At 47.2% G+C, this 55,352-nt stretch overlaps 2 protein-coding genes across 3 annotated transcripts; one reads left to right on the top strand and one right to left on the bottom strand.

Moving 5' to 3' along the window:
* Positions 1 to 9,094: 9,094 nt before the first annotated feature.
* On the bottom strand, positions 9,095 to 32,927 carry LOC142774263 (uncharacterized). Its single transcript, XM_075874652.1, has 12 exons — positions 32,838 to 32,927; positions 32,526 to 32,735; positions 29,494 to 29,687; positions 26,917 to 27,103; positions 24,748 to 24,973; positions 23,155 to 23,209; positions 20,758 to 20,870; positions 19,124 to 19,469; positions 16,073 to 16,340; positions 13,624 to 13,716; positions 13,272 to 13,483; positions 9,095 to 11,849 (listed from the first exon to the last, which is right to left on the bottom strand). Exons 2-12 carry the CDS (start codon positions 32,680 to 32,682, stop codon positions 11,550 to 11,552), a joined length of 2,151 nt encoding a protein of 716 aa, XP_075730767.1. The 5' UTR covers positions 32,683 to 32,735; positions 32,838 to 32,927; the 3' UTR covers positions 9,095 to 11,549.
* A 10,717-nt stretch (positions 32,928 to 43,644) lies between these two features.
* On the top strand, positions 43,645 to 47,774 carry LOC142774746 (uncharacterized). 2 transcript variants are annotated; one of them, XM_075875741.1, is made up of 8 exons: positions 43,645 to 43,999; positions 44,911 to 45,040; positions 45,170 to 45,345; positions 45,803 to 45,862; positions 45,934 to 45,993; positions 46,060 to 46,164; positions 46,220 to 46,333; positions 46,629 to 47,774. In XM_075875741.1, the coding sequence occupies exons 2-8, from the start codon at positions 44,925 to 44,927 to the stop codon at positions 46,790 to 46,792; spliced, it is 795 nt and encodes a 264-aa protein (XP_075731856.1). In that variant the 5' UTR covers positions 43,645 to 43,999; positions 44,911 to 44,924; the 3' UTR covers positions 46,793 to 47,774. The 2 variants fall into 2 exon arrangements, with proteins under 2 accessions (XP_075731856.1, XP_075731857.1); XM_075875742.1 differs by lacking the exon at positions 43,645 to 43,999 and having other exon boundaries at positions 44,427 to 45,040.
* Positions 47,775 to 55,352: the final 7,578 nt, after the last annotated feature.

Below are 55,352 nucleotides of genomic sequence, written 5' to 3'. Positions count from 1 at the left end.
TTTTTCAATTGTAAATTGTTACTTCCCCTCCGGTGTGCAAAGCACGCGTTATCTTGACAGCGTTTTGGTGGCATGTAGAAAGGAAATTGTACTCACAGGAGACTTTAATTCACATCATTTTTCTTGGGGTATAAGGTCAGATTCTTGTGGTAGGCGACTGTGGGAATGGACTATTGATCACAACCTCTCCTGTCTGAATAAAGGTCATGTAACATTTGTCCGAGGTCAAACTAGCTCAGTATTGGATTTAACATTTTGCTCCAATGCAATCAAGATTTTGTCATGGGCTGTTCTGGATTCGGCAACTAACAGTGACCACCTTCCTGTAGTTTTTGACATTACTTGTCCAACAATAACTTTAGATCAGCCAAAACACACATACATCAACCATAGCAAATTTCAAGCCTGCCTCCGTTCTGCCATTTCCAAGCTTGGAAATGCCAGTACTAAGGAGATTGCATCTACGATTGGTTCAATGCTGGAGGGATCTAGAAAAAATTCCGAATTTTTTATTCCATCCAATAAACGATCCTCCTCTCGTTGGTGGAACAATGAGTGTACGCGCGATTATAGAAGACGAAAAGCCGCTCGGAAAAAACTTCTTAATCAGAGCCCAACAAACTGGAAAGACTATCAATTCCTTGCTGGCGTATTTAAGCGTACAGTGAACCGCGGGAAAGAAGAATACGACAGTAGACATTTTGATTATCTTTCTAAATCAAAAAATAAGCGTGCTTTGTTCGCTTATCTTCGGACAAGAAAAGTACTGCCATCACCTTTAACGTTGCAGTCATGTGTCTTGACGCCGGTAGAAATGAACACCTCTCTAGAAGACATAGCGCAAAGTTTAGAACGCCGCTTCACTGCTAATTTTTTGGCTATTCAGTCCGTTCTGGTAAACTTGCATGAATTGCCAGAGGTTTCTTTAGCTGAATTGAATCAGACAGTATTATGCTTACCGAGGACAGCTCCCGGACCAGATGGGATAATGAACTCTATGTTGAAATGTTTACTCCAGGAATCACCTAATCTTTTGCTAGAACTAGTGAATTATTCTTTAGGGAACGCATGGATACCGCCAGAATGGAAACTTGCCAAAATTGTATTGTTGCTAAAAAATGAAAATGATGCATACACGTTGCATACCATAAGGCCGATCGCACTGACATCAAACTTAGTGAAATTGGTTGAGAGAATCATCAATATACAAATTAATGAACTTATTACCATGTGGTCAATTCTAAGTCCCTGTCAAATTGGGTTCAGGGCTGGTTATTCAATTTGGGATGCCCACGTTGACTTAGAAAGTAGGCTTCAATTAGCTCGGCTACATAAAAAATATGCTGCTTTAGTTACCTTAGACATCGCTAAAGCATATGATACTGTGGAGCACTGTATTTTGATAGATCGATTAGAATACCTTGATTTTCCATCATACATAATAGCGTGGGTTCACAATTTTATCGCAGACAGGAAATTTTATTGTTTTAAAGATGGGTTTTCATCATCTACTCATACCCAAACGAGGGGAGTACCGCAAGGCTCGGTGCTTTCACCGGTGCTATTTAATTTACTAATGAGCACCCTTCCACGTAAACAGGATATAACAACTGATGTTTATGCAGACAATATCGCATTTTTTGCAATGGCAGATAACGTTCAGACCTTATATGAACGGCTGCAGACTTACCTTAATATATTGGAGAGCTGGCTCGATGGCAACAGCTTGTTACTTAATCCGAGTAAATGTGCCCTCCTTGTTTTCCCACTGCAATACCCTGTGAACATCTCTCTGTCTTACCATCATGAGCATATACTACAGGTGGAATCTGTTAAATACCTTGGAGTAATTTATCACACATCGCTTAATTGGCGACCTCATATCGAATATATCGCCGGAAAAGGTGTGCGGGCCATTGGCATATTACGTAGGCTAAGCAACTACCGCATAGGTATGAGAAGAGACAGATTATTAATGATATATCGCATGTATGTTCGTCCCATTTTCGAATTTGATTGTGTACTTTTCTCTGGAGTTCCGGCTTACAAGTTGCGGCCTCTAATTCTTCTGGAAAGAGAAGCTTTGCGCTTATGCCTTGGCGTTCCCAAAACAGTTGCCAACAATGTGTTGTATCTCGCATCGAGGGTCCCTCCGCTTTCTTGTAGAATTCGCCTTCTGACTGTTCAGACATTCTTAAGAATTTATGAATCACCATTACGATATTCCGAAACAGCCTTTATTTCCACCCCGGAATCATTTTGTGCTGCTAGATGGCCTCTATTTCACACGCCACAAATTATATTTGTGCAAAATTTACTGGAGCTTCTAAACTTACGTATATGCGACATCATGTCGAGTCGTTATAATTCAGCCCCGGTGGAAATTCAATTCGACGACATATTTCCTAATAATGCCAAATTACTTCCCCATATTATTTTGGATAGTTTACTACAAGATCACCTGCGCGGTAATACAAAGAACGTTATTATTGCTACAGACGCATCGCAATACGACGAAAAGTCAGGGGTTGGTATTTTCAGCCCGATCTTAAATTGGATTTATTCGCTTCGACTACCCGATTTCATACCCGTTTTTGTGGCTGAGTTTCTGGCAGTAGTGCTTGCCTTACGCAAGTTAGATACAACAATTACATCAGCTGTCATAATAACACATTCCCTATCTCTCTGTGCAGCACTTTCTGTTGGTGCTGATAATCACGTAACAAGGGCGTTCCGTGCACTAGTACCTGTGCATTTGAGAAAAGTACGATTAGTTTGGGTGCCTGTACATAAAGGTTTGTTTCTGAATGGAATAGCCGATTCCTTAGCTAGGTCGTCAATCAGCGAACCAATTCTACCGCTCTGTCCATCATCCGCTTATGTGACTGCTGCTCGATTCCGCAGATGTACACTTATGCAAGTCTTTAAAGGTTCAGCACTAACAAACTCTGCAGAATATCGCCATTTATTATATGCCTGGCGAAGAGACTTTTGCCGCACTCGAAAACAAGAAGTAGCTATCACAAGGCTGCGTTGCCGGGTACCAAATCTAAATTTCTATAAACACAGGTCTGCTCAGGAACCTTCGCCACTGTGCGCATTCTGTGATGAACTGAAAAAAATAGACCATTTATTTTTGACCTGCAGGCGGTTTAACACATTACGAAAAACCCTATTAGAAATACCTTTGCGTGGTATTAGTATGGACTTATCTCTGTCTGTCATTTTGTTTTTTGGAGCTTCCATTTCTGGTTTCTCTAATGGGACAGTATGCGCGGCCGTCCAGGACTATATTGACGAAACTAATAGGTTGACTAATTAACCAATTTCATTATCCTAACATGTCCACATAATTATATACGTATAAAATTAGATTACTGCTCTATTCAAAGAATAAATTCATTTAAGTAAATATTTGTATGCATTACATTAAGCACCACACTTGCCTAGGCTATCGGTAATCTTTCTGTTATACCTCCATCATTCCAAATCTGAACAGTAATTTCAAAACCACTCGATTCTTGGCCAATCCCCCATAGTGGGTATGCGCCACTAACAATAGGAGAACAACAACAACTTCGAGCAGGCGACCTCGGGCGTCGCTGCGAGAGTCACCGTGTAGAGTATACAGTGTGCATTGAAGTCTCCAAGGACGAGATAAGGTTCGGGTAGTTGATCTGTTAAGGCGTTTATTAGCCGGCAACTAGCGAGCATACAAAATGGCGACAGTCACGGCCAAGCACGGACTCTCAGCGCGAGCTGCGTCCCTGTTGGGTAGCCCCACTAGGAGGTACTCAAGAGTTCGACTCATTTCAAAGTTCGGAGGCTTCGCTACAGATCTATTAATGACTGTAATTTGTGTTTATTCATTTGGTGGTGCGGAGGTATGTAGACAGAGCAAATGAGTTTGTTGAAAAAAACGGCTCGAACAACCACCGCCTCAAGAGATGTAGGTGGCGAACGGGTAGAGGCAGTTCCTTGATTAACTATAACACCACCGGAGAAGGCAACAGCGTCATCCCGGTCCTTTACAAAAACGACATAATGGCGTATAGAGTTGGTTTGTTTTGGTTTCAGGTGCGTTTTTTGCACACGCAGCACTTCTGGTGAATGTTCGTGTAAATGTTATTGGACATCATAGAGGTTTCTCAGCACTCCTGTCACCTTCCAGTTTAGTATTTGTGCCATTTTAAAGTTGTGTAGTGCTGTGTGTCCAAAGCAGTTGTCCTGGCTTACTTTGGAAGCCCTGTAATTGGAAGTTTTCCTTCTTCGGCGCGCTCCAAAGGGATGCGCCTATCCTTCGGCGTCCGATGTGCCAGAAGAGTGTGACTTTTATCCATCGCTCCGAGGAAGACTCGAAGAGTACCGACCGAAGTCGACGCTCCATCGTCCACCGAGGACCGGCTGGATCCTACGAAAAACAGCGACGCCTTCTGCCCATAGCCACTGCAATTTCGAAGTACGGCCGTCGCCACTCGTGGTTCAACGCGTGCTTAGGGAGTGCAGTCTGGCGAGATATGCACGGTGCCCTGCGGGCCCTGCCTACGTACACTGCTTCCAGCATCCGCGCACCACTCGGGACCTCCGGCATGGTACGTCCGCGCCGTCATGGGAAACGCCGCAGCCGAGTCGATTGCGGTGTGCTGTCACCCTGCGATTCGGCAATCCTATTCCACCCTTTGCTGTACAGGTCGTTGAGGCAGTCGAGGACGGCGTGTCTGTCAACTTTTCGCTACGCTTGATAAACGCTCAATGACGCGGAACGCCGAAGACGGACGTTTCAGGAAGGCGTCGTCGTGAAGGCAGAAGACGACGGTCTACGAGGGCGACCGTGGCCAGCGGACGAATAACCGAATGCTGATTCTTTTATTTGTCGTCATTCTATTTGAACTAGGCCTAGGCGGAACAATCGTATTTTTACGTTTTGTGTTATGTTCAAACGAGAGATTGAGATATACTGTAAGGGTTTTCGCGGTCGAGTTTGTGACTTGTAGTACTGTACGTTTTCGTACTTGTATGTTGCACTATTATATCCAAATGTACTCGAATGTTTCCTGTTTTTTGTTATCAATCTTTTCTTATTTCCTTAAAGAAACTCGTACGAAACATTGCACCCGTAAAGAGCAGGGTGGTGAGGGGAATAAGTATTACCTCCGCCTTCCGTTCCCGTTTGTAGAGTTTAAAAAAAGAAAACTTCACATGGACACAAAAGTGGTAATAAAGTGGTGGAGCAGGTATACTCTCACAATGGCCGGTCATGTGGTGTATGTCAAGCCTTTCCGTGGATAAAAAGAGTATACTGTTGTTCGAATTGGCCACCAAGGGTCCTCGGTCATCATTGTTGTCGAAAAACACGCTTATGGCCATTATCCTAGCAGCTCATTAAAATTAGCACGAAAAGTCCGGCTTAGAAAATCATGGGACAGAATTGGCCCCATCACCCCTTGTATTACAGTGTGGGCAGCCTTCTGCCCCTCAATCCACCTTCCCTCCCGGCTGCGGCGGCTGCATTTCTGATGGAGGCGGAAATGTCGAGGCCCGTGTGCTCAGATTTAGGTGCACGTTAAAGAACCCCAGGTGGTCAAAATTTCCGGAGCCCTCCACTACGGCGTCTCTCATAATCATATGGTGGTTTTGGGACGTTAAACCCCACAAATCAATCAATCAATCAATCCACCTTCCTGAACTAGCCTGTGATCCGTTCACGGTGTAAGACAAATAATTTAGGTGTAGACTCTCCGGCCACCGCGAAGGAGAGCGCATCTAATGTTCGCCTTTAGTACATGCGCCGGCCGCAATTTTGTGGGGAGCGCTGCAACATAAGGGCTCCCCACCATCATTATCATCACTGACCAGCTCACTCACATGCGCATGGAGACAACACTGGCACGCGTGCGCGCGAGACACGTCGACTACGCTTCGTGCGTTTATGGTGGTCGTTCCATTTCGTGCTTGCTGTCCATGATCCGCCGGTCTTTTGAAATCGATGACGGTTGTCTAGTGAACGCCAAGACCACTAGAACACACGAGCACTTGCCGCTACGAAGCAAGGAACGCCGCCAGGGTACAAGGGAAACTCGAACAACTGCGGCTGACTACGACGTCTTCTCGACGATATCTAGGCCGAAGACCGCGGATGTCCCGATTGATGTCAAGCGAACGACAGCCGCGCCAACCTCATAAGGCTTCACCCTGTCGAAACCGAAACAAGCTACGGCCGCCATACAATGCTGACGTGACTCGGGCGTCGTCTAAGTTTTCTGCCATTCATAACCGCCAGGAACACCGAGACCACCGGGACTCCGTGGAAGACACGAAGAGTACCGACTGAGATCGACGCTCCCGAAGACTCCGTGGAAGACCCGAAGAGTACCGACTGAAGTCGACACTCTTGAGGACTCCGTGGGAGACCCGAAGTGTACTGACCAAAGCCGATGCTCTCGAGGACTCCGCGGAAGGCACGAAGAGTACCGACCGAAGTCGATGCTTCAGAGAACTCCATCGAAGACCCGAGGAGTAACGACCGAGGTCGATGCTCCAGAGGACTCCAGGGAAGGCCCGAAGAGTACCGACCGAAGTCGATGCTCCAGAAGACTCAATGGAAGACCAGAAGAGTACCGACCAAAGTCGACGCTCTCGAGAACTCCAGGGAAGGCCCCAAGAGTACCGACCGAAGCCGATGCTCCAGAGGACTCGGTGGAGGACCCGAGGAGTACCGACCGAGGTCGATGCTCCAGAGGACTCCAGGGAAGGCCCGAAGAGTACCGACCGAATTCGATGCTCCGGAAGACTCCTTGGTAGACCCGAAGAGTACCGACCAAAGTCAACGCTCTGGAGGACTTCGGGGAAGGCCCGGAGAGTACCGACAGAAGTCGATGCTCTAGAGGACTGCGTGGAAGACCGGATGGGTACCAGCCGAAGTAGACGCTTCGTATGGACCACATGAAACCATCTACGAACGATGCCACCATCTGCGCACAGTGTCTGTGATTTCGAAGCAGGGCGTTCGCTCTCGTGATTGCAAACGTTTTTGTGGAGAGAGGTTTGGTGAGACGCTTGCGGTGACCACGCTCGCTCTTCTCTTCGAGTATCCGCGTGCTATTCGGGACCTCCGGCATGGTACCATCTGAACGTCGCGTGAAATGTCCCCGCCGAGTCGACTGTGATGCGGTACATGTTATTCCACCGTTAGCTGTATGGCGCCCCTTGCTCCAGCGGACGTCGAAGGGTCGAGATAGTCTAGGACGGCCTACCAACTTTCGGCGACGCTTGGTGAGCGCGCACTGACACCTAACTCCGACGGCAGACTTATCGGGAAGATGTCGCTGCGAAGGCCGAAGGTGACGTTGCGCGAGGGTGGCTAAGCCTTGAAGAGAAATAAGTGGATGCTTCATTTCGAACTATGCGTAATAGGACCATTGTGTTTTTAAATATTGTGTCAAATTTATAAGTGGGCTTGAAATAAATTGTAAGGGCTTTCTCCGTCTCATTACGAATTTGTTATTGTTTTCGAACTTCTGCGTTACAAAAACATCGAATCGCCTTCGTCCATTTCCTTTTCTTGATAATAATCTTCGCGTAAAGTGAGCCGGACGCAGTGGCGTAACCAGAATTTCAAGGGCTTAGGCTTCTCTGTTGTCTGTGTGTCCAGCACACGCTACATAACCACTCTACGCCCGCCGTAACTTTCATAAAGTAGGAGTCCCTGCACTTCCCTTCCTTCCCCTCCCTTCCATCATGAAGTACCCACTGTGCCATTCGCCATTCTGATGATGTACCTGATGATGATATGGGGGGTTCAACGTCCCAAAACCACCATATGATTATGAGGGACGCCGTAGTGGAGGGCTCCGGAAATTTCGATTAGCTGGGGTTCTTTAACGAGCACCCAAATCTGAGTACACGGGCCTATACAACATTTCTGCCTCCATCGGAAATGCAGCCGCCGCAGCCGGGATTCGATCTCGCGACCTGCTAGTCAGCAGCCGAGTATCTTGGCCACTAGACCATGGCGGCGAGGGCTCATGATGTACTTGCTACATATGAAAGGCATTACGTGAACTTTGTATGTTCTGTAGTTGATGACGATGAAGAATAGGCGTCTTTCAGGCTACATATTCGCGTTGTGCCATGGATGGAAACGAACCTAAACGCCCTCTCGCCTGCGACTTTAGTGAACTAGAACGTTCTAGTTCATTATATTCTTATGGATTTATCCAAGCGCCGTGTGTCTTGTACTCCCCGACAAAAAGATAACTAAAGTTAAAGTAAGCCAGTTTGGTAATTTTATGTCCACTGCAAAAATTTAGCATGAGCAGGACGTACTTATGTATGAAATTGGCTTTTATAGTAATTATTTTATTAATAAAGAATGCCCCCCGCCTCTAGATGGATACTCTAGTCGGAAAGACAAGTTGCCGATTATGTGAAATTATGTATAGACTGTTATGTACATTGTAATGCAGTAATATCAGGGGCGAATTTAGAAGCCAAATATAATTAATCTGTTGTTGCAGAATGAATAGATCGACACTTCCAATGGAGACTCTTGAGCGTATCCAAAGCGCTTTCTTTCCAGAAATCTTTAAGAGGCTCTCCTTGTCCGTCAAATACTTGTTGTTCCTTGACTGTTTCGGTGAGGTAGAGAAAAAGAGAAGAAACTATTTTTATTCCACAAAACGTTTCTGGGCAAGTGCGTGGTGTTTCTGCATTTCGATCCTCACTTTGGCTCTGTATAGCTACTATAGAGAGAGCGTCCTGCTGACTGAGAACTCTATATATACGGGCCTGGTTTCAGATTAGGTGTCGTTGGATGATTGCGAAAGCTCTGAATTTTAGGAAGCCATGCCTGACTTTCCTGGTGATTCAAATACATGAGTCATCTGGTTAGTTGCAATCTGTGAGAGGGACTTACAAGTGTTTGCGGCCAGGCGTTGCATGGGCTTTTCTATTGCCTTTTCAATCACATCAGTGATAGAGAGGATGACGCTTCTATTTCAGAGTTATCACGAGCCACAACACTGTTAGTGCAGTGGAAACATGTTAGTGAATCGGAAACACCTTCTGCAGGGAAGACACCAGCAGTAAGCGTTGCTCTCGTTTTTTAAACTTTTTATTCAATCTAAGAACACCAGCTTATGCTTTAGCTGACGATGACACACCGCGGATTACACATTGATGAGAATAAAATTACATTGCCTTTAACAACTGCAATTACTAACAGAAAGAGCAAAAAAAAACTGATTCAGTTTCGTATATCACATGCGTACATTTGCACAACAGTACATTTCTTGTAGTCCGTATCTGGAGCTACAACCAACCGATTTAAATACCAAAACGATGGTCAAAATGTATGCAATATTTGTCATGCACATTATTCATGTTACAAATTCCACGTGGCAATAACCTTTCTACAGATTCTCTTTGCAAGCTCTTAAATTTGCATTTTTTACTTTTGTCGGCATTGGCACAATACACAGCAATATTCGCATGTCGCGTTTCTTCACAACTTATCACAGTCACAGCTTTGGTACCACCTGTGTATGCTATAAGCGTCGTTAGGTTGGTGAGATTAAACGTAGGCGAGCGCAGACCTGAACGTTCATTCAGGATGTTCTAAATTAGCTGACTTCTTGAATTCTAAAACAATATTTAAAGTCTGCGTAGGATCAAGAAAGACTGGAAGCAAGATACTACCAAGAACGTGCAATAGCACTTAAAAAAAATCGAAAAGGCATGTGAAGCTACTGTACTAAAATCAAATTTACGTCACACTTGTGTGCAGTTTGTTGTGGAACACCAAGATTAGTATCAGCGTGTAACTTACGGCGTTTTACGTTTATATTGGCGCATTATTCCAGGATGTACTGCCTTATAGTACCTGTTGGTTCAGACACTTCACTTGATTACACCTACTCTGATACGCCCAAATCTAACAATGAACAACTATGATATAGAACGAATTTGTAAGAGGAACAAATGACAACAGCAAACAAAATCAAGTAGAATTAAACAAATACATAACGATAAACATACAGAGTATTTCGCATGTGAAAAAAAAGATGTGTGCTCAAGGTTCAATAAGTCTTAAAACAGAAAGCAAGATAATGAGAACGCAATACAGACACCAAGAACGAATTGGAAAAAAAGCTTTGGTTAACAAATGAAATGAAAGAATTGTGTTGTCAGAACACCCGATTTGAGGTAGTGTTCCTTGACTATGTTTAACAAAGTGTGAAAAACTTATCGATAATCGAATGTTTTCGGGAGTTAACCCTTGCCGTTGCCAAACAACACAAAATGTCTGCTGACAGCCTTCAGCAAGGTAGAAAAAAATACTTGACGCCCAAGTTTGGGACAGCACGAAATACAGCAGCATGAATAAACTGGAACTTTGTTAAAGGCCTAACTGATGCCATCTTCAAGAAAACCATTGCTGAGCACACGGAGGAGTTGGCCGCCACAACTCGCATATGTTGACACTCGATGATTCTGTGAACGCTGCTCCAGTCAAAAATGCAAAAAACTTGATATGACGCATTAGCACTATTTCAACAACAGAAAATGTCAGTCTGTGCGAAGCGCAGGAACCGGGTGACTCGGACGAAAAAAAAAGTGGGGCGATGTTTGGCATCGGCCACTTCGTTTACATAAAATGCAGCCGTCTGAAAAAAGCGGACGGCCGTTGTCACTATAAGAAAACGAACGCAACATCACAGTTTGCTCATATCACAGACTGGAGTAGACTAGAAAGCAATTCTTGTACTCTGGTAGCTTATCGAGACGCGAGAGGCCGGTCAGACTTCGCTAAAAGAGATCAGATCGGCCGCTAGTATGAACTCTCAGGAACGTGAGAGAACGAAAGAAAGTGGCAGAAGCCAGGTACTCAAGACTAATAAGTCTGCCGTCCGAACGACAGAAACAATACAACTAGGCTTTATGTGAACACCACGAAGAGCGATGGTGCTCAACGGCGGAATATGCCTCGTTTTGCACGATGCATTCAAAGCGCACGTCGCCTCCAGTGCCGTCGCTGTGGGAGTTTACACCCGTTTCGTCAAGCTACGCCCGAAAATCCCACAAAATGGACGCTTATTCCCGTTCTTGCACTTTGTGCTAACTTACTAGGTGAACTTCCCAGTATAAACCGTGCGAGACATGTTCCCATTGGGGAGGACGATCTCGTACTATGTTCCCATCTTCCGTGTTCGTTACCTAAAGCGAAGTTGTCGCACGTAACAACCAAGAAACTAAATATTTCACAACTGTTTCACTCATTGCGGACCTTTATGACATCGAATTCGCGTTCGTTTAGTACTGAACCACAACCGTTGTACCAAATCTTCAATGCGAAACGTAGCGGAGCTGAATTCGACACTGCATTTACAACCGTCCTGAGGCCCCGCCTAGTAAAAGCACGAACTATAAATAAAAATAAAAAAAAACACGCCTGCTGATTGAATTTGCGTTGAAGAGGCCGTGGCATCTTTTCTCAGGGAAGAACGCGTCACACTTTTAAAGAAGGCTACACAAGCTAACAGAGAAGCTATTTAGAGGGGCAGCTCGTCGTCAAAGCCGTTCGTGTCATCACCGTTGTCGCGACGTGTAGGGTACTCCTCCGCCTTTGGCCAGCGCATCGGGAACATCGTGAATGCGGTGATCCGCTGCCTTCGCGCGACATCCTTTCCCACGCAACGCCGCCACCGCCGCATCAGTCGCTTCCACACTGGCAATGACGTGCGTACGAAAACGGCGACGCCATCCGTGTAGTCGACCGGCGGGAGCCCGAACCCGGATATGAGGCCGTCTAGGCAGTGCAGTGGCACCGCCGCCACCGGTTCCACGGCATTCTGCAGAGAGGGAGAGCGATCGTGCAGCTTCATAAGTGGCGACTTCACACAGGATCTAGAGAGGCGGCGTAAGCAACGAGATTTTGTACATTGGTTGGCGCTTCGGATATGTGCGCTCGGAAAAGCGCACTTGACTGGCAGCGCCCCTCGGAGGCATCAACAGATGGGGATAACTTTGTAAACTACACAGAGCTCAAATATTGACTCACCTGAAGGGGCCCTACAACACTATGCCAAGTAATCATCGAATGGTTCGGTTAGAGCCGTTTATTGCCTCGCGAATGGCTGGACGCAAAAATACTTATTAGTCGTCCAGTGCGCCTGGCGACACAGAATCTGTCACGTGGTTTTTGTGCTCAGTTTTCGCACAGCAAGTGTGCACGAGCTACGAAAGCAACTTGGAAAGAATGACAAGGTGTCAAGAAGCAACATCTGTTCGTAAATGCACTTGAACTCGCTCTCTGGATATCGTGTCGACCGGTTGTGCCTCCGCGATCTCCGATGACAGCGCAGCTCTGGCCGACTGGTTTACCTGTACGCTATCTTGTGACGCCGACAAGAGCTCTCGCCGAGTGGTGCCCCGTCCTTGGATTCGTGCGACCGTGTCCATCTTTCCTATCTTCTCCTTACTTCCGTATGTGGCTGTCCCTGCGCCTCACTCTATCCTTCTCCCTCTATCTCTATACCTTTTAAACCTATCATTTTAATCCCTCCTTACCCCTGTCCTTTGTGATCTACTACTGAGGTGTCGTACTACGATGCAGACAGTTACGGGGCTCACTTTTGTCTTCTTTTCTCTTTAGAATCACATAAGAAAGAAACGCACTTCATGTCCTTGAACACTTTTTTTTAATTTCGTTTCTTCTAACGTGCAGTTTACTTTCAGAGAGACATCGAGCGACTGCATTAAACTTAGTGCTCACGATGCTCAAATCAACCAATGGCCATGGACTTATGGCTTGGCATCGGTTTGTGGCGTCAGTTGTCGAGAGAACAATGATTTTCAGCCGACATTAAACGTAATTTTCAAATTCAGACGGTGTACTGCGGTCCAACTTTTGGCGCACATGTTCAGAGGATTCTCGACTACAGATCGGCAGTAACTTCGGACCAGAGAGCAGCAAAATGCGGATCGGCAAAAGAAAGGGCAACTCACTAAGACTTACTCATGAAATATGCCTCGTGCTTCGGATGCACTCGGATTCACACTCACGAAACTTTTCTTCAACCAGACTCCATCGCACTCAAGTTCAACAAACTATTACTCAACCGGGCTCAACTCAGACTCGCACTCATTATTCGATATGACTGTGAGTGAGTTCGAGCGAGTCGACTGATGAGCGAGTCTGCCGACCAATGCGAGGGAGTGCTGGTTCGTTTAAACCCTCTGCGTTTAAATGCAGATCTTAAGCTACGGTTTACCTTCTGTTGCTTGGGTGACAGCAGGGGCGGCTTCGCATCGCTCAAAGGCAAATCCGTGTAGCTCGGAGGCGAAGCTATCTGCGGGAAGTGTGTTGGCGAGAAGAGGACAGACCGGGGCGAAAACTTCCCGCTGGCTCCGTACGTCGTGGCCCCGTGTGAGTGCTCGCCCGCAAGTTTGAAATTGTAGTTGTCATCACACGGTTGAGCAAGACCTGTGATTAGCGTGCCGCAACAGCTGAGAAGGGTGGTAACGTGAAACACTAAATAACATTAAGCCGAGTGAAAACGCAGCGAGAGTTTTGGAGGCGTTAATTTTGCTGTTACGAAGTTCGCTATTGGCAGTGACACTCACTGGCGTTGTATGTTGTGGCCCCGTGTGAGTGTTCACTTTGCGACTCGCCCACAAAGCTGAACTTGTACTTGTCATCGATCGGTTGTGCAGGGCCTGCGATGAGCGTGCCACAACAACTCAGAAGGGTAGTGACGTGAAACACCAAATGACATTCACTTGAGTGGAAACGCAGTGAGAATTGCGGAGGCGTTAATATCGCTGTTACGAAGTTCGCTATTGGTAGCGACAATCACGATCGCTATCCAAGCTAAACCCTTGCATGACAAAATTTTTAGGCGAAAGCATCACACGCCATTGAGTTTCCTAAATATACACTAGAGAGAACTCTGGCGCTAGTCTCTGTGAGAGCTGAAACGCGTGGCGCTTCAGCGACCCTGGGAATTATGGGAATTTGTCTAGTCTTCGTATCGTACGTTCATCTTGGCTTCGCGTGGCTTAAAGTTGCGTTATCACGAACCAACAATTGTTAACTGCGCAGCATGCAGTTGCAATTCACCAGCTTAATCTTTTGACCTTACCATTTCAAATCCGGTAACGATATTCAAAAGGGTTCGTTCTTTTCCTAAAAAAGATAGAGAAACAAAAAAATAAACGAATCCGTAAGTGGGATTCACCTCCCGCAAGTACAAAGACTGGGCAAATTCGTGTCATCATCATCATCAGCGTGACTACGCCCACCTCAGGGCAAAGGCCTCTCCCATGGTCTGCCAATAAAACTGGTCTTGTTCTTTCTGCTGCCACGTTATACCCGCGAATTTTTTATTCTCATCGGCCCACCTAACTTTCTCTATTCCCTTTATGCATTTGCCTTCTCTGATAATAAAGTACCCTTAATGACCAGCGCTTATCCTGCCTTCGTGCTGTGTGCTCGGCACATGTCCATTTCTTCTTCTTCTGGATTTCAACTGTGATATACAACCCAGGATTGTTCTCTGGCCCACTCTGCTCTGTTCTTGTCTCTTAAGGTTACACCTATCATTTTCTTTTCCATCGCTCGCTTCTTTGTATGCCTCCAGGTTTCTGCTCGAAAGTAAGTACCGGCAAGATGCCGATGTTATATACCTTCTTCTAGAGGGTTAGTGGCAGAATACCATTAACAATTTGAGAATGCTTAACTAATAACGTAGCGCGTAAAATAATGCGAAGCACAGGACAAGGGAAGGGACAAAGAGTACAAAGTGCCCCCCTTTGTCCCTTCCCTTGTCCTGTGTCTCGCATATTTTACGCGCTACGTCATAAGCCTACGTCTTACCAACACGCCCAACTTCATTCATACTCTAGTTGATAATGCTCGCCGAATGTGATCCGCCCCATCCTTATTCTTCTAGTTATTCCACTCTCATGGTTCGGCTCCGTGGTAACTATATACTTTGGTCAGGTCCTTCACAAGTTTCAGCGTTTCGCCACCTATCAGGAAGCGCCGTTTACTGCCGAGACTGTTGCACATTACTTTCGTTTTGGGTACATTAATATTATATCAGATCTACTTTTCTGCTTTCCGCGTCCAGTTCAGTATTCATGAGCTGCAATTCGACCCCTAAGTTGCTCATCATGGCAATGTCATAAGCGAATCGCAACTTACGAAGACACTCTCCATTAACTGTTATCCTTAACTCTTCCCAATATGGGGCTCTGAAAACCTCCCGTAAACACGCGGTGAATAGCATTGGTGAGATCGTGTCTCCCCGCCTTCCGCCCTTCTTTATTGGGATTCTGTCGCTTTTTTTTTATGGAGAGCTTTGTTTTGCGGATCCGCTGTAGATTCATTCCAGTTTGTCTATGTAGGGTTCTTCGATGCCCCGATTCCGTGGTGCCTGCATTACTGCCGATGTTTCAACTGAGTCGAAAGCCTTCTCGTAATCTGTGAAGGCTATAGGTATAGGGCTCGGTTGTATTACGCACACTTCTCTATTACCCGATAGACAGTATGAATATAGTCTATTGTAGAGTAGCCTGTACGAAATCTTACCCGGTCCTTCGGTTGATTGAACTGTAATGTTGCCCCATTTCTATTAGCTAGTATTTTTGTAGATAGTTTGTGGAGAATGATTAGTAAGCTGATCGGTCTGTCAATTTTCAAGTCCTTGGCGTCGGTTTCCTTATGGATTAAGATGATGTTGGCGTTCTTCCAAGATTCCAGTACCCTTTCCGTCAAAATACACTTTGTACAAAATGTGGCCAGTTTTCTTCCTACCGATGGCGGAAAAATTGTCTTCCTCCTTAAAGCCTCTTTAATGCTTTCGCATTCATAGTTCATAACTACATCTTATAGATGATCATGCTATGGTACGCTTTAATTGTGATCGCGTGACATCTTTTGCATTATGAGCGGTGACAAGATCATTACGAGATCACTGAAAACTCTTTCAAGGACCCCTATATGCAAGGGAAACATCAAGTTCCTGCGTAAACAGATGTCACTTATGTTTCTCGTGGGAACACCACTCACATCCAATGTCAACCGATCTGATCATCTCCCAGAGCCTGTTTCCCGCTGCCGACGCCATGAACTCTCCCCAGCTCTTCTGGGACACCTGGGACGTCCGTGGAAACTCCGGCCACGTCATATGCTGCTGCTCGTTTTGATCAAGTGGTGGAAGATCCGCCTTCCACGAACTCTGGAAGCTGTCCACGGCCGCTGGCACATATGCCGGTGCCAGCGACGCCATTGTAGGCACCGCGGACGTGGTCGCAGATTCAGTTGGGCTCACGAACGCCTGCACACACTAGTCTTATTAACATTCACTCATCGATTCTTTTAGGTGCGTGGGCACGTATAAAACCCCCGGTGATTGAAATTCAAGAAGCACCTCTCTCCCCCTTCACCTACGATGTCGTGTCTCATAATGACTTCGTGATGTTGGCACGTAAAACTTTCAAAAGTTATTCATACACTCATTCGTACATGTTTAAACAATGCGCCGTTATACCGTATGGCCTGGAGCAAAGGCTCGGGTCTCGCGTACCAGCTATTCCGCGATAGCATCTTTCCGCAGACAGGTATCGCAAGAGGGACTAAACCGCTAGGAAGTATTCAGCTCAAGTCTAGGTGAACGAAAAAGACGTGGTAGGATAGCGCCTGCATTCTTTAAGGTGTGTTTCTGTCACCTCCGTTTTTACGTGCTTGTGATTCGAAAACGCGTACCTCAATCGCCAGCCTGCCCAATCATGCCGTAAATGTCTTTTTCTTTTCACCTGTCTATATTTTGTTTTATGCTTCAGGCGCAAAGCCTTCGGTACTATAGGGTGAGTTCCAGCCGTGAATGCTTCAGCACCAATGTTTTTACTGCTCATATTGTGAAAGCATATTTTTGTTTGGATACTTCTTTCTTTTGCTTCTTTGCTGCGGGGATTCTATTTTGATAGAGGCAGAATGCCAGAGGCCCGTGTGTGCTGCGCGATGTCAGCGTATACATTGAAGAACACTAGATGGTCCTATTTCCGGAGGCCTTCACTTTCGTAATCAAATCGCGGCTGTGGCACGTAGCACTCCAAATAATAATAATAATAATAATAATAATAATAATAATAATAATAATAATAATAATAATGTTCGTGTATCGGATGATATCGCTACTGCATGTACAACACGTGGCGATCAGTCAAGATATCTTTGGCTTGCCCTCGCCCGTTCCACCTGTATATAAAGCATGGCACAATAAACTTAGGGGATTCTTCCCGTTACGCTCGGACTGTCAGGATGGCCCAACGACCACACACGATACATGGTGTCAGAAGTGGGATGAGGGGTGCGCCTCCGATGGAGGGTGCGCCTTCACCTGCCGAGGTGTTACAAGGAAGGCGACTGCGAACGACGCTGCCGGATGTCCGTTCCGTTCCAGAATTTCCGGTCCGAAAGCATCGCCAGAGCAACGCCTGCAGGAGGACCCTAGCGCCGCTGGGAGCAGGCGACACCGTTCGAGTTAAAGGGGGGTCATGGTCGACCAAAGCACGAGTCCTCGAGCCATGCAATACTCCCAGGTCATACCATGTCGTCACAGAGGAAGGAAGGGTCCTCCGCCGCAACCGCCAGCACCTACTTCCGACCGGTGAAAGCTTTCGAAGGCGCACGTGTTCCAGCAGCAGTGAGGACTTCGCCGAACAAACTGCAAATTGCAGTAGTGGGCCCGCAGCTCTCCATGCACCCAATACGGCAGGCATCGTAACTTCAAGAAGTTCGACAAGACTGCGACGGCCACCACAGCGGTTGACCTACGACAGAAACTTTGTGCAAGTGTCGTGATGAGCTTCCCAGTGGCGTGCAATGAACGTTGTTTCTTCTGTGCACTGTTCAACCCTGTAACTCCCCGTTAGAAAAATATTTAACTGTTCTGTTTTGTTTACTCATACGAAAGAGGATGTATCGGATGATATCGCTACTGCATGTACAACACGTGGCGATCAGTCAAGATATCTTTGGCTTGCCCTCGCCCGTTCCACCTGTATATAAAGCATGGCACAATAAACTTAGGGGATTCTTCCCGTTACGCTCGGACTGTCAGGATGGCCCAACGACCACACACGATACAGTTCGTATTTATTATTATTATAATATTATTATTATTATTAACGCATGATCTTGTGTGCCTTAGAATGAACTCCGTTAAACAGCTTCAATGTGTAGTTCTATAGGTGTTTCAGCCCTAGAAGCTGTCTCACAACCGTGCGGGGTATACTTCTCGGCCTGTTTGCGAGGCGCGTTCCTCCAGATAAAGTATCGGTGTCTTCCGTTGGACCGGTGACAGCAGCGGATATCTATCGTCGGCGGAGAGAAAATTGCTCAGGCAGCCACCAGGTCAAGCGGCGTGGCTCGCACTGCCCCGTCTCAAACTTGTCAATAACGTTTGCCGTTAGGGGCCCGCGGAAAATAAGACGTGCGCACGTGTCCCCCATTTAGCCTGGCCACAATTTTCCCCAGTCCGCCCGGTAATGCACGGAGGGAGACGCGTGCATCATTTCGACAGACCCCATCTCATTATTGCTGTTCTATCTGCTTGCCTTTGGCTTCTGGTGCTGCAGTCACTAATGAAAATATCGACAGCAGGGTGCCTAAATGACGTGGTCGGCGGCAGTATACGTCGCCCATACATGACCAGCCAATGTATGGCGTCAGTACAAATATGACGTCCATATATGGTCGCCAATGTATGACGCGGTCGGCGGCAATACATGGGGCAAATATCGCGGGATATATTGCGGCATATATTGCCGCACATATTGCCGCATATATTGCCGCACATATTGCCGCATATATTACGGCGAACGCCGGTATACCGGCGTTTGCCGCACGTCAGGTTTCTCGTTCGCGAAATACACCAAATGCGTTTACAACTTGTAGGTGCATGACGTGGAGCAAGTTCAATATGGATTTGGTTACACGCACATACCCTGAACCAGCGCCTCTTACACTGGAGGGGGAGTTGCCCTGGAACGCATCACCAAAAACGCTTTAGTACTGCATGCCACATAGGTAGACCGGCGCTGCGGTACAGCCTCCTACCTGAGAGGCCGCAGGCCAGGCGTCCGTCTCCATGTACTCCATCTTCCACAGGTTCATGTGGGGCAGCGGGTAGGTGGACGAAGGGCCGGCCTGTTCCTCCACGGACGGCTGAGGAACCGAAGGCGCGCAGTCGGAGCTGCCGCGGGCTGCAGTTTGCCTCCGCTTGCAGCCCAATGGCTTCTTAGTCTCCGGCGGCGAGATTTCCCGCTCCGGTTCGAGCTGGAAGGCGAACAGCGCCACCGTATTTTTCCGCGGCTGGACATCATCGCCTCGATGACCTGCTTTGGCCTGGACCGGCGACGAAAAGGCCCTCGGTTCTAGCTGGGGCATCACCCACTCCCGTGGCCTGCGACCCAACCGTAAGAAAGTCGGTAAGTCAGATACCATTCGTAATGGTTGTGAGAGCAAAACATGGACAACGAAACACGAGAAGACAAGAGCTGCGTCTTTGTTCTCCCGTCCCTCGTCTGTGTCAACTTGTGCCGTATGAACTTGCGTCTAATTTGGACATGGCCTAGCTGGAATCGATCTGATTGCTGTTGTCCTGTTTTTTTTTTCGAGCTAATCGACAACAGAGAAGTCACGTTCCTCGAGGTCAGGGATGAACGCGCGTTCTGATGCCTTTAAGTCTCGCACCGCATATGGAGCGAGTTTTTTTTTCTTTCGAGTTTCCGTAACACAAAACTCAAGCGGTGGACATTGATTGCCTCGCGCTGTATTCTGGTAAGGGCGATGAAGGCTCAGAAGTGCGAACTGTTTTTCTCTCTGTCGATCATCATCCTACCATAAAACTGGTACTCTGAAATCAAACACACAATCAGCAAATTTCACTGCAAGCTACGTTGTTAGTCCAAAAGTAATTCCAGGCAACACTAAAGAAGCAAGATACGGAATAATGACTTGTCACGGGAAGCAGCGGAGTACATCATTCGCATTACTGAGCTGAGACAGCCGAGGCTGAATACACAGATGTGAGAGTTATTATTCTGCTTATCATCACCATGACCGGGTGCGATAGATAACGGACATTTCTACGGCGAAAGTGAAGAAAAAATTCTAGCTTAACCACCGTAAATAACGACGATGTGTTTAGCTTGGATATGGTCGACCATGTAACACTCCACATAGTTTTCGATGAGCTGAAATCATCTGCATTGCTTTTGCTGCACATGACACCATTGCCTAAATGTGGAGCAAGCGTGCGCACGCACGCACGCACACACGCGCGCGCACACGCGCGCACACATAAACACACACTGTGGTGCAATAGCGTGCCTTCGTGCGCACAACATACATATCCACACACAAACACAGATGCACCAACATAAGCACTCATGAGTACGACGAAAGTTCGTCTGGTCAGGCACTAGATGGATGGATGATATGAAGCACAGTCGCCAAGTCTGATCATGGTCATAAGTTTCGGAACCGCATGCTGTTTCCTTGTTCACTGAGCTGGACTACAAGTTCTCGTAGATTGAAAGACAACGATTTCTGAACACGACTGCCACTTCTAGTTCATCTCAGTGAACAAGGAACCCGCGTGTGCTTCCCAAACGTCAGCCGACCGTGTTTAATTTAATCTCACACAAGTACACACACAGCTACACACATACAAAAGCTCGCATACCCACCTGAGGTAGTAGTTGAGTCCCCAGAAGTAACTCCTGTGCCGAACATTCTCGCACATGGACGTCGGGCAAACCTTGACGAACCACTTTTGGAAGAGGGCGTGGCGCACCGAGCTCTGCGAGGTGTGAGCGAGTGATCTTACATCACCGCTTCACTCATTTCATCTCGCTGTCTTCGGAAAGGAGAAGAGGTCAGACGCATCGCAACTACTGGCCTCGCATCGCTCGGCGCAACGTGCTCCCCGCGTTACGCACTACGTTGAGCATGACGTTATTGGTGGCGAATGAGGTGTTTTCGTCTTCTGGGCGTTTGTCGGGAGTTAAGGTGGAAAGCTAGAAAGGTGCTTGCAAAGTGCTCTGCACTGTACAAAAAGGACCGTATACATGAACACGCATGCATACCTGAAACACTGCCTAGTCCGTTCGATATTTATAAGCATGAACGAATGAGACAAATGAAAGAAACGCAGATTTTAACGTAGCGCATTGTGCTGTGCGGCACTTTCTAAACTCTTTTCACGAGTCTTAGCTGATAGAATATAACCACGAATAACAGCGATCGACAAATGCAAACTTTTTTCCAAGCATTGTAGGGCGCGAGCTGTTCCACAGTGTACTAGCAGCACTGCACGGCCAGGTGCTGTGCTGATAGCGCACTTGTGTTAAAATTATTTTCCTTGCTTGATATCGATTTCCAGATAAAATTAAATCTCTATAGGGGCTCTGCATCTTTCTCGAAGAACGAGTCTAATAAGTCTCCTAGCAACCCATTAGTTTATTCCGCCGTGTGAGTAAACTTTGTTTAAGGTTAGCCTGACAGTTTCCTTTAGGCGAGGCAGAGGAGAGAGAGTATAACCCCCACCTCGTCCAACGCTCTATCTGTATAGATCACGGTGCCTCAAGTGATGGTGCGAAACAATAGTTTTTTTGCTTGTTTTTTTCACAGCCACTACCTTTGTGGCTGGCTGGTACCCTGACGCCATACGTGACCTGAAAATATGGTGTTGGTACCTTTGAAGGATGTCCTTGGTTCATAAAATGAGGCCCGCACATTCAATAATCACGTACACCACAAGCATTCGAAGTACCCAAGCAGCTCACCAGCTTTAAACAATCTCTTTCGAGCATTCTAAATTTTAACTGATTACTAGACTTCCAAAAGGCATGCAATATGAGGCGCCAGAAAGATAGCCGATCATGTGCTCATTTTCTCTGGTCGCAAGTTCTGATTGACTGCTTGCTATCTGCTTCATGTGCGACATGTTAGGTCAAAATATACTAAACAAAAATACCATACGCACAAGACAGTGGTAATTTTCAAAACTTTGGTAGGTGAGCATTTGATTTATTGCACTGTTCATTTAGTGTGCGCTTCATTGAAAGAGTGATAACTGAGGTCTTCAGCACGTCGGCTATATTGGGTGGACGCAAAGACACTGCGAACACAAATAGGTAGTACATGATTGCCAAGGGTGGCCAACCAGGCGTGTGCCTCTCCCCCTTCCCTCCTCCCCGAATTTATTTTCGTCATTGCATAAAGGTGGTGCTCCTCCCGAAACCATGAAGGTCCCCCCTCCCCCTAAAAAAATATGTCTGGCTTCGTGCCTGATGGTTGCCGAATGAGTAGCGACTACGAGAGGTGGCTCACTGGTTGTTCCGTCAAGAAGAACAGCATCCAGGGTATACAATGTACAGTCACATTGAATGAGAACTCCCACGTGGCACTCGTAGGTTTTCAATGTCTATGGTCGGACCCATGTGCGATAAATTGATCAAACGCAACGCTAGAATCCCAAATGTGTGTTTTTTTTTCTATAAATATACCCTAACTCCGGGGCCACCGCTTTGACATGAGGGGTTTACGATCATGATCACTGTGTTGCCGCTCATGCTGAACGCAATTGTGAGTTATCAGGAAGTTCACTACCCCTGCTAGAGACTCTTTCCGGGCGTATCATCCAAATAAGGGAGGCCTATAAAAACGTAATGTAACCGCTTGGTAGCACAGGTAAGGTGTCAAACCGAATGTGCTAGAATCCGAATGTGTTAGGGGGGCAATATGGTTCATGAGTAAGTTTAACAGCGTGAAAAACGGAAGATGTAGTACATCACGTTGCCTCATGTGCTATCTGCGTTTTTTTTCTTTTTGCTGTGTTCTGCTTTATAGTGTTAAGCTAAATTCCATTCTGACAACGTGCTGGAGTGGCTAATTGACGTTTCATACCTAAAACTGCTCTCCCCTGAAAGTAAAAACAGCATGTTGAACTTTTCAGCAACTTGTCCTCGTCTCTCCTGTGTCGCGGCGGGTTCTTTCGCGCAGACAAGTTTTGAGCCACTGTGACGACGTTAGTGGTGGAGGATTGCCCTGGTGGCAACAGCTGTAGTTGTTGCGTCACTTACCTTCCAGCTGTTGATGCCCCCCTTGTCCAGCAGCTTGTAGTACGGGTACTTGCTCCTGTAACGCGCATTAGATGACGTAAGTGGCACAACGTCATTAGGTATAAACCTGCTGCGTGTTTGCTTTTAACTCCTCTGGCTTAACAGATACAGGATTACGGCCGTAACCTGAAAAGCCCGATGGTAATACGAGTGTAGCTTTAACGTGAAGGTCTCGAAGGAATAGTTTCGTAGTTGTAAATATAAATTTTGACGTATGAAATTGAAAATTTTGCGGAAAGTAACTTGCGCAGTGAATGAGATTGGTGCTGCGATGAATAAAGCACAACTTCACAAAAATAAATAAACAGGAATTGTGAAGCGTCTCAAACGTGTGGGCCGCTGATCTTTCACAGGCAGCCTGCACGTGAGTGCAAATATTTTAAATATCTTTAACATGTGTGTTCGTGAGCTCCACAGATGTTACTGCTGTGAAGGTTTTTTTTTCGCGTGTCACTGTATGTTAAAAGATATCCGCGCAACAAACATCTGTGATTACGAATCGTCATCTGGATTTCAGTGTTTCTGCATGTCCGTGTCGAGATGCTTTTGAATGCTCACATTAAATTTTCTTCTAGAATCGCCCGTACATGAGACATAGGAGATGACTCCTTTCAAACGGGAACGTTAATAGCCGGCATTTTGTTCGGGAAGCGTAAGGGTTCCCAACAAAGGGAACTTAAGTGAGCCAGATGATGACTGTCACCCAATCCGCATACAAAGGCTGTGAAATGTATCCCAAAGGCTACGAGGTGCCAACCTCAGACAACAGTTTCTGTTCCTGAGTGGCGAGGCCAACGTTTCGCTAGCTCAAAGAATTGTACGCATTAATCAATAAAATTCTGTAGGTGTTGCTGACTCGTTGCTCTTGCAAGGTCGGAACATCAAATACCGACCACAGCGCCTGCATTTCTATGGGGGCGAAGTGCCAGAGGTCCCTGCACATATACGCACACGTTAACGAACCCCCGGTGGCCGAAGCTTTCAGTGCTTTTTTACACGGGGTTTCTCTAATTCTTAAGGTTTGACAGCGCCAAAAAATACACGGTTGACAGGACGAGGACGGGACAAGCGCTATGTGTCCTATCCACCGCGTTTCTTTTTTTTGCGCTGTCAAACCTTAAGTATGCTAAACCATCTGGCCCATTCAGCCACTTTCTCAAATTCATATCGTAGTTTTGGGAAGTAAAAAAGCCCTCACAATTATTATTGTTGCCCTTCAGCGAGAACACGGCACCCAGATGTACACTGCACAGCTCAGCCTAGTGAAAATATTAGAATTCCTGGCTCGCCTACCAAAGGCGCTCTTAGGCAAACCAAAACCCTGCAGGGGAGCCGTCCTTTCTGCGTGAAACTGTTCGATAGCTCTCGAGGATGGCTTGACATATCTTAAAATTATTGCAGCGCAAGCATCCGAAGAGAAACTCGGGAAGGCACAATCACTTTGTCTTGTGTCTTCACGTTTTCTCTGTCTGTGTGCGGTGCAGCCTTTGTAAGATGTCTGAAAGTGCAGACAAGGAAGAGTGTATGGCGTAGGCGGGAAGTGTGTACACTCACTGCAACGCAGCGTAGACATGCGTCACTCGTAGCACCCGGTGCGGGCTCTCGTGGATGGCCTGGGCGACGAGCTGCACCAGTTTGGTCGAGGGTCTGCGAACCACCGTGCCCACGGGCAGCAGCGACGACCAGTGTCCCACCAGGGGCTCCCTCACCACGCGCTCGTCACCGTCGACGGCCACCCGGCGCCTCCGGCGCACAGGCGCGCTTCGCGCTTGGCGTCCACCTGCGAATACCGCAGAGCAATGGATTACGGAATCGTTCCTTCAAGCGAAGAAGAAGGGCGAGAAGGTGTGTGGGTTATTAAATTAAAGCCAGTGAGAAAGGATAAAAAAAGAGTTTGCATGACATCATGCAGCCAGCCTCGTCAAAGCCAATCCGTTCCGAAGCCGGCAGCGTTGGCACAACGGAGTCCGATAGTTTCCTGAATTTTAGAAAACTCTACGCAACGGGTGACCTTTGGATGTCACGTTTTGCTGTTGCTGACTACATATGTCTGATTCGATGCAATGAGTGGACCTATCTGCCTCGCTCGTTGTGTATTTCGGATGTCAACGCTTCTACCACGGAACATTACAGTCGTTATTGACATCATTGTATTACGTATGAATCGTATAGGTTTACAAAAACTGAAAGTCTTTCTTTGGATATCTAGACGAATAGATTCTGATCTATCTGCCACGCGAAAGGATTCTACCACGCGGCCAAAGTTTGAGCACTTGCTGAGCGCCTAGCCATCTTGAACTGGTCGTTGCGTTCGTATACCTGGGAACATTATCGATCAAAACGCAAACATTACGCGTATCTGAGGCGCAGCATGAATACGTATGGTTTAGGTGGTGTGCTCCTTTAATACAATATGCATAGACAGGTAATTCTAAATGGTGTTTCTTAGGCTGGGCTGATAATGCGAAGCTATGCACCAAAAAAGTGCGGCAGAAGGCTATCGTCTTTCGACGACGACCATCATCTTTTCCTTCACTCGGCAGCCTAGTACCTCGCTACGACACCACTCCACCTGCCCTTTCTGGTTAACCTTCCTTCTTTTTCTTTGTTGCTTCCTTCCTTGCTCTCCAACTGCCCATGGCAATTCTGTGCGACTCCCGGCCAGCCATGCAAGCGCTGCTCCAACCAGACCAAGCATGCAGCACTGGGTGTTCCTGCACGCCAAGCTGACTAGCATCGAAGATGGCGAGCCTCCCTTGCACGTTAGAACAGCCATGGTAACGAGGAGGTTGACGCCACCGCTAAGGCAGCGCACCACTGTGACACGCCAGTCACCAAGGTGGTAACCGAGTCGGATGAGTCCCGGCCACGACTGCGGCTTTTCCTACCAACGGCGCACCCTGACACGCTGGTAACACGAGGCAAGCCTGTGCTTAACGAGACTGGCCTGAACAGATGTGAGCGGTGGTTGCTGGTTCGCCAGCAGCGCCTGGCTTCCGTTACCGCTGCTCATCGCCTGCGTGCCGAAGGTTCCGCGACGACGCAGCGCTGCAACGTATCACCTCCAGGTACCCTGGCCGGAGAACGTCGCACGATGGTGAGCCGTCATCGCCTGCTCGGTCTGCCTGTGGCAACAGCGGAGGACGTTCCATGTCCCGCGCGCTCAAAACTCCAGCCCTTAGAGCTTTACGCGAGTTCTGCGCTTCTGCGGACCTCGCCGCCTTATATCCGAGTGTTTTCGCTTCGTGCTACCGACTGCTCTGACAAGATTCTCTCTTCTCATGCCTTTCACATGTTCTTTATCTCCTCTCTTATTTCTATTAACTTTACGTCCCCCTCCCCATCCTTCAAGGCAATAGGCCGTGCTTCCGCGACGGCAGGCAGAAAATAGCGTCCTTTTTATCTCTTCCTATTTTATTAATCTCTCTATCTCTCTCGTCTTTCGACGGCGTTTGCAGTCGATCAAGAAGATACGCGGCCAATTTAATACTTTTTTATTTTTGTTGGGGGGAAGGGGCAGTTACAAGAAAGACGCAGTTCTGTGGTAGATCACCTACTTGTCATGCTGGTGGTCTGGGTTTGATTGCCACTTGTGTGCAAGCTTTTTTTTTAATTTTAAGTTATTTGACCTCATCGCGAAATTTAGCCCATTAACAACGCTGATATTCCGCAAAGCGAGTTTGTTAACGCTATCGCGTTAATAAGAGTTAAAGACCGACTCACGGGGGCGTCTCGGTGACGACATGACGGGCGGCTTTTCCTCGCAGCCGTCGCCCGCCGAGTAGCTGCTGCACGGGGCGTTTGCCGACTGCCCGGATGTCTGGCCCGTGGCGTAGATGGTCGTCGACGGGTCGGGCAGGATGGCCGAGATGTACTGCTCGGCCTGCATGTCGATCACCGACTCGCTGTCCTGCGAGTCATCGTTGCGAGAGCAGCACAATAACCTCGAAGTACAAAAAACACCAAGGAGCGAGTAATGTTGCCGGCAACGTGGCACAAAATGTGACCAGCCATACACTGTTTCCACATGACGTTGAAAGCGCAACGCAGGCTTTTACAACGAGGATGTCTCACTCTACTTTCTGTCGTCGTTGTCGGGGTAGTAATAGTAGTAGCACCCATAGCAGTTGTAATTGCACTTGAAATATTAGTAGTGGTAGTAGTAGTAGGAGGAGGAGGAGCCGACGTGGAGTCAGGTCACCTTACTAGACGGGAGAGCGAACGAAAAAAATGAAAGTGGTGATGATGGTGACTCACGTGATCTCACTAGTTAATACCTATATACTACCCGACACTACTGGTTATGCTGCCGGACAGCTAACCCTAGTGTCGCGGGATCGAATCCCTGTCGTGGCGGCTTGATTTCGATGGAGGTGAAAACGCCGTGAAGCCCGTGTGCCTATAGATATATATAGGTACACGTTAAAGGACACCAGATGGTCAACTTTTCGTAGCCCTAAACTATACGGCGCTCTTCTTAATCTTATCGTTCTTTTAAATCCTACTGTGGTTTTGAAACGTATAATACCCCAACAACCGTTGAAGTGTCTATAGAGTCCGTAAGGACTTTTCACGTTTACCTATAGATACCGACAGCTGCCTCCTCTCCCAACCTCGTCTTACGCGCAGCTGGCACCTGTTGTCAGGTTCGTGCTAACCTAGAGGATTTACAAAGCTACGTACGTTTAAGCACTTTAGCCGAGCTCCTTTCAGGGGACGACATGCGAACGCAACGCGCACCCCGTCGTTTCACCAGACGCTGAAAAGGCGTTCGGAAGAACATTGCTACCGAAAACGAGTGTTAACCAATGACATTCGTCAATGGCTCTTTAATGAGTCTCAACTTAGCAAAAAAAAAGACAAAAAAAACGTCTTGTTACGGAAAATTTCCCGTGACATAAAATTTAATTGCTAGGAATGAATACATGTAAATAAGGCATGGATTTCTTCCAGTGACGATGATGAGCAAAACTTTATTTTGGTCCCTAGAAGACGCAGGGGAGGCCCCACGCCACCCTGCTAATCCCATGTAGGGGCCGTGAAGCCGCGCTTGGTGGCCCGTTCACTCTGGACGGTCAGGGTATGATTGTTAAGTTCGTGGCTGTGTAAGAGCGCTGCCCACCTGTCCTCGCTCAAAGCGGGACCGATAGCTTGACATTTCCACAACACAAGGTTGAATGTTGCTAATAGTCCATTGGCAGTGCAGTCCGCACGTTCAGGGTACATGGCATAAAGAACCGCAGGTGAAGTGAGAAATTTTAAGTCGCCGCGCCACGCCCGCGTCACTTAACACATTTTCTGCACATTTCAATAGTTGCGGCTTTTCGTTAAATACAAGTCAACCGCATCACTTGATTTACGCTTGATTGATGCCACACGACATTATGTTTTGCTGTGCTGGCGCGCTAGAGGGATTACGAGGCTCGCATTCAGATCGTCGACGCTGGTTCGAATCCCGCCTCGTTCTTTCTTTTTCTGCACGTTCCGCCTTACTGCTATCACGCTGGAGGGCGCTCCTGGAGAACATGAACTATAGTTGCTGTATATGCTACCTTTAGGTAGCATATACAGTAACTCTAGCATGAACTAGCACGAACCGGACCCGTACGTTTGGAGGGGGAAGCAGAAGACTAAGAAGAGGTCGAAGAGGGCATGCGCGCTAGAAAGCTGGGAGCCGTTCGTGATAATGATACTCATCTTTCTACGCGAAACAGTATAGATGGTTTCAACGTTGCAAGCGTTGTACCGCGAAAAAAAAAAAACTTCCGGTCACCTCATTTACCACCTTCTAACGTCCGACCTGAAAGCACATTTTCAAGTTCTATGGTAAGGAAAGTCTATCTTTCGTTTTTCATATACAAGTAACGTGCGTAAAGTACAAGGGAATGTTTCATCATTTTTGTGTAGCTCAAAAAAATATTTACTTGAATATATTTTGGTAAAGAAGGAAAAGAAACTCGAAAATCGGCGGGCTATTTTCTGAAGCTTTTGTTGCTTTTGTCGTTGTTGTTCTGTTGCTCTTGTTGTTTTGTCCACCGAAGTTATGAAGGCACATCGGTGGACAAAACCGAATGTCATCAAAGGGCTGTGTTAACATTAAAACGGTAGAATTAGAGCTCTGCTGAAAAACAGTGCTTTCGTCTCTCCTGTAGTTTTAAGAGACGCTGTCAGTCTTTCGTGTTCACACAGCGTGGTTCCCACATTGGTCCCTGGTGGGAATGCACAAATGCACGTTGCGGTCGTATGGCGAAGCATTGCGACGGAAGAGGCGAGAGACAATGGCGTCACGCCGATTCTCACCGTAGTGATCGCCTCGAGCACCATCTCTCCGGCCGTTTCGGGCTTGGCGGGGACGCTATGGCGCCCCCTGGGCGAGGCATTTACAGTCAAGGGTGCGGCGGAGCTCTCGGAGGCGGTGGTGGGGGCTCGGCGAGCGCGACCCCGCGTGCTGCCACCGGCTCTCGTACTGGAGGCTGCCGACTTGCTTCTGCCACCTGCGTCAAAGAACGGGATCCGATCCAACGCTTAATGCAGCACCAAATCTGCTCTGATCCGGCGCCCATTCCGCGGTTGACGCAGCGGGAACGTACAGTTCTTGTGTAGGTCTTCACGTCATTCTAAATCTACCGCTGAATGGAGCTCCATCACCGAGAAGGTTGAGGAAGTGTGCATGCACGTGCTCAGGTGAGCAGTCACAGCATCACATGTCCGCTTGTCGGAACGGTATAGTTTGAGCGACACAACCTGCCCTCGTTTTCATAACTGCGAAGGCGATGAGAGTGGACATCTCTTATAGGACATGTGTTTACCAAAATACCTGACGTCATCGTGCATCAATCAATCAATCAATCAATCAATTTTATTTCCTTTCGCTAGGAAGAGTACGGGATTAAAAGCTCGATAAGTTGACGAGGTTTCCACGACGTCACTAAGTGGCAAACCACCAGGGAGACGGACAATCATGCTTGAAGAATACAAACTGATGAAGTGAACAAATGAGATCGTAGCTTGGTGAACGGTCAGCGAATGGTGAAAGCTACGTGAAACTGCGTGAAGTGCGAAAGATTTAAGGAATAAAATGAGGGGGGCGGGGGGGCATTGAGATAAAATCAGTCATCACAGTCGACACAGAAATAGATAATGAAGATAACGTTTGCTTTGAACCCGTCTTACGTACCCTGTGAGGTTTGCTTTACTCTTCCATTTTAGTTGGCGGAAAGTAGTCGCAAAGTTTTCTCACTATATCAGTAAAAAAAGAGCAAAAAGAAAACTGGAGTGCGTCGAGCACCCGTTCAATTCATGCTAGTCTGCTGTTTGAAGAGAGTATGCTGGTTAGTCGAGAAGGGAGTCGTTCTCGTGACAACTACTAGACGCAAATGAAAGCAATAAAGCAACGCCGCGTAATGCACTAATTTAGCATCCCTCGCCGCACCCCTCGAAAAAAAAAAGCATCTACACAATATGCAAAAAAAATGAATTAACAAATTTTCCATTCCAAACGTGAGACGAAAACTAAGCGCTACTCACGGCAGTTATTCACGGCACTAGTTTAAATAAACAACATTAACTGCCACCACTGAATGAACGCAGCGGTATTATAGCGATAAAAACTAGAAATAACGTTACATTTCTTTAAGATTTGATGCTTTTTCACCATCAATGGTAAGCTGGAGCCTGCTGTAAAAGCTATCTTTTGATAGCTTGACAACTACTTGGACACCTATGAAAAAATGTTTCGGTGGTATGAAATTAAAAAAAAAGCAGATAAAAACCAGGTAAGGCTTCGACATAGCTGTAAATTGTAGTACCATTGAAATCGAAAGAACACATGGATATGTGACAAAGACATTACAAATCCATGATCTGTTTTGTGGTTTCAAAATGCGTGAGAGTTGGCGAAAAGCAACGTGGTGCGAAGTACCTATATACAGTAGCATCAATACACTATGATCGAATCGGAAGGTCATAATACTACAGAAATATAACGGCAGAGCAAGGCTAGAAAAGCATTTATGCAACAATATATTAGGCCTCTTGGCAAAGAAAGCGCCTAAAAACAATCGTTGTATAGTGTTCTCTGGAATAATATTACCTCAAAATACTTTCTGATACTGTTAAGGCCAAGGCAATGCAGTAGTCATACACCGTTGTCTAGCGTTGGTTACCTCTAAACAACAGTGCTAGTATTGTTTGAGTGTATGCAGTAGCCAGCGTAGCCGCTAATATGCGGCTACATTCGGTAGGCCAGCCACGGACATCTAACTGGTCGGCTGTCCGCACAGTCGGATACATTATCCTAAATATCTCCTTACCAATGACGGTATATAAAAAACTTTATAACCGATAGACAGCCTCGGTTAATAACGTAAAAAAACAAAAAAGAGGTATTTATTTGCTGCGGTAACTCAAAGAAACAACACTTTGGAGGTTGATGGTTAGTTTTATCGTAGTCGAGGGCATGAAAAATTTGGAGAACAAAAGATGCAGAACAAAAAAATAACAACTGTGCTTTCGTTCGGCACCGTTGAGAAAGCTGTTATCAAAGCAGATATAATAGGCTCCATGCGAACCTGATAACAATACACAACTGATAACACTGATGAATAAAGCGAGAAAAACCAGAATTACGCTTCCGCAGACACTCTTTTTGCAGAAGTTGGCATAGCGAACTAGCGTACCCAACTACAGAATAATAATAATAATAATAATAATAATAATAATAATAATAATCTCGTCATCTGCAGGTGAAGTCACGAAAATAAATTGGGTGAGAAAAGTTTTTCGCAGCAAGAATTCACAACGGCCGCTGAGTTTTCTACGCGTCGCAGTCGAGCACTTGAAGCGTGTTTCAAGGTGACTTTCAAACCAACGGTAGGAGCGAAGTTCCTCCGTTCTAAAAAAAAAAAAGATTCGAAAACACCCTGAATTAACATGTGCGACGATATTTCGGCGAGCGTCAACAATGTCTAGTACAATAACACAATATATAGCCACGCAGAGTTCCGCAATGAGGCAAAATAAAGGAGGAAAAAAAGAAAAAAGCAAACAAACAAACGGTGAACAAAGAACGTTCCACGGACGGTCCGGGAAGCCATCATGGAGACGTCTGCCATAGCGGTCTATGATAATTAAGCGGGCAGCTGATCTCGATCGCACGCCCAAAAGTTTAACGATAACGAGCACGCGCTGCGACGAAAAAAAAAAAACAGCCGGGGCACTGGTGCGCACCAAAACTTGCTACATCATTCATAAAACTGACTACTAGCCTATCGGGACTCTCGAAAAGAATGAAGAACCACCCCGATGCATGCCAAGATGGCGAAGACACTCACCGCGAGGCTTAGCTGTGTTGCGGCGACCGCGAGCAGAAGTAGTGCGGCACCGGCCACGGCCCGTGGTCGGCACGGGCGGCTCGGGCATCGTGTTCTCGATAAGCGCGGACGACGCCTGGGTGTCCTCGCCGTAGTCTTCCTCCACGCCGTCCTCCATGGACGCGGCGGTCCTCGCGAAGTACGAAATCAGGATTGGATGCGTGCTGAAACCTAGGACAGTCAGATGGTAACCCTTCACTGCTCAGCCGCCGCGATGATTAAAAAGCCGTCTGTTCGGCGAAAGCAGACGATAAATTCTGTTTGCTCTCTCACCTTGACCGCGCAGCTCCGGTGTCTTCCTGCGTGTGAGCGTGTGAGCGTGTGACCCCCTCCACCCTGGCTATATAATTGGCGCTGTGCGTGTCTGCGCATGGAAAATAAAACAAACAAGAACAAAAGGAAGCATTGAGATCACGTGACCCGTCACCCGCTCGTGCACAGTGCTGAGACGCTAGGTTGCTCCATAAGGAAAGCAAGTCGGCGTTCCTCGTTTCAAAAGTACGCTGAGATACCTTTACCATGGCAGCGAATCTTTTTCTTGTTGTATTTTGATTTCGCGGAACGCTGACAACATTTTCTGCGCGTTGCATTGAAGGATGTGTCATCGGCTGACCTACTTAGGTCGGAGGGCGGGAGGGGGAGGGGAATTCGCTTTGGAGCTGCGAAGCATGCTTACTTTTGAAGGACTCGAAAAAAAGAAGGGAAATGAAAGCGATTTGGACATAAGGAAATATATTAGAGTCGGGGTACCTCAGTGGGAGTGGTATTTACTAGTGCCAAATAAGAAATAAAAATAAAATAAAAGGTGATGCTCAAAAGCTGGCAGGAGTGTAAGCGTTCTCAATGTCCTGTCATTTGGAATTTTCTGCTCCATATTTGAGTTATTTTAGTCACGCTGAAAAAAACATTGTGTTTGAAGTTCCCACTGATCCAACTTTGCGCGTTATGTACCACGAATTTTTTTTTTTTTTTTTTTTTACTGGTTTGTCCATGTCACGGTCCGGCTGCAACGTATAGCATTGCAGCGCGGAGGCCTTTCAAGCTGATGTACGACTGTTTGACGGCGGTACCAATGTAAAAAAAGCAGTAAAAGCGCACTCTTTCTGAAGTTTCTACTTCTAGATCAAGCTTCTCGATATGCCACAGAGTTTGACTCGAAAGAAAACGGCATGGTAAATACCTGGCTACGCTCGGTGTTGTTCAGTTTTACATCGATGCTTTGGGTATACGCTAGGCCTCGAAGAGCTTAGACCATTTACCGCGTTTACATTGCCAGGGAGTATCTGAAATCTTGGCCAGGATGTGCGGACATATTATGAAGCGTATGAGTATAGTTAATGGGCGCCGAACTAAAGTGTAGTAAAAGATCTCGTTTTCAGACATTACGCAGCTGTGATTTGAGACGCTTACAGCGTTTGACTAACGTAAGGGAGCTAGAAGTGGTTAAACTGAGTGCGGGCTTTATGTTTGACTACTAACGGAAGTCGCAGTAGCGTAGCTTAATTATCTAATTACTTGTCTCTGAAGCTTATCACTAAATACTTCTTTTGTCTCTCTACTATTGTGCATTGTGCATGGTATGAAGCTGGTTTCGTTGTTTCTATTCGGCTAGTCAGAGAACGAATATTGTTTATGTTTACAATAATAAATGGTAAGGATAACAAATTGTGAGAGCTTGAATACTGTAGGATTTTTGCAGCTGTAGCAATGAATTATTCATTCACGCATTCCATGCGCGTCACAGGCGCACCTTCCGGAACGCTTCAGTTTTGACGTTTAAATTTGTCACCAATGTTAAACATGAAGTCGTTAATTAAATGTGCTAGCAGAGATATACGTATTTGAACTGAGCGTCGACTTTATGCGTGACTTATAACGGAAGCCCCAATAATAAATGCTACATTAATCTGTGTTGCTGCATGGTATGTCTTTGGTTTTATTGCTGTTCTGAGCTAGCTAAATCAGAAATGTTGCTTACATTTAGACAGAACTTAGTTAATGTTACGGTGATAAACTGTAACAGTTTGATAACTGTTGAATCTTTACAACGGTTGTAATTAGTTATTGAGTCGTGCGTTCCAGCACATTTCAAGCGTACCTTATGCACCGATTGGAATGCTTGACTTTTGAAACAATTCAACCGGTCACCTCAGTTAAATTTTAAGACATAGTAGGGACGATCATGTGTGAGTTGGGTGGTAAATGCTTGAAGCGTTTTAGAATAAATACATACTCCCAAAGATAATCTCCGATGAAGAACTGTAAATAATGGAAGCTAAATGCTGGAGGATCGTGTATACTGTGCAATTTCAGCCCACGTTAAAGAACACCAGGTAGTCGAGATTTTCAGAACCTTCCAGTATACGCTGTCTCTCATAATCAACCGTACTTTTGGGGGCGTGAAACCTCCTGTATTAGACGGCTTTAGTTTCGCGCACGTAGAGGCCTTGCGTACGTAGAGCTTCTACGCGTAAGCAGCGCGCATGCGCAGAACAGAGCGGTCGTGCGCGCTAGAATCACGGACGTATAAGTCAGATTCGATTCTTTGCTTACCTTTTTTGCGCACGTAGCCGCTCTACCGTTATATGGCGTGCGAAGACGGCTTGCATCGAAGTGTGGCGACAGGATGAGTGGAACGGCTCCGCGCCTTCGCTTTTCGAAGAATGACGATTTAGACCTGCGATGTGAGGGAATGCAACCCTTTCGAGGAAAACATGGGGCACACAGTGCGGTGAACAGAGATCGTTGTGCACCAAACGGTGTTCAACGCTCTTGCTGTTAGTGACCGGACGGACCTCTGCTTCTCGCGCAACACGCGGAGCGAGACTTCGTGTTCTCTATTCAGCGTACAACGCACAATGCGAACTACGCTGGTCAGTACAAAGTTTTCTTTTCCTTGGTTGCGCCTCTTAAGTTCGGAGCAGAGGAGGCGTACTTGGAAGGAGAAAAGAGTCCCGAAGGAAATTTGACAATCGCGACAGAAAACAACTACAAATTGAGAATCTTTAAGGAGGCACCGTTGAGCCCTTGCAGCCGAAGCACATCGACCGTCAATAAGAGATTCCCAGCAGATGGAGCTACGTGGTTTCTCTCGGTAAGGTCCCTAGATGAAACAAGGTAGCGTCACTCATTGTTCTCGAGCCGTCCTCCTCACTCTCTCGATTACTCCTCTTTTTTCTCTGCCATCCGCGTCTGTAATTGGTGCATTACTTGCACGTGATCTTGCAAATGGCCGGTGGTGTTATTTATTATTATGCAAAAAGTTCAAAACGAGTACGCATGCGCATATGGCTCCAGCCGGATTCTCGCCGTGACCAAAGACGAAATCGTAGCCAGAACATAAACTGAAGAGGAGGAGCGTTTCGGTGTGCGCTAAGTCGACCAAGATTGTTTCGCCATGCTCGTTCAATGCAACATCTGCGTTTTTCAGCAATGCTGCGTTGCCGTAAACAACAGAAAATGATTTCGCTCTCTTCAACTTACCTCGTGCTTTCCGAGATGAAGCGCACCATGAAGTGCAACTATGAACCATTTCACGCGAATGCTTTCGTGCAACACCATCAACGTGTGTCGACGCGGATCTTCGAAGCGAGTTCACTTGTCGGTTTTTATTGAAACGCCAGGCGCGCGTCTAATGCGTGTCTAGTGCATGCCAGTTGGTACAAATAAATGTGGGTATGCACGTATACAGAGCAGCTGTAGGTTTTAATCAATGCACCTTCAGGAACATTTCACTCTTGACCAGTTCCCGCTTGAGCCGAAACGCGCTGCTTCGAGACACCTCACCAGTAGAACTCTCTCTTTTCAGGAAGTTCTCAACACCGCATCAGAATCAGTTGGCATCACGATTGTCCAAATGGGCACATTTAAAAAAAAAACTTCATCGCAGTGCTGCTGGACGAGTGTTCGTACCAGTCTGGTCGTAGTTTTTTTTTCTTGCGTGTGCACAAGCCGGTTGTAATCAATCGTCACAACGTCACGCCCTGTGGCCCCTTACAGGATCCAGCAAGAAGCACGTTCACTGTGTCACAGCACGAACAAAACACAATCGGAGAAATGGACTAGTTAGAACTGGACGGAATACCGCGGCCGTGGAACTAAAATGTACTACGCGAGACGCCATGGCTAGTGGTGTAAAGTATAGAACTGCACAACGTTGCCGGTTGAGTAACGCACATCCCTCTTGCTCTTGTGTTGTGCCGTTTATGTTCATAAAGGTAACTGTTTATTCTACGTCTTATTTCGTTCCATTTTGTTTCATTTACATGTATTCACCGTAGCAACAGAACCCAAACATTCGCTTTTGGATGAAAGTTTTAAACCTTCTAGGGGGCGCTTCAGGCAAATAAGCGAGGAGGAAAAGGGAGGGTGTCGCTACCTTGGAAACTTGTTTCATCTAGGGACCTTAGCTCTCGCAGGGGTTTTAACTCTCACCGCGCGTCCCAATCCGTGTACGCTGAGCGCCTTTATGGGTGGGGAGGGAGAAGTAAAGATGATAGAAAAAAAAATGAAGAGGAAAAGAAGGAGTGAAAGGCGTAGCGAGAAATAGTAAAGCGCAACCGAATATAGTAAATGTTACGGATAGTAAACTGTAACAATGTGAAGACTGTATGATTGCTACAGTTATCGTAACGAATTGATGCGCGCGTTCGAGCGCTTCGCATGCGCTTTTTACGCACCAATTAGAACGCTTCAGCTTAGCATTTCAACCTGTAAAAAGTTCCAATGTCTGAAATATTCAAATTCGAATTTGAAATTCTTACTTTGAATTTGAAATCACATGTTTTATGGAAAGAAGACAGGGGATTGTAACTTATACCTGGACTTTATCCCCCGGTCCTGTTACTTACAGTTTTGTAAAGAGCGTTTGCCACAAGAAATCGTTTTTTTTTAAGAGCCCAAAGAGGTTAATTTTTCTCGTGTTTTCCTGCAAATCTAGATTCGCGAGCGCCAGTTTTATGGGAGATCCGCATTTATCAGGAAAGACAACGCTAACACGCCAAGATGCCACCTTTCAGGGACGTCAATTTGGACCCGGTCTGCCCCGGTTACTGACCTCAGGTAGATGATGTTCATCTACCGCGCGAATTCAATTTCCCCCCACCTTAGATGCGTAATACCACGCATATACATCCCACGAGACCCATCCGAATTATTTGTTTATTGATAGCTGCTTAAGTTCGCACGATTTGTTGTTTGGAGAATCCCGCATGGTAGAATTGCGCCGGTCAGGACATTGTAGGCCGTGCGCTTCGGCCTTGCCCGCTGTACCTGTGGATTGGATTGGATAAACTTTTATTTGGTCCTCCAAAACACAGATCACTGTGTTGCGGGCAGCTCCCACGTGGGGACTGAGATGCCAAGCTCCTCAGCCGCCTCGCGGGCTTGGTGGACAGCCCAGAGCTGATCTGCTAAGGACGAGCTGCGGATTGCCGCCTCCCATCTGGCAGAGGTGATGTGCGATAAATGAGCGAATTTGGTGCACTGCCAGAGCATGTGTTCTAATGAAGCTATTTCCCCACAATGTGGACAAAGATTACTTGGGTATAGGTCAGGGTACATGATGTGTAACATTTTCAAAGTAGGGTACATCCGCGTTTGCAAAAGCCTTAATGTAAGTGCTTGGGGCCGGGATAGATTTTTGTGAGGTGGAGGGAAAATTCTTCTAGACAGGTAGAAATGTTTAGTGAGCTCGTTATATGTTGTAAGAATTTCCCGGTTATCCCCTTCACCGGTAGAACGCATCCCCGGGGAGGCGCGGTTGGAGAGTTCTCGCGCCGCCTCGTGTGCTGCTTCGTTGAGATTGGGAGGGGAATCGTTGATTTGTCCAAGGTGAGCTGGGAACCAACTCAGGAGATGATGTGTTATGTTCTTGCCTTGCAGTATTTTCAGCGTTTGTTCACAGACCGTCCCCTTGGCGAACGCCCGTAGTGCTGCCATGGAATCACTGTAGACCTCTTCAATGTTATCCATCTTGAGTGCTAAGGCGATGGCCACTTGTTCCGCAATGATTGGGTCTTTCGTCCTGACCGTCGCTGAGTTGACTACATGGCCAGCCCCATCAACTACCACTGCCACAAACGCTTTCCCATTGGCGTAGGAAGCCGCGTCAACAAATACGACCCCTCGCTCCTCGTTTGAGACTTGACGAAGTATAGTCCTGGCCCTCGCTACTCTTCTTCTGACGTTGTGTTCTGGATGCATGTTTCTCGGTATAGAAGATACCGTGATAGTCTCTCTGATGTTGTCAGGGATATCATTGTAATTGCGTGTGATTGCTATTGGGTGTTGGCCCAGCTCCTGCAGGATCATTCTCCCCGAACTTGTAGTAGATAACCTTGCAAATTGTGCTCTCTCTTGGGCTTCTGCTATTTCTTCGAGCGTGTTGTGTATGCCAAGCTCAAGCAGACGATCGGTGCTGTTATGTATGGGTAGGCCCAGGATATTCTTGATAACTTTCCTGAGGAGCACATTCAGTGTCTCGGACTCTGCTCTTGACCAGTTGTGCATTGCTGCCTCGTATGTGAAGTGACTTAGAACAAACGCATGCATCAACCTGATGAGGTTGTCTTCCTTGATCCCATTTCTTTTGTTGGCCACTCTGCGTATGGGGTGCACCGCACTGTCTGCTTTCCGAGTTAACTTGGCTATAGATTTGCTGTTGGCGCCGGTAGACTCTATCAGCATTCCCAGGACTTTGATGAAGTCGACCCTCTGGATGGCATCCCCTTGATTTGTACGGAGATGGATGTCTATCTGGTTTAACGGCTTCCATCCCCTGGGCTTCAATCCCCGGCGTGCAGTCCGATAAAGCAAAACTTCTGACTTACTCGAGGAGCACTTGAGCCCGGAAGGGTGAAGGTAGTCTTCTACGGTGTCAATCGCCTCTTGCAGAGCGCTCTCAATCTGCCCCTCGCTTCCACCTGTGCACCAGATGGTAGTGTCATCTGCGTAGATGCTGTGCTTCAATCCTTCAATGCTCGCAAATTTCTTTGACAGTCCAATCATGGCAATGTTGAACAGCATTGGTGAAATCACTGCCCCTTGTGGCGTGCCCCTTGCTTCTAGTTCGATTGCTGTGGTCTCGATATCCGCAATCTTCATCACGGCTTTCCGATCTGTAAGAAAGGACCATACGTAGTCATAGAAGGCTTTCCCTAGACCAAGCTTGGAAATTGCTTCGAGTATGAATGAGTGGTAGATGTTGTCAAACGCTTTTTCTAGATCTAGGCACAGAATGGCTCTCACGTCTCTGGTTTCATTGTCAATGACCTGGTGTTTGATAAGCTTCAATGCATCTTGTGTGGATAGCCCTGCCCTGAATCCAACCATATTGTGTGTATATATGTTGTTATCTTCCAAGTACTTGTTTATCCTGTGCAGTATGGCATGTTCTGCGACCTTGCCGATACATGATGTCAAGGATATTGGCCTCATGTTGTCCAAGTTAGGGGGCTTTCTGGCTTAGGAATAAGGATCGTGCTGGCCAGCTTCCACTGCTCTGACACCCTACCTTCTTTCCATGCTGAATTGATCATATCCCTCAGGGTTTCAATTGAATCGTCATCAAGGTTACGCAGGGCCTTGTTTGATATGCCGTCCGGGCCTGGGGCCGACCTGCCGTTGAGATCATGCAAGGCTCTTCTGATCCCCTCGATGTTAAAGTCACCCTCAAGACCTGAATTTGGCGTGCCCTGGTACTGTCTACTTGGTGGTGTCAATCCTCTTTTCATTGGGGGGTACTTATGCACGAGCTGCTGAACAACTTGCTGTTCCGTTGTGCGCCCTATCTCTTTATGCAAAATTCGAGCGATAACATGCTTTTGATTTGTTTTGGTGGTGTTTTCGTTGAGGAGATGCTTTAACATATTCCATGTCTTGCCATTGCGCATCTGACCATCGACGGAGTTGCAGATTTCGTTCCATTGCTGCCTCGATAGTGCGCGACAATGTTCCTCGACTGACCTGTTTACCTCAGCTATCTTCTTCCTCAGTCTTCGGTTCAGGCGCTGACCCTTCCAACGATTCAGTAGTGCTTGCTTTGCCTCAAGAAGATGAGCAAGCCGGCTATCCATTCTTTCAACCGGAAGATCTGTGGTAATGGTGGAGGAGACGGATTTGATGTCATCTTTAATCTGTTTGACCCACTGCTCCAAGCCTTGTCTGTGGCCATCTTGTTCCCTTTCCATCCTTATCTTCCTGAACTTATCCCAGTCTGTGAAGTGGAATTCTCTCTGCTTTTTACGCTTCACGGAGAAGGTAGTGGCAAGAATGCAGTGGTCACTCCTTAGGTCTACAGCAAGGTTCATCCACTGGGCCTTCTTGATGTTCCTTACAAATGTAAGGTCCGGGATGGAATCCCTGCAGCAAGATGTACCAAGCCTTGTTGGTAGGCTGGGGTCTGTGATTAGGGTGAGATCAAGTTCACTGGCACTTTGCCAAAGTCGATTTCCTTTCCCAGTGTTGTACTTGTAACCCCATGTATGATGAGGGGCGTTGAAATCACCTGCTATGACGAGTGGACATTCCCCGGCGATATTAACAGCTTTCTTTAGAACCGTCTTGAACCCTTGCTTTTGTTCCTTTGGACTGCTGTATATATTAAGAATGAAAATGCTCTGACGGTTGCTGGTACCCGGCACGATCTCTACCAAGACGTCTTCCAATCGGCCTGCTTCTATCTTGAGGTCATGGGTTACGTGCGTTAGTTTGTTGCATACGAAGGTGCAGACTCCCCTCCCTTCAGTATCCCCTATTACAGGCTGGAATCCAGGCAACGTTGCTTGCAGTGAAAGGGTCTCTTGTAATAATATAATATGAGGCTTTTCTTGGCTGCTCCTGATATACTGCTGCAGGGTTGCCTTCTTTTTAAGGTAACCTCTACAGTTCCATTGCCAGATACGAAATGCTTCACGTAGCGCTGCCATCATGGTTATTACATGGGCGGCCAGAGCCTGATGCTGCACCTGTCGACAGGTTTGGTACCACTAGTATTGGTAGCCGAAGGGGTGAGCTTGGTGCATGAGGAGGCCTTGCTGTGTTGTGCAGATATGCTTCGACCTTTGTAATGCGCAAAGTCATATGCTCTTCCAGTGCCGCCACGCTTGATTGTAGCCTACCCATCTGCTCGCTAAGATTGGCTACTACTTTGCTGAGCGTGTCAAACACCTCTTTCATATCTGACATGGTCGTTTGTTTGGCTTCCACGTGTTCTGCCATGACTGCCCTCTTTTTCGCGGTTCTCGAGTCCCCCACGTTTTCAGCCACAGGGACATCAACTGGCTGAGGCATTGGCTGTGAAGATTGCGGGCTGGTTAGCTTAGTGAAAAGAATTTTTATTTCCTTTAACTCAGCTGATAGCCTCTCATTCGATTTTGTAAGTCTCGCGTTTTCTTGCTCAAGCTGTGCAATTCTATCATGCTCTGGCAGCTTACCTGTCATCACCTCTGCCCCGCCGTTGCGCACTCGCTCAGCCCAGCTGCCTTTCGAAGTAACTGCAGGCGTCCTCCCCCGGTGTGAAGCCGTGATCTCGAACTGAACGCCAGGTAGCTGGCCATTCGGGTGCCGCCCAGGCTGATCCCGACCCTGATGGTGACCTTGAGAACTCGAGCGCCCCCGTGATTGGGAGCGGGCCTTAGGTCTAGAACCTCTTCTGGAACGCGACCTCCCCCTGGAGTGGGGCCGCCTTTCCTGTTCTTGTGTAGTCTGGATGCTCTGGATCCCGTAGGCTGGAATAAGCTGCTTGTCATTGATGTCTGGACTCGATGTGATTGATGCGTCCTGGGCTTCTGCGGCTGCTCGCGATCTTTCCCAACGTCTGCGTCTGACGACGTATGGCACTAAGAACCTGTTCTTGCACTCCTTGTCTGCCGTGGGATGGTGACCGTCGCACAGCCGGCATCTTGGATTGCACTGGTGCAGGCTATCTGGGTTCTTGATTTCGCAGCCTCTGCAGATTGTTTCAGCTGGGTTCGGACAGACGTCAGACCGATGTCCCAGCTTTCCACAGACGTAACAAATATCGATGTTCTTGCGGTAAAGGGAGCACTGCAAAAGTGAAGGTCCATATCTCACGAATCTGGGCACCTTGTGTCCTTCGAACGCTATAATGATTGTCCCGGTGTCCTTGATTCTCTTGGCCTGCAGCGCGAGCGGGTTGTTCGCGTTCACAATCTTTCGGGTCAAAATGTCCTGAGTATCGCTTATGGGGATCCCGCGAATCACTCCTTTACAAGTGTCGTGGGGTGCCGCGGCGTACGCGCTAACCTCGAAAACTTTGCCTCCAATGTCAATTTGCTTGACCTTGAGGTATCTTGAAGCTCTGTCTTGGTCCGGAGTGCTTGCCACCATAATGTTCTGCTGCAAGTTGGAACAGATGATGTCCTGCATGGCCTCTTCCTCTTTGACGCCGGCCGCCAATACTATCGCGTCTGCCACGGCTCCAGTGCCAATTCTCGAGATATTTAATCCTCCACGTGGTCGTAGCACAATTTTGCTGAAGTCCTTAGGTAGTGGCGGCATGCGTCCAGCTCGCACGATTGCATGCTTGGTGTCATACCTACTACGACTGGCTTGAGCGTCTCCCGCAACGCCGGCCTCGGTTGAACCCTTGGCAGCAGGATTGCTAACCGCGGCTTGCTTATTCCTTGAGCGTCTCGTTTCGGCTTCCTTCCAACCCATTTCTTCCGTGCAATCCTCTCGAGAGATGTCCTCTCCATCTACTTGGTATTCCATTCACAGTTGCAGATACTGGAACGCGCAGAGCGTTGAGTCATAGAGAAAGAAGAAGACAAGAGCGGACACTCCGCAAAACCTGGCCTCAGGAAGTGCGTCACGACTACGTAACGAACTAGTGCTCTCACCAAACGTCAGAGGGCGCAAGCGCAAAAAAAAAACAGTTATAATCAATGCAACAGAATTGTTTTTACAAAATAATAATTATACGCCCAACTTTGGTATGTTCTTTATACATAAAAACAATTTATTCAACACACCTTACGCGATTATTTTTCTTCAGCCGTACTGTCATAAACACCATCTACCCAGCGACAAGCCCATGCATGACTGACAGCATAGAGAAAGAAGAAGACAAGAGCGGACACTCCGCGAAACCTGGCCTCAGGAAGTGCGTCACGACTACGTAACGAACTAGTGCTCCCACCACACGTCAGAGGGCGCAAGCGCAAAAAAAAACACAGTTATAATCAATGCAACAGAATTGTTTTCACAAATTAATAATTACACGCCCAAATTTGGTATGTTCTTTATACATAAAAACGATTTATTCAACACACCTTACGCGATTATTTTTCTTCAGCCGTACTGTCATAAACACCATCTACCCAGCGACAAGCCCATGCATGACTGACAGCGAGAAGCTTTCGTCGCTTTCGTCAACGTCGGCTGCGTCGGCGTTTTCAAGCGTGAGATAACAGGTGAGGCACGTTTTCAAGCGAAGCTTGTTGAATGACATGTTGTTGGTCTTGTTGGGTCATTTTTTCAGAAAACGGTTACGCCTGCGCGAATAAGACACCATGCAACAAACATAGAAAGATGCACACACACACGTTGCGCTTCGAGTGTGCGAGTTTGTTTCTTACGTGGCGTCTCATTCAAGCAGTTGTAACTTTTTTCTGAAGCTTGTAAGGTCTGGGAGGTTCGCTAAAAAGAAAGTTTGTGGCTCTATGCGGCGGCTAGACGGGAGCATTGTGCAACGTATGCAGTATAGCAAAGGCGGCACGGCGTCAAGCCGAGGCGACGCGTGCTGCGTCTGCCACGGACGCGAGCGTCTGTGCGCTGAGCATAGCTGGGCAGCTAGGTCGTAGGCTCGGTGCAAAATATTGAGAAGCATTCGCTGGGCCTCGCATGCTTCACGACGCATTTCCCGAAGGCTCGGAACACGAATAATTCTTGGTGTGCCGGAGGCAAATCTGGACTAGCCAAGTGGCCATCATCTTCGTTTCTTCGCTAGCCTTGTGCCACTAGTGCAAGCTGCCCATAAATTTTTTTGACGTTTCCAATATAATTTTACCGCACAAATTTCAACTACGATTTTTCTTCCCAATGTACTGCTGATACTGCGTACGCACGAAGGTGTTCTAATGTTCCCAGGCCGCGATACCATTGCATTACAAGGGATAGCGGCCTGGAAACTTCTGAAGATCTTTGTTCGTGGTCTTGACGTATATCTTTGTAAGTCAGAGTTTTATGGGTCAGAGATGTATCACTGGTTTTGTATTGTGCATCGATTAGCTAATCATTCAAAGGGGTTTGCTGGTACACTTATGACGTGCACATATCTTTTTTGTAATTTGACAGCGAAGCATCCACTTACTAACATTTTCAGACCGCGCTGACGCCATGCCGTCCGGCGGTCCAAGCTACGGCAGCTACTGCTGTGTATCGTGGTGCTTCAACAATGGCAGAACCCACAAGAAGCCTGGGACGAGTTTCTTCCGCGTACCACGGGACGGCAGGTGTGTTAAAGCTTTTGTATGGTTTGCATGTCTGTAGGCTTACTGTTCGTACTTGCTAAGTGAGGGTAACAATAAAAAATCACTATTCAAGCACTTCCCCTTTCAGCTGATAGTTCATTGCCAATGCAGGATGAAAGCATGGATGCAGTATGCTGGACGCGATGATCTCCTGAGTAAGCCGGCCAGCCTATTGTACGCAACGTACAGGGTTTGTAGCGACCATTTTACTGCTCAAAGTTTCATGGACCCTGGGCACACAAGGCTTACAAGAATGGCTGTTCCCAGTGTGCAACCAGCTGCACCATGTAAGTGATTGACTGAAACTCAAATATGTGCAATAGCAGCCACTTGTATTGAATCAGTGGCGACAGTTAACCGTGAAGATCTCTGTAGCCGATAGAGAAACCTCACTACAGAAGTAACACTTGGAAAGTCTTAAGTTCTGTGAATTGTGGGCTATTACCTTCCTAACAGCAGCTTTACATTTCTGTCATTTTTTGATGCTCTGGACCTGCGCAACTTGTTTTGAAAGACTTTAAAGGGCTATTTCACGTTATCTTCAAGCCTGAGTGCACATGTACGTATACCTTTCATCAGTGAAAGCTGCCACTGTTGATAATTCCAAAAATCACAAATTACTTGTTTCCTAGTTGGTGCCGTCTCTTTTCTTCCACGTTCGACCAATTTATGCGTTTGAAAGAGCTGTTTAAGCTTCCCCATGCTACAAGCTTTGTAACTTGTACCAACTGCACATATATGCAGGTTCTCTGAGCGTCGCTTCAAGTAGTGACTGTGACATGGCTGCAGAAGCTGCACTGCAAGGTGCGGATGAGCTTCAGTTTGTGTTATTATAAGCCTCTTACTGACACATTGTCGTAATTTCATCTCTTCAGGACCTGCGGTAGAGGCTTCAGAAAGCGGCTCCCACACATTGAGGTGCCCCGATGAACAGGGTGCGTTCAGTGTCGCGATTTCTTTTTTTTTTTTACCCAAATTGACTGTTGACCAAACCTCTGCAGGTGGCAGCTCCCTTGTAGCTGGTGAAAGAATTTCTGATGATTTCGTCTTGCCGGAGAAAACCTTAACCAGTCGTTCAGCTGTCACAAAAGGAACTTGTGTGGCCGGTAAGTTGTATGTTCACTTCAACACCAGAGTGGATTGATATAGAGACTTCCGCAGGCCGCTCGCAAGATTGTTCCGACAGCACTGTCCGAGGCACTGAACAAGCTTCACAAGACCCTCCAGAAGACGTCTCCGCCAACAGCTCCACGCCTGAGTGCCTTAGAGAAAATGGTGACTATGCTTTTATTGCAGCAGTTTTTAATGTGCTATTTTATGTTTAGGACATTCTGAGGAAACTATCCTCAAAAGGACACTACGTGTGCACTTACAAAATGTAAGGGTGGGCTCTCAGTGATTTTTATTTTTTTGTGCATTGTCAACATTGTGGATGGTTTGTTTTTAGGTAGCGGAATCGAAAACTTTGCACCACAGAAAGTTGTGCACCTTGGGTCTGAAAGAGCGAGGAAAGTGCTCGTATGGGATTAGTTGTTCTTCGCTTTTACATCCATTTTTTTGTTTATTGCAGTGCGTTCCTGTGTGCCAGCGACAATGTCTCCATCAATGAAGTACAAGCAAACCATTAAACATCTGCAAGCCAAAGTAGCAGCACAGCGGAAAACTATCAAAAGACTGCGGAGACAGCCTCACCAAGCACCGTCATCGACTTCAAAGGCCCTTGAAGTTATCTGACCGCACGTCACCGAGGAGGTTTTTAAACTTCTTTCTGCACATGTTCGCTTGAGGCCCAAACGCAAGGGCAAGCGGTTTCCCGTGTGGTTCAAGAAATTTCTCTTCACTTAAACTTCCGAGGTCCGCGAGCATACCGATTTCTGGCTCCATATTTTTCTTTGCCCTCCCGGCGTTCATTAAGGAGGTGGCTAGCTAATGTAAAGATGACTCCAGGCATAATTCCAGGAATCCTTTCTTTCATTGCAACAAATACTCAAGCTTGGAATTAACGGGATCGAGTGTGCGCTTTAGTTTTCGACGAAATAGCACTCAAAAATAATTTGTACTGTGATGCTGCCAGAGACGTTGTCCAGGGTTTTACAGATGATGGCACTCATCGCACTTCAACCATCGCTGATCGAGCACTGGTTTTTCTTCTTGTTGGCGTTTCGAGAAAGTGGGTTCAACCGGTTGCTTTTACTATAGGGCACACATCAACACCATCATCTGTTATGCATAACTTGCTGGTGTCACTCATTTTGGAGCTTAGGAGCATTAATATTGCAGTGAAAGCAGTCATTTGTGACCAGGGCAGTTCAAATGTAAGTCTCGCTAACCAACTAAGAGTGACTGTAGCAAAGCCTTTTTTTTTGAAGTTAATGGTGAGCGGGTATATTACATTTTTGATGTTCCGCATTTAATTAAAACAACGCGCAATAATGTCGAAGCACACAAGTTATACATTGGGTATGACATCGTTAACTGGTCGCACATTGTAAGCCTTTACCAATCCTCACATGAGTTGCGGTTGCGATTGGCTCCAAAGTTGACTGAACGGCACAATCATCAGAAACCTTTTTCTAATATGAAGGTCAGCAGAGCAACTCAGGTCCTCAGTGCATCAGTTTCGATTGCTATCACGGCATTGGTGTATGCGAAGGTGCTGCCTGCCTCGGCCATCACTACAGCTCAATTTTGTGATCGTATGGACAGGCTTTTCGATGCCTTGAACAGCTCGAGTAAAAAAAGAACTTCGCAAAAGCTGCGGCATGCAATCATGAAAAATGATTCAGAGCTGATTGACTTCCTCCGAGGCCAGCTTCCCTGGATTGCATCATGGCAGTTTGTTGGCAGACGTCAACCACAAACCATCGTAGGTTGGCAAATTACAATTCAGGCAATTTGTCAACTATGGGACGACCTCTCCAAAAATTACAATTTTGAATACCTGTTAACACGCAGGCTTCAACAGGATCCTCTGGAGAACATATTTGGCCACATTAGGCAAAAACAGGGTTGCAACACCAACTCCAATGTAGCACAATTTATTTGTGGCCTGAAGCACATCTGCATAAGAAAACTCTTCAAGCTGTCAGAATACGGAAATGTCGACGATGAATGTGACCTCCTCCAGGAGCAGCTCTCGCCATTCTCCCTCACCAGTGCGTCTCTTGTGGATAATGAGGAGTGTGCACAGCCACAGCCTGACGACTTTCCCGCTCTAGACGATCTCTCTGAACTTGCGACAAAGGTTCACTCCCATATTATCGATGACTCCGCTGCATATTATGTAGCTGGTTTTCTCATCAAACACTTCCTTCGGAATGCATGTGACGGTTGCAGTTGCCCACAGTTACTGAAAGACGACAGTGAGACGCTTAAGGGTACCCACCAGTATTTCACAATGCTCAAAGCATACCACGTCCGCAGCAAACTTTTTGGGAATCTCACTGTGCCATCAGAAGCAGCTTTTGCATACGTACAACAACTTAAATCTCACTTTCTTGCCATAATTGAGGCCACTGCACATCACCTGAAAGTGTGCGATGTTTTGTATCACCATCCGTCAAGTGTTGGCGATTTTCATTTCTGCTCTGCTGGGTGTCGCGCGAAGTTTCTGAAAATGTTTTGCCGGGTTCGTTTATGTTGGCATGTGCGTTTTGTGAACCGAAACTTAGATAGGGTTAGGTTCCAGTCTTCAATCTCAGGCATACAGCTTGACAAGTTCAAAGGTTAGCAATTAGCGGCGGGTTTACACTAAAGTATTCGAGTTGAGCCGAATCCTGCAATAGCTTTGTTATGTTATTACTTCGTTACAGCAGACTTCATTATGGTCTTATATGCTTATATTCAGCTCAACTGGACTAGCCACTCCTTCGTTGCATACATTGTTTTGGTTACCCGCTATGAGGAGTAGGGACACTGTGTATTCGCTCGAAGTGATTTGCATAACCTTAAAAAGAATGTTGAGTATCCTGTCTGTATTTTTGTAGCAAATGAGGGCGAACTGTACACTTTACTGTGAGTCGCTTGGTCACTGTGTATGCTTTATGTCTCCAGCTCAAGTAATATATCGATAACAAAACCGCTTGTTGAAATGTCTTCGAGCGGGTAAGGAACACAGTATGAAGTGGGCACAGTTCACGTTATCACGCTTTTTGTATTTTAGCTTCTCATCAACCTCCTCATCTCGCCCATCAAAATTTTCAAAATCATACCCAAACTTGTAGCGTTCGATGGGACTGCGGACGCTGCCATTTTATTTTTATATAGCTTGTGAGTGATAACGTACGATGTAGAGCCTTTGTGAAAAATAATGAGCCAAAGTGGTTTCCTTCTGCTATTTATTTGCCCTGTAATACCGCTCTCGTAACACCAATTAAGGTCCACAATTCTGGATAAGTGATGACTACAATCTATTTTAGCTCGCAAGCGTCACAGCAACACCCAGACGCAAATCACTTGGGATATTAAGTTTTTGATGAAGGCGACGCATAACAAAAGCCACAAAACCAGCCAGTGTTGTAGCATAAAGTTTGTCTTTCACGTAGTGAGCAAGCTGCAAAGCCCTACCTTTCTGAGGACAAGCGGGCATCAAGTCTGCTTTTTTTCATTTTGGACTAGCTGTTCTTAAGCACAGCCAGCACACTGCACCTTTGCCTTTCTGCTATATTGTGTCGTGTGGTTTCTGTGTGCTCTTTTTTTATATGCATTATTTCGGTTAACCCCAGGCGTGATTCGCGACTTCATTGCTGTGTATATGTCACTTCTTCCTTCTTCATCAGCATTGTGCGCTGTGTTTTTGCCATAGATCCTTACTTACCCACTGGCCCTGTGTGTCATACTTCACCAGCTTCTCGGCTTCTGCCAACTCTAGCGATGTGTGCGTTGTCTGTGTTCTCTCTGTATTTGTTACAATGTATTTGTAAGGCGAGATGCAATTGTTGTCTACCTTTGCAATATTGTGCTTTTTATATTCTCAGACTCTACCTTGCCTTTGAATAAAACATTACGGATATACTCTGTCTTTTTGACTGATATATACATTGATCACTCGTTCCAAAAGAAAAACACAAGCGCGATGAATAAAACCGTAGTGAATTATCATAACCTGCATCTCTATTTATTATAACTTAATCGAAATAAAAATTACGTCACGACCGATTCGCACAAACCACTGAACAAAACAAAACAGGGAATCACTAAATCAAAACGACCTACAAAAACTATCCATTTGGGCGATGAATAGTGGTCTGAAATCATGAACTTTCGTCGTAGCCAAACGTCGGTTATGCAAAGTAATTCAAAATTTGCGCCACTGAAACCGAAACAGGAAGCGCACGTCACTTGCTCTCACCAACCACTAGGTGTGCTAGGGTCGATTGGGCCGCTGGGGTCTACGGGAGTGTCCACTCTTAACCATTATTTCTCTATGGTTGAGTCGCATTGGCGCCGGGCCGGCGCATCGGCGCCAATCGCCTCCTTGGTTAGGCCTAAATCCCCCGGTGGCGTTGCCGTGTAAAAATGTCCCGAAAAACGGTTTAAAAGTCCACTCACCGGCACAAAGGTGGTATCTGCTGATTTCTTAAGAACTTAGGCACACGATGAGAGTAAAAACTCGGCGACAAATTCGTCAATACCACAGAAAAGCATTCTTGAAAGCAGGAGCCGATCTTCGCGCGTCCGCACTGGTCGGCACCTAGAGCGTCTCCTCAACTTGAGTCAATGGTAAACAACTATTCAACATCATTTCTTTGCACCTTTTTTGTGAGAGGAACAAACGTGAAAAAATAAATAAATAAATAAAGGCAGGATAGTGTCCTGCATTGTCATGTTGTGTACGACTGTAGTTAGCTAGAAAACATCAAGCGGTCTATTGGTCAACATTAATACCGATCATTTATTATGACACGTTTCGCTATCTCTTTGCTTGCTCACGTTTAATTATTACTCCTTGTTTGAAAAGTGAATACTATCATGAGAGCAGAGTTATGATAGTGAATGGGGTGAGTGTGGCAAACGCGATCGCGATCGTCACTAAGTTCCTTTCGTGTGAATAGGCGAAAGTGTAAGTGCGAGCGAATGCAGATGTCGATACCTAAAACAAGGCACTGACATCGACGCACAGCTGCGCCTTGTTAGTGTGAGTGAGCTCTAGAGCGACAGTGAATGTGTGTGCCCGAGTCAATGAGACTCTAAATGTGGCCTCATCGACAAGATAGAGTGGTCGTGAATATACAGACATTTTCGTTGGGGGCGTCCGCCGCAGCTCTGCAAACACAGGCAGCCGTTGGGAATATCTCGCTAGCGACTTCTGCAGAATCTTGCAAGGTGGTGGGAAGGGTAAGTGACATGAATAACCATCCGTTTTCAGCTACACCGACTGCAGTAAATCTACGAGTGGTAGCAATTTGCAATGTTTTGCGATCATGTGCTTCGAGCTGTTGACTAACTCGTCCTCGCACCGTAAATTCCTCGATTGCTTAGAGTGACAGCCCCGCAAAGGCCCTGGTTAGAGGATTGAACCCGTGTATGCTCGGGTTTGATACCCGAACTAAAAACAATTTTCATCCAACTAAACCCCTTTCCTTTTTCTGAGAAATCCGCAAAGATTTCCTTGGCGCCTCATGCTAGCTGCGGTTGGCTTTCTATTACCCATTCGATATCCATCAGAAACACCCGGAAGCCTGCGTCCGTGGAGCTGCTGCGGGCGCTCAGCGCAATCTACCTGTGGTACCTGCGGTTGCGAAGCACGCGCTGACGCACGTCACTCTTCGTCCAACACGAAATCCACGGCCGTCGCGCCGCCGTCAGCGTAGACGACGGTGGCCTTCAGCGAAGTGACTTCGTCCATGCCGTTCATCTTCTTCGCGTCTTCGTCGTCGTCGTCGGTGGCGGAGACGACGACCTCGTCCCTTTCCTCGGCGAGGCTTAACCGGGCCAGGTCCTGGCTCTTCCGGTTCACGAAGTTGTCCTCGTATGAGTGGCGTCGGTGGGGCATCGCCTCTGCGGTCGCCGTCACCGCGGTCGCCTTGCGCTGCAGCCGAGCCGTCTTGGATGGTCGGGAACCTGGGCAGTACCTGATGACGGGACTCTGCTTGGTCGGTTGGGTGCCCTTCGAGCAGCCGGCCTCGCGGAGGTCCCACTCTGAGATTCAGCCCGGGAGCCGGGACTCCACGCCCCAGGTTGAGTGAGAGCCGAGTGTCCGGTTGACGGACGTCGGCACCGTCTCCGGACGCGAAATGCCTGCGGGAAATAGAAGGCGTGACGTGTGGAAGGGACACTATAAAGACTCACAATGAAGAGAACTATGTGTATATGCGAAGCAGCGGGCGCTAACGCTCACACTGGCGGCTGCGTTGTCGCTGGTGCTCATCGCGGCGTTGCGCAAGATAGAAATCTGGAAAGGCGCGAAGCGTGTAGTGATGGACCGGTGTTTCCTAATGGAACATGCCAATCACTGCTAATAGGCAATGAGAGACAGAAGACTCTTATTGAATGCAGATACCGGTAGTCCACTTTTAGTTCACGCACATTTTGAGATATTCATGGTCCAAGAACGCACGGGAGAAATCTCCCACTGGCACTACCTTGGAGGTCAAGATCCTGTGTGCGGGGTGGCCAGTGAACGGTTTGGGGTCACTCCACGGCGGCCGTGATTACAGAGGGCAAACACGTTGATGGCCTCTCCTTTCGAGCAGACACAGTAACGCGCGCTGAAGAGGTTGCCATAGCTTTGGCCGCCTCTCACCCTGCCTCACGCACCATCCTGACGGACTCGTGCTCAGCTTGTTCTCAGTACCTTCAGGGCCACATTGCCCCGCTGGTGGCTCGTCTACTTCAGGCAGCCTCTTGGCGCTTTAACCCTCATCCCATTCGTATAGTCTGGACCCCAGTCCACTCGGGCCTGCCCGGCAACGAGGTGGCAAATGGCACTGCCAGCGCTTCTCCTTTGCGGGCCGTTGCCCCTCCATGTCCCGAGACGGAATCTGGCAACACCAACCTGACACGCTTCGCGAAATTTTGGCTTATTACCGGGCTTCGCGCCGCCTCTGTCCGGACCCCGCACGCGGTCTGGAGAAAGCGGACGAACGACTGCTACGCAGCCTGCAGACAAACACCTTTATCAGTCCGGTGGTCGCCAGGCACTTTTTGCCGGAAATTAATGGCACCTGCTCGACCTGCCATGTCCTCGCCGCCGCATATCACGTCGTAGCATCGTGCCCAGTTAATCCCACCCCTTTTTCATCCTCTTTCTCTATCCCAACTAATGAGCCTTGGGAGGAGCACCTGCTAGGCTGCTCTACCTTGGCTGCGCAACGCTCCTTGGTGGAGCGCACACGGGCAGCGTCCAGCTCCACTGGCGTCCCGGAATAGGGTATGGCCACTCTAGCACGTTGATGCGCCACGTCGGCACTTACAAGTAAACTTTTTCTGAAGTAAATGTTTTTACCACCACCACCACCAGTGCGAGCAGTCTTTGTTTTCAATCAAGAAACTCGCTACCAGACGCTACCTGCTTCGGCGTTTCGGGTTGAGAGAGGGGGAGCGCAGGAGAGGAGGGGGTGTAATGGCCGCGAGGAAGGATGTCTGGGAGGGGGAGTGAGCATAGACTATCAGACGTTGTTTGCGTCGGCGTTGCGACGTGAGAGATAACGAGAACAAAGAATAGGAGGGCGCGCATGCGCAATGGTCATCTCTCTCCGCGCATGCGCATGCGCGGCTACGGATTCCTAAGGGAGAGAGAGGGAGGGGCGGGCGTTGGCAAGCAGACGCTGCCTCCAATGCGAGGCGAGAGACGTGGAGCGTAGGAGAGGAGAGAGCCTGAGGCGGAAGGTACACCATTGCGTAGTAAATGTCACGCCGCCCACTGGATTTTGCTCGACCATAACGAGGTTACTCGATTTACTCGATTTAAACGAGGTTACTCGATTTAGGGAATTGTTTTTTCATGGTACCAAGAATACGACGCTTCTAAAGAATGCGCTTGGTAAGCGACAAATGCTCGGAAGGAAGATGCTACGTTACTTCGATATTCAGGTGTCAAAATCCTCTCAAGAGCCTAGCAAGGTTTCCTCCTTGGCCGGTTCAAAGTCACCTTGATACTGCGATCGCGTCCTGCCTTACGAAGTAATGTCTGGTCCAAGAAAGCGTCCAAAGAAAATGCTGGAGCGGGAGCTATCGAAACTTTCCAGCAGCAAGTAAGAAGCCACCACTTACGTATTGTTTACCTTAACAAGATCATTTACATGAGAGGCTCCATCGGAGATCAAGTGTTCCTGATCAAGTGTTGACGTCAAGCACCATAGTGCTTTTGACGTGATCTGGAATAAAACTTTCAAGGACTTTAGTGTTAAGAGACACGCTGAAGAAATACTGTCCGTAAAATTACCTGTCCTATCCCTGTATTCAAAAAAAAAACGTCGCAGCATATCCTCGGAGTGCATAATGATGAGTGGAGCGAAACATCTGTCAGTCCGTCCACGCTTCCGTTCCTCCATTCGTTCTTGCTTCCGTCCATCAGTGCGTCCATTAGTGCGTCCGTCCGAACATCCGTCTGTGCATCCATCAGTTCGTCCGTGCGTCCGTCCGTGCGTCCATGCGTACGTCCGTCCATCTGTCTGTCTCTACATCCATGTGTCGGTTCGTGCGTTTGTTCATCGAGTGAACACTCCAAGTACCGCGATCTCGCATCTTTTCATCATATATTCATCATATAGAAGTACTGCCACCCAGTGGACATTCCAAGGACTAAACGAGAGGTGACACGGCCGCACTAGAAAAGCGGCATGCGCGCACTTTCTTACGGCCTGCACTTCGTGTCTAGTTCCCACCTTTCGCCGCCTCCAGTTCAAGACACTGTGGCCCAACCTTCGCTAAACCTTGCTAAATCCAAGGAGACTACGCCCAGTGAGTTGAACGTGGCAACTCTTTCTGGTCACATAGTGCTCAAAGTTCGTCCTTCTGATAGTAGTTTTGTTTAGTAAGCATCGAATTTAAGGCAACATTTATTAGAGATTAAGTCACCGATACTACTCGTCTCTGTGGGTTATTTCATCAGAAGCAACTATCTTTTTTTATTTATGAATAACGTGTGCGGGTTTCCTCCTTAATTCAAATGACTGCGCATGCCGCTCCTCTAGTCCGGCCGTGGAGGTGGCTACCTACTACTACGACGCACTACTACTACTACTACATCATACGTCGCGGACGCTCGACCCATGGCCTAAGGAGCTTCGCACCTAAAACGCTCTTTGCTTTGAACTCAACTTGTCAGCGCCTTCAATGCGCACAAACGCGT

The sequence above is a fragment of the Rhipicephalus microplus genome, chromosome 10 (genome assembly GCF_043290135.1).
Source record: "Rhipicephalus microplus isolate Deutch F79 chromosome 10, USDA_Rmic, whole genome shotgun sequence".
NCBI lineage: Eukaryota > Metazoa > Arthropoda > Arachnida > Ixodida > Ixodidae > Rhipicephalus > Rhipicephalus microplus.
This window is presented reverse-complemented; position numbering and strand designations above follow the sequence as displayed.

Excerpts from the sequence above, each read along its gene's own strand:
- LOC142774263 (XM_075874652.1), bottom strand. The coding sequence starts at position 32,682 with ATGGAGGACGGCGTGGAGGAAGACTACGGCGAGGACACCCAGGCGTCG. Across the intron at positions 24,974-26,916 it reads GTCGTCACCGAGACGCCCCC|GTGGACGCCAAGCGCGAAGC; the intron begins GTGAGTCGGTCT and ends CGGTATTCGCAG. Across the intron at positions 23,210-24,747 it reads CATGTCTACGCTGCGTTGCA|GAGCAAGTACCCGTACTACA; the intron begins GTGAGTGTACAC and ends TGCGCGTTACAG.
- LOC142774746 (XM_075875741.1), top strand. The coding sequence starts at position 44,925 with ATGCCGTCCGGCGGTCCAAGCTACGGCAGCTACTGCTGTGTATCGTGG. Across the intron at positions 45,863-45,933 it reads TGCAGAAGCTGCACTGCAAG|GACCTGCGGTAGAGGCTTCA; the intron begins GTGCGGATGAGC and ends TCATCTCTTCAG. Across the intron at positions 45,994-46,059 it reads GAGGTGCCCCGATGAACAGG|GTGGCAGCTCCCTTGTAGCT; the intron begins GTGCGTTCAGTG and ends AAACCTCTGCAG.